This window comes from Aegilops tauschii, chromosome 3, assembly GCF_002575655.3.
Source record: "Aegilops tauschii subsp. strangulata cultivar AL8/78 chromosome 3, Aet v6.0, whole genome shotgun sequence".
In the NCBI taxonomy this organism is placed as follows: Eukaryota; Viridiplantae; Streptophyta; class Magnoliopsida; order Poales; family Poaceae; genus Aegilops; species Aegilops tauschii.
This window is the reverse complement of record NC_053037.3, coordinates 59,856,742-59,927,333: the sequence shown is the minus strand read 5'-3', so window position 1 is coordinate 59,927,333 and position 70,592 is coordinate 59,856,742. Positions and strand designations below refer to the sequence as shown.

Sequence of the window (70,592 nt, the reverse complement as noted above, 5' to 3'; positions counted from 1 at the left end):
AAATGCCGTTCTCCGGAACTATGGAGAGAGCAACAGATTTGTTGGAAATCATACATACAGATGTATGTGGTCCGATGAATATTAAGGCTCGTAGCAGGTATCATTATTTTCTGACCTTCACAGATGATTTGAGCAGATATGGGTATATCTGCTTGATGAAACATAAGTCTGAAACATTTGAAAAGTTCAGAGAATTTCAGAGTGAAGTGGAAAATCATCGTGACAAGAAAATAAAGTTTCTATGATCTGATCGTAGAGAAGAGTATTTGAGTTACGAGTTTGGCCTTCAGTTAAAACAATGTGAAATAGTCTCACTACTCATGCCACCTCGAACACCATGGTGTAATGGTGTGTCCGAACGTCGTAATCGTACTTTATTAGATATGGTGCGATATATGATGTATCTTACCGATCTACCACTATCGTTTTGGGGTTATGCATTAAAGACAGCTGCATTCACGTTAAATAGGGCACCATCAAAATCCGTTGAGACGACGCCTTATGAACTGAGGTTTAGCAAGAAACCAAAGTTGTCGTTTCTTAAAAGTTTGGGGTTGCGATGCTTATGTGAAAATGTTTCGTCCTGATAAGCTCAAACCCAAATCGGAGAAATGTGTCTTCATAGGATACCCAAAGGAGACAGTTGGGTACACCTTCTATCACAGATCCGAAGGCAAGACATTCGTTGCTAAGAATGGATCCTTTCTAGAGAAGGAGTTTCTCTCGAAAGAAGTGAGTGGGAGGAAAGTAGAACTTGATGAGTTAACTGTACCTGCTCTCTTATTGGAAAGTAGTTCATCACAGAAATCTGTTTCTGCGACACCTACACCAAGTAGTGAGGAAGTTAATGATAATGATCATGAAACTTCAGATCAAGTTATTACTGAACTTCGTAGGTCAACTAGATCAAGATCCGCACCAGAGTGGTACGGTAATCCTGTTCTGGAGGCTATGTTACTAGACCATGACGAACCTACGAACTATGAAGAAGCGATGGTGAGCCCAGATTCCGCAAAATGGCTTGAGGCCATGAAATCTGAGATGAGATCCATGTATGAGAACAAAGTGTGGACTTTGGTTGACTTGCCCGATGATCGGCAAGCAATTGAGAATAAATGGATCTTCAAGAGGAAGACGGACGCTGATAGCAGTGTTACTATCTACAAAGCTAGAATTGTCGAAAAAAGGTTTTCGACAAGTTCAAAGTGTTGACTACGATGAGAGTTTCTCACTCGTATCTATGCTTAAGTCTGTCCGAATCATGTTAGCAATTGCTGCATTTTATGAAATATGGCAAATGGATAAACAAAACTGCATTCCTTAATGGATTTATTAAAGAAGAGTTGTATATGATGCAACCAGAAGGTTTTGTCAATCCTAAAGGTGCTAACAAAATATGCAAGCTCCAGCGATCCATCTATGGACTGGTGCAAGCATCTCGGAGTTGGAATATACACTTTGATAAGTTGATCAAAGAATATAGTGTTATACAGACTTGCGGTGAAGCCTGTATTTACAAGAAAGTGAGTGGGAGCACTACAGCATTTCTGATAAGTATATGTGAATGACATATTGTTGATCGGAAATAATGTAGAATTATTCTGCAAAGCATAAAGGAGTGTTTGAAAGAAGTTTTTCAAAGATAGACCTCAGTAAAGCTGCTTACATATTGAGCATCAAGATCTATAGAGATAGATCAAGACGCTTGATAAGTTTCTTTCAATGAGTACATACCTTAACAAGATTTTGAAGTAGTTCAAAATACAACAGTCAAAGAAAGAGTTCTTGCCTGTGTTACAAGGTGTGAAATTGAGTAAGACTCAAAGCCCTACCACGGCAGAAGATAGAAAGAGAATGAAAGTCATTCCCTATGCCTTGGCCATAGGTTCTATAAAGTATGTCATGCTGTGTACCAGATCTATTGTATACCCTACACTGATTTTGGCAAGGGAGTACAATAGTGATCTAGGAGTAGATCACTGGACAGCAGTCAAAATTATCCTTAGTGGAATAAGGAAATGTTTCTCGATTATGGAAGTGACAAAAGGTTCGTCGTAAAGGGTTACGTCGATGCAAGTTTTGACACTAAATCTAGATGACTCTAAGTCTCGGTCTAGATACATATTGAAAGTGGGAGCAATTAGCTAGAGTAGCTCCGTGAAGAGCATTGTAGACATAGATATTTGCAAAATACTTACGGATCTGAATGTGACAGACCCGTTGACTAAAATTATCTCACAATCAAAACATGATCACACCTTAGTACTCTGTGGGTGTTAATCACATAGCGATGTGAACTAGATTATTGACTCTAGTAAACCCTTTGAGAGTTGGTCACATAGAGATGTGAACTATGGGTGTTAATCACATGGTGATGTGAATTACTGATGTTAAATAACATGGCGATGTGAACTAGATTATTGACTCTAGTGCAAGTGGGAGACTGAAGGAAATATGCCCTAGAGGCAATAATAAAGTATTATATATTTCCTTATATCATGATAAATGTTTATTATTCATGCTAGAATTGTATTAACCGGAAACATAATACATGTGTGAATACATAGACAAACAGAGTGTCACTAGTATGCCTCTACTTGACTAGCTCGTTAATCAAAGATGGTTATGTTTCCTAGCCATAGACATGAGTTGTCATTTGATTAACGAGATCACCTCATTAGGATAATGACGTGATTGACCTGACCCATTCCGTTAGCTTAGCACCCGATCGTTTAGTATGTTGCTATTGCTTTCTTCATGACTTATACATGTTCCTATGACTATGAGATTATGCAACTCCCGTTTACCGGAGGAACACTTTATGTGTTACCAAACGTCACAACGTAACTGGGTGATTATAAAGGTGCTCTACAGGTGTCTCCAAAGGTACTTGTTGGGTTGGCGTATTTCGAGATTAGGATTTGTCACTCCGATTGTCGGAGAGGTATCTCTGGGCCCACTCGGTAATGCACATCGCTATAAGCCTTGCAAGCATTGTGACTAATGAGTTAGTTGCGGGATGATGTATTACGGAACGAGTAAAGAGACTTGCCGGTAACGAGATTGAACTAGGTATCGAGATACCGACGATCGAATCTCGGGCAAGTAACATACCAATGACAAAGGGAACAACGTATGTTGTTATGCGGTCTGACCGATAAAGATCTTCGTAGAATATGTGGGAGCCAACATGGGCATCCAGGTCCCGCTATTGGTTATTGACCGGAGACGTGTCTCGGTCATGTCTACATAGTTCTTGAACCCGTAGGGTCCGCACGCTTAAAGTTACGATGACAGTTTTATTATGAGTTTATGTATGTTGATGTACCGAAGGAGTTCGGAGTCCCGGATGAGATCGGGGACATGATGAGGAGTCTCGAAATGGTCGAGACGTAAAGATCGATATATTGGACGACTATATTCGGACTTCGGAAAGGTTCCGAGTGATTCGGGTATTTTTCGGAGTACCGGAGAGTTACGGGAATACGTATTGGGCCTTATTGGGCCATACGGGAAAGAAGAAAAAGGGCCTCAAGGGTGGCCGCACCCCTCCCCTTGGTCTGCTCCGAATTGGACTAGGGAAAGGGGGCGCCCCCTTCCTTCCTTCTGTTTTTCCCTTCCTCTTTTCCTATTCCATATGGGAGGTGGAATCCTACTAGGACTAGGGAGTCCTAGTAGGACTCCACACTTGGTGCGCCCCCTCCTAGGGCCGGCCTCCTCCTCCCTTGCTCCTTTATATACGGGGGCAGGGGGGCACCCCAGAGACACAACAATTGATCCTTGAGATCTCTTAGCCGTGTGCGGTGCCCCCTCCACCATATTACACCTCGATAATACCGTTGCGGAGCTTAGGCGAAGCCCTGCGCCGGTGGAACATCATCATCGTCACCACGCCGTCGTGCTGACGAAACTCTCCCTCAACACTCGGCTGGACCGGAGTTTGAGGGACGTCATCGAGCTGAACGTGTGTAGAACTCGGAGGTGCCGTGCGTTCGGTACTTGATCAGTCGGATCGTGAAGACGTACGACTACATCAACCGCGTTGTGATAACGCTTCCGCTGTCGGTCTACGAGGGTACGTGGACAACACTATCCCCTCTCGTTGCTATGCATCACCATGATCTTGCGTGTGCGTAGGAATTTTTTTGAAATTACTACGTTCCCCAACAGTCGAAGTTATCTGGGAGGGAGTTATATATATCGACAACGACGACATACATACACGGGAAAATAATGTTATCGGGGAGGGGGTATATATCGACCCCCCCCCCCACGTGTTGAAGTTATCGGGAGGGGGTTTTATATCGACAACGACGACATACATACACGGGAAAATAATGTTATCGAGGAGGGGGTATATCGACCCCCCCCCTCGTGTTGAAGTTATCCCCCCTCGTGTTGAAGTTATCGGGAGGGGGTAATATCGACAACGACAACATACATACACGGGAAAATAATGTTATCGGGGAGGGGGTATATCGACCCCCCCCCCACGTGTTGAAGTTATCAGGAGGGGGTTATATCGACAACGACGACATATATACACGGGAAAATAATGTTATCGGGGAGGGGGTATATCGACCCCCCCTCGTGTTGAAGTTATCCCCCCTCGTGTTGAAGTTATCGGGAGGGGTATATATCGACGACGACAGACCCGATAAAACATAAGAAAACGAAGAAGAAATAAAAAGAGAAGAGAAGAAGAAAGGAATAGAGGAGAGGATTGAAGAAAAAAAAGAAGAAAAAAAAGAAGAAAAAAAAGAGGAGAAGAAGAATATTCTATTTTTTCTTCTTCTCCTCTATTCCTTTCTTCTTCTCCTCTTCTTTTTCTTCATTTTTCCTCTTCTTATTTATATCTCCTCTTCTTCCTCTCCTCTTCTTCTTTCTTTCCTCTTCTTATTTTCTTCTTTCCTATCCTTCTTTTTCTTCTTCTTCCCTTCCTAGCTAGATATATAAAACTTTTCTAAAATTGTAACTTTTGCATATATAAAACTTTTCCATGTGGATCATCATTTCTCATATATATCGAATATATATCCATTGTCATATATAAAAACTTTCTATATATGAACAAAAAACTTTCTGTGAACAAAAAAACATTTTTGACATATATATTCATACATTTTGAACATCTACATACATACAAATTTTTTTTTGTTCACATATACATTATAGCCACATACACATATACATCACATATGAACAAAAAAATTAAACTAATAAAAATAAAAAAACAGAGCCGGGGCGGCGGCTCTCACAGCGGGGGCGGCTAGGACGATGGCGACGGCGGGGGCGGGGGCGGCGAGGGCGCCGGCGCACGGGGCCGGGACGGGGCGGGGGCGGCGAGGGCGCCGGCGAGCACGCGCTGGCCGGGCAGGGGGGCTCGGGGCACCGAGGCGGCGCGCGCGAGCAGGGGAGCACGAGGCGGGGCGGCGCGTGGGGGCAGGGCGACGGCGACGAGCACCGGGCGGCGACCCGTCAAGGCAAGGGCGCGGGGCGACGGCGATGAGGAGCGGGCGGCGACGGCGAGCACGGGCAGCCTAGCGGCGTCGGGGGCAACTGGCGAGGTATGTCGAAAATTTCCTAATGTGGACTTATATAGCAAAACCTTTAGTCCCGATTCGTGGCACCAACCGGGACTAAAGGTGGGCATTAGTCCCGGTTGGTGCCACCAACCGGGACCAAAGGCCTCTTTTCAGCAGCCCAAAGGGCGGGAAGCGGCGGCCTCTGTTGGTTATTGACCAGAGAGGCGTCTCGGTCATGTCTGCATGTCTCCCGAACCCGTAGGGTCTACACACTTAAGGTCCGGTGACGCTAGGGTTGTAGAGATATATGTATGCGGAAACCCGAAAGTTGTTTGGAGTCCCGGATGAGATCCCGGACGTCACGAGAGGTTCCGGAATGGTCCGGAGGTGAAGAATTATATATAGGAAGTCAAGTTTCGGCCACCGGGAAAGTTTCGGGGGTTACCGGTATTGTACCGGGACCACCGGAAGGGTCCCGGGGGTCCACCGGGTGGGGCCACCTATCCCGGAGGGCCCCGTGGGCTGAAAGTGGAAGGGAACCAGCCCTTAGTGGGCTGGGGCGCCCCCCCCCTTGGGCCTCCCCCCATGCGCCTAGGGTTGGGAACCCTAGGGGGAGCTTCCCCCTTGCCTTGGGGGGCAAGGCACCCCTCCCCCCCCCCACTTGGCCGCCCCCCCCCTTTGGATCTGATCTCCAGGGCCGGCGCCCCCCCAGGGGGCCTATATAAAGGGGGAGGGAGGGCAGCAATACACAGCCTTGGGCGCCTCCCTCCTCCCCTGCAACACCTCTCTCTCTCTCGCAGAAGCTTGGCGAAGCCCTGCCAGAGACCCGCTACATCCACCACCACGCCGTCGTGCTGCTGGATCTCCATCAACCTCTCCTTCCCCCATTGCTGGATCAAGAAGGAGGAGACGTCGCTGCACCGTACGTGTTTTGAACGCGGAGGTGCTGTCCGTTCGGCACTCGGTCATCGGTGATTTGGATCACGGCGAGTACGACTCCGTCATCCACGTTCATTGGAACGCTTCCGCTCGCGATCTACAAGGGTATGTAGATGCACTCCTTTCCCCTCGTTGCTAGTAGACTCCATAGATGCATCTTGGTGAACGTAGGAAAATTTTAAATTATGCTACGATATCCAACAGTGGCATCATGAGCCAGGTCTATGCGTAGTTACTATGCACGAGTAGAACACAAAGCAGTTGTGGGCGTTGAGTTTGCCAATTCTTCTTGCCGCTACTAGTCTTTTCTTGTTTCGGCGGTATTGTAGGATGAAGCGGCCCGGACCGACCTTACACGTACACTTACGTGAGACAGGTTCCACCGACTGACATGCACTAGATGCATAAGGTGGCTAGCGGGTGTCTGTCTCTCCTACTTTAGTCGAAACGGATTCGATGAAAAGGGTCCTTATGAAGGGTAAATAGAAATTGGCAAATCACGTTGTGGTCATACATAGGTAAGAAACGTTCTTGCTAGAAACCTACAAACCACGTAAAAACTTGCAACAACAATTAGAGGACGTCTAACTTGTTTTTGCAGCAAGTGCTATGTGATGTGATATGGCCAGAAGATGTGATGAATGATATATGTGATGTATGAGATTGATCATATTCTTGTAATAGGAATCACGACTTGCATGTCGATGAGTATGACAACCGGCAGGAGCCATAGGAGTTGTCTTTATTATTTTGCATGACCTGCGTGTCATTGAATAACGCCATGTAAATTACTTTACTTTGTTGCTAAACGTGTTAGCCATAGAAGTAGAAGTAATCGTTGGCGTGACGACTTCATGAAGACACAATGATGGAGATCATGATGATGGAGATCATGGTGTCATGCCGGTGACGAAGATGATCATGGTGCCCCGAAGATGGAGATCAAAGGAGCATAATGATATTGGCCATATCATGTCACTATTTGATTGCATGTGATGTTTATCATGTTTTTGCATCTTATTTGCTTAGAACGACGGTAGCAAGTAGGATGATCCCTTATAATAATTTCAAGAAAGTGTTCACCCTAACTGTGCACCGTTGCGAAGGTTCGTTGTTTCGAAGCACCACGTGATGATCGGGTGTGATAGATTCTAACGTTCGAATACAACGGGTGTTGACGAGACTAGCATGTACAGACATGGCCTCGGAACACACGCAATACACTTAGGTTGACTTGACAAGCCTAGCATGTACAGACATGGCCTCGGAACACGGAGGACCGAAAGGTCGAGCATGAGTCGTATAGAAGATACGATCAGCATGGAGATGTTCACCGATCTTGACCAGTCCGTCTCACGTGATGATCGGACACGGCCTAGTTAAACTCGGATCATGTTTCACTTAGATGACTAGAGGGATGTCTATCTGAGTGGGAGTTCATTAAATAATTTGATTAGATGAACTCAATTATCATGAACTTAGTCTAAAATCTTTACACTATGTCTTGTAGATCAAATGGCCAACGTTGTCCTCAATTTCAACGCGTTCCTAGAGAAAACCAAGCTGAAAGATGATGGCAGCAACTATACGGACTGGGTCCGGAACCTGAGGCTCATCCTTATAGTAGCCAAGAAAGATTATGTCTTAGAAGCACCGCTAGGTGATGCACCAATCCCACAGAACCAAGACGTTATGAACGCTTGGCAATCACGTGCTGATGATTACTCCCTCGTTCAGTGCGTCATGCTTTACAGCTTAGAGCCGGGTCTCCAAAAGCGTTTTGAGAAACATGGAGCATATGAGATGTTCGAGGAGCTGAAACTGGTTTTTCAAGCTCATGCCCGGGTCGAGAGATATGATGTCTCCGACAAGTTCTTCGGCTGTAAAATGGAGGAGAACAGTTTTGTTAGTGAGCACATACTCAGAATGTCTGGGTTGCACAACCGCTTGTCTCAGCTGGGAGTTAATCTCCCGGATGACGCGGTCGTTGACAGAATCCTCCAGTCGCTTCCACCAAGCTACAAGAGCTTTGTGATGAACTTCAATATGCAGGGGATGGAAAAGACCATTCCTGAGGTATATTCAATGCTGAAATCAGCTGAGGTAGAGATCAGAAAAGAACATCAAGTGTTGATGGTGAATAAAACCACTAAGTTCAAGAAGGGCAAGGGTAAGAAGAACTTCAAGAAGGACGGCAAGGGAGTTGCCGCGCCCGGTAAGCCAGTTACCGGGAAGAAGTCAAAGAATGGACCCAAGCCCGAGACTGAGTGCTTTTATTGCAAGGGAAGTGGTCACTCGAAGCGGAACTGCCCCAAATATTTAGCGGACAAGAAGAAGGCCGGCAACACCCAAGGTATATGTGATATACAAGTAATTGATGTGTACCTTACCAGTACTCGTAGTAGCTCCTGGGTATTTGATACCGGTGCGGTTGCTCACATTTGTAACTCAAAGCAGGAACTACGGAATAAACGGAGACTGGCAAAGGACGAGGTGACGATGCACGTCGGGAATGGTTCCAAGGTCGATGTGATCGCCGTTGGCACGCTACCTCTACATCTACCCACGGGATTAGTTTTAAACCTCAATAATTGTTATTTAGTGCCAGCTTTGAGCATGAACATTGTATCTGGATCTCGTTTAATTCGAGATGGCTACTCATTTAAATCTGAGAAAAATGGTTGTTCTATTTATTTGAGAGATATGTTTTATGGTCATGCCCCGCTGGTCAATGGTTTATTTTTGATGAATCTCGAACGTGATGTTACACATGTTCATAGTGTGAATACCAAAAGATGTAAAGTTGATAACGATAGTCCCACATACTTGTGGCACTGCCGCCTTGGTCACATTGGTGTCAAGCGCATGAAGAAGCTCCATGCAGATGGACTTTTGGAGTCACTTGATTACGAATCATTTGACACGTGCGAACCATGCCTCATGGGTAAGATGACCAAGACTCCGTTCTCCGGAACAATGGAGCGAGCAACCAACTTATTGGAAATCATACATACCGATGTGTGTGGTCCAATGAGTGTTGAGGCTCGCGGAGGATATTGTTATGTTCTCACTCTCACTGATGATTTAAGTAGATATGGGTATGTCTACCTGATGAAACACAAGTCTGAAACCTTTGAAAAGTTCAAGGAATTTCAGAGTGAAGTTGAGAATCAACGTGACAGGAGAATAAAATTCCTACGATCAGATCGTGGTGGAGAATATTTAAGTCACGAGTTTGGTGCACACTTAAGGAAATGTGGAATAGTTTCACAACTCACGCCGCCTGGAACACCTCAGAGAAATGGTGTGTCCGAACGTCGTAATCGCACTCTATTGGATATGGTGCGACCTATGATGTCTCTTACCGATTACCGCTCTCATTTTGGGGCTATGCTTTAGAGACTGCCGCATTCACTTTAAATAGGGCTCCGTCGAAATCCGTTGAGACGACACCGTATGAATTATGGTTTGGGAAGAAACCTAAGCTGTCATTTCTAAAAGTTTGGGGATGCGATGCTTATGAAAAGAAACTTCAACCTGAAAAGCTCGAACCCAAATCGGAAAAATGCGTCTTCATAGGATACCCTAAGGAAACTATTGGGTATACCTTCTACCTCAGATCCGAAGGCAAGATCTTCGTTGCCAAGAACGGGTCCTTTCTAGAGAAGGAGTTTCTCTCGAAAGAATTGAGTGGGAGGAAAGTGGAACTTGATGAGGTGATAGTCACCCCTTCCGAACCAGAAAGTAGCGCAGCGCGGGAAAATGTTCCTGTGGTGCCTACACCGACTGGGAAGGAAGTCAATGATGATGATCATGAAGCTTCGGATCAAGTGACTGAACTTCGTAGGTCCACAAGAACGCGTTCCGCACCAGAGTGGTACGGCAACCCTGTCCTGGAAATCATGTTGTTAGACAACGGTGAACCTTCAAACTATGAAGAAGCGATGGCGGGCCCGGATTCCGACAAATGGCTAGAAGCCATGAAATCCGAGATAGAATCCATGTATGAAAACAAAGTATGGACTTTGACTGACCTGCCCGATGAGCGGCGAGCCATAGAAAACAAATGGATCTTTAAGAAGAAGACGGACGCGGATGGTAATGTGACCATCTACAAAGCTCGACTTGTCGCTAAGGGTTATCGACAAGTTCAAGGGGTTGACTACGATAAGACTTTCTCACCCGTAGCGAAGCTGAAGTCCGTCCGAATCATGTTAGCAGTTGCCGCATACTATGATTATGAGATATGGCAGATGGACGTCAAAACGGCATTCCTTAACGGCTTCCTTAAGGAAGAGTTGTATATGATGCAGCCGGAAGGTTTTGTCGATCCTAAGAATGCTAACAAAGTATGCAAGCTCCAGCGCTCAATCTATGGGCTGGTGCAAGCATCTCGGAGTTGGAACATTCGCTTTGATGAGATGATCAAAGCGTTTGGGTTTACACAGAGTTATGGAGAAGCCTGTGTTTACAAGAAAGTGAGTGGGAGCTCTGTAGCATTTCTCATATTATATATGGATGACATACTATTCATGGGAAATGATATAGAATTCTTGGAAAGTATAAAGGCCTATTTGAATAAGTGTTTTTCAATGAAGGACCTTGGAGAAGCTGCTTATATATTAGGCATCAAGATCTATAGAGATAGATCAAGACGCCTCATTGGTCTTTCACAAAGTACATACCTTGACAAGATATTGAAGAAGTTCAATATGGATCAGTCCAAGAAGGGGTTCTTGCCTGTATTGCAAGGTGTGCAATTGAGCACGGCTCAATGCCCGACCACGGCAGAAGATATAGAAGAGATGAGTGGCATCCCCTATGCCTCGGCCATAGGGTCTATTATGTATGCCATGCTGTGTACCAGACCTGATGTAAACCTTGCCGTAAGTTTGGTAGGAAGGTACCAAAGTAATCCCGGCAAGGAACACTGGACAGCGGTCAAGAATATCCTGAAGTACCTGAAGAGGACTAAGGATATGTTTCTCGTTTATGGAGGTGACGAAGAGCTCGTCGTAAAGGGTTACGTCGACGCTAGCTTCGACACAGATCTGGATGACTCGAAGTCACAGACCGGATACGTGTATATATTGAATGGAGGAGCAGTAAGCTGGTGCAGTTGCAAGCAAAGCGTCGTGGCAGGATCTACATGTGAAGCGGAGTACATGGCAGCCTCGGAGGCAGCACAGGAAGCAGTCTGGATGAAGGAGTTCATTACCGACCTAGGGGTGATTCCCAATGCGTCGGGCCCGATGACTCTCTTCTGTGACAACACTGGAGCTATTGCCCTTGCGAAGGAGCCCAGGTTTCACAGGAAGACCAGGCATATCAAGCGTCGCTTCAACTCCATTCGTGAAAGTGTTCAAAATGGAGACATAGATATTTGTAAAGTACACACGGGCCTGAATGTAGCAGATCCGTTGACTAAACCTCTCCCTAGGGCAAAACATGATCAACACCAGGACGCAATGGGTGTTCGATTCATCACAATGTAACTAGATTATTGACTCTAGTGCAAGTGGGAGACTGTTGGAAATATGCCCTAGAGGCAATAATAAATGGTTATTATTATATTTCTTTGTTCATGGTAATTGTCTATTATTCATGCTATAATTGTATTGTCCGGAAATCGTAATACATGTGTGAATACATAGACCACAACCTGTCCCTAGTAAGCCTCTAGTTGACTAGCTCGTTGATCAACAGATAGTCATGGTTTCCTGACTATGGACATTGGATGTCATTGATAACGGGATCACATCATTAGAAGAATGATGTGATGGACAAGACCCAATCCTAAGCATAGCATAAAAGATCGTGTAGTTTCGTTTGCTAGAGCTTTTCCAATGTCAAGTATCTTTTCCTTAGACCATGAGATCGTGCAACTCCCGGATACCGTAGGAGTGCTTTGGGTGTGCCAAACGTCACAACGTAACTGGGTGACTATAAAGGTGCACTACGGGTATCTCCGAAAGTGTCTGTTGGGTTGGCACGGATCGAGACTGGGATTTGTCACTCCGTGTGACGGAGAGGTATCTCTGGGCCCACTCGGTAATGCATCATCATAATGAGCTCAATGTGACTAAGGCGTTAGTCACGGGATCATGCATTGCGGTATGAGTAAAGAGACTTGCCGGTAACGAGATTGAACAAGGTATTGGGATACCGACGATCGAATCTCGGGCAAGTAACATACCAATTGACAAAGGGAATTGCATACGGATTGATTGAATCCTCGACACCGTGGTTCATCCGATGAGATCATCGTGGAACATGTGGGAGCCAACATGGGTATCCAGATCCCGCTGTTGGTTATTGACCGGAGAGGCGTCTCGGTCATGTCTGCATGTCTCCCGAACCCGTAGGGTCTACACACTTAAGGTCCGGTGACGCTAGGGTTGTAGAGATATATGTATGCGGAAACCCGAAAGTTGTTTGGAGTCCCGGATGAGATCCCGGACGTCACGAGAGGTTCCGGAATGGTCCGGAGGTGAAGAATTATATATAGGAAGTCAAGTTTCGGCCACCGGGAAAGTTTCGGGGGTTACCGGTATTGTACCGGGACCACCGGAAGGGTCCCGGGGTCCACCGGGTGGGGCCACCTATCCCGGAGGGCCCCGTGGGCTGAAAGTGGAAGGGAACCAGCCCTTAGTGGGCTGGGGCGCCCCCCTTGGGCCTCCCCCCATGCGCCTAGGGTTGGGAACCCTGGGGGGGAGCTCCCCCCTTGCCTTGGGGGGCAAGGCACCCCTTCCCCCCCACTTGGCCGCCGCCCCCCCCCTTTGGATCTGATCTCCAGGGCCGGTGCCCCCCCCCAGGGGGCCTATATAAAGGGGGGAGGGAGGGCAGCAATACACAGCCTTGGGCGCCTCCCTCCTCCCCTGCAACACCTCTCTCTCTCTCTCTCTCGCAGAAGCTTGGCGAAGCCCTGCCAGAGACCCGCTACATCCACCACCACGCCGTCGTGCTGCTGGATCTCCATCAACCTCTCCTTCCCCCATTGCTGGATCAAGAAGGAGGAGACGTCGCTGCACCGTACGTGTGTTGAACGCGGAGGTGCTGTCCGTTCGGCACTCGGTCATCGGTGATTTGGATCACGGCGAGTACGACTCCGTCATCCACGTTCATTGGAACGCTTCCGCTCGCGATCTACAAGGGTATGTAGATGCACTCCTTTCCCCTCGTTGCTAGTAGACTCCATAGATGCATCTTGGTGACGTAGGAAAATTTTAAATTATGCTACGATATCCAACAGCCACAGCCTCATTAGTACCGGTTCGTGGCACCAACAGGGACCAAAGGGTGGAATTGGTCCCGGTTCGTGCCACCAACCGGGACCAATGGCCTTGCACAGCGGCGTGGTGGTGAGTTTAGTCCAACCTCGCTAGCTAAGAGAGAGCCGCACCTGTTTATAAGGTGCGGTGCGCCTGAGCTGTCGAGCTCCTCTCTAAAGCAGGCTTACGGGCCTAACCTCTCTGCACTCAGGGCTTATAAAGCATTTCAAATGAACTCTGAAAAGGTTGAAAGTTGGCATGGTATCATCATTTCATCCACATAGCATGTGCAAGAAAGTTGAGAGGGTTACGGCAAAAACTAGATGCACTTCTTGTACAAAACGGACAATGGTATCATACTCGTCTATTACAAAGTTGGCATGCTATCATCATAATAGTTGCGGGAGAAAGTCTTCACTTTTTCTTCGCTTGTGTCATTTGCTTATTGCTCCGTAACCATGGATAATCTTCATCATTTATCAGGATGCTTGGGTCAGCCTTGACTTTGAAGGGAGGAATTTCATGAAACTTTTCATAATCTTCAGACATGTCTGTCTTGCCCTCCACTCCCACAATGTCCCTTTTTCCTGAAAGAACTATGTGCCGCTTTGGCTCATCGTATGATGTATTCGCTTCCTTATCTTTTCTTTTCCTCGGTCTGGTAGACATGTCCTTCACATAGATAACCTGTGCCACATCATTGGCTAGGACGAACGGTTCGTCAGTGTACCCAAGATTGTTCAGATCCACTGTTGTCATTCCGTACTGTGGGTCTACCTGTACCCCGCCTCCTGACAGATTGACCCATTTGCACTTAAACAAAGGGACCTTAAAATCATGTCCGTAGTCAAGTTCCCATATGTCCATTATGTAACCATAATATGTGTCCTTTCCCCTCTCGGTTGCTGCATCAAAGCGGACACCGCTGTTTTGGTTGGTGCTCTTTTGATCTTGGGCAATCGTGTAAAATGTATTCCCATTTATCTCGTATCCTTTGTAAGTCAATACAGTCGAAGATGGTCCCCTGGACAACGAGTACAACTCATCACAAACAGTGGTGTCACCTCTGAGACGTGTTTCCAACCAACTGCTGAAAGTCCTGATGTGTTCACATGTAATCCAGTCGTCACACTGCTCCGGGTGTTTGGAGCGCAGATTGTTCTTGTGTTCATCGACATACGGGGTCACCAAGGTAGAGTTCTGTAGAACTGTGTAGTGTGCTTCAGACCAAGAATATCCGTCCCTGCATATTATTGAGTTCCCCCCTCCAAGCGTGCCTTTTCCAGTCAGTCTCCCCTCATACCGCGATTTAGGGAGACCTATCTTCTTAAGGCCAGGAATGAAGTCAACACAAAACCCAATGACATCCTCTGTTTGATGGCCCATGGAGATGCTTCCTTCTGGCCTAGCGCGGTTACGGACATATTTCTTTAGGACTCCCATGAACCTCTCAAAGGGGAACATATTGTGTAGAAATACGGGCCCCAGAATGACAATCTCGTCGACTAGATGAACTAGGACGTGCGTCATGATATTGAAGAAGGATGGTGGGAACACCAGCTCGAAACTGACAAGACATTGCGCCACATCACTCCTTAGCCTTGGTATGGTTTCTGGATCGATCACCTTATGAGAGATTGCATTGAGGAATGCACATAGCTTCACAATGGCTAATCGGACGTTTTCCGGTAGAAGCCCCCTCAATGCAACCGGAAGCAGTTGCGTCATAATCACGTGGCAGTCATGAGACTTTAGGTTCTGGAACTTTTTCTCTGGCATATTTATTATTCCCTTTATATTCGACGAGAAGCCAGTCGGGACCTTCATACTGAGCAGGCATTCAAAGAAGATTTCTTTCTCTTCTTTCGTAAGAGCGTAGCTGGCAGGACCTTCATACTGCTTCGGAGGCATGCCGTCTTTTTCGTGCAAACGTTGCAGGTCCTCCCGTGCCTCAGGTGTATCTTTTGTCTTCCCATACACGCCCAAGAAGCCTAGCAGGTTCACGCAAAGGTTCTTCGTCACGTGCATCACGTCGATTGAAGAGCGGACCTCTAGCTCTTTCCAGTAGGGTAGGTCCCAAAATATAGATTTCTTCTTCCACATGGGTGCGTGTCCCTCAACGTCATTCGGAACAGCTAGTCCGCCGGGACCCTTTCCAAAGATTACGTGTAAATCATTGACCATAGCAAGTACGTGATCACCGGTACGCATGGCGGGCTTCTTCCAGTGATCTGCCTCGCCTTTGAAATGCTTGCCTTTCTTTCGACATTGATGGTTGGTCGGAAGAAATCGACGATGGCCCAGGTACACATTCTTCCTGCTTTTGTCCAGGTATATACTTTCAGTGTCATCTAAACAGTGCGTGCATGCGTGGTATCCCTTGTTTGTCTGTCCTGAAAGATTACTGAGAGCGGGCCAATCGTTGATGGTTACAAACAGCAACGCGTGCAGGTTAAATTCCTCATGTTTGTGCTCATCCCACGTACGTACACCGTTTCCATTCCACAACTGTAAAAGTTCTTCAACTAATGGCCTTAGGTACACATCAATGTCGTTGCCGGGTTGCTTAGGGCCTTGGATGAGAACTGGCATCATAATGAACTTCCGCTTCATGCACATCCAAGGAGGAAGGTTATACATACATAGAGTCACGGGCCAGGTGCTGTGATTGCTGCTCTGCTCCCCAAAAGGATTAATGCCATCCGCGCTTAAACCAAACCATACGTTCCTTGGGTCAGCTGCAAACTCAGCCCAGTACTTTCTCTCGATTTTTCTCCACTACGACCCGTCAGCGGGTGCTCTCAACTTCCCGTCTTTCTTACGGTCCTCACTGTGCCATCGCATCAACTTGGCATGCTCTTCGTTTCTGAACAGACGTTTCAACCGTGGTATTATAGGAGCATACCACATCACCTTCGCAGGAACCCTCTTCCTGGGGGGCTCGCCGTCAACCTCACCAGGGTCATCTCGTCTGATCTTATACCGCAATGCACCGCATACCGGGCATGCGTTCAGATCCTTGTACGCACCGCGGTAGAGGATGCAGTCATTAGGGCATGCATGCATCTTCTGCACCTCCAATCCTAGAGGGCATACGACCTTCTTTGCTGCGTATGTACTGTCGGGCAATTCGTTATCCTTTGGAAGCTTCTTCTTCAATATTTTCAATAGCTTCTCAAATCCTTTGTCAGGAACAGCATTCTCTGCCTTCCACTGCAGCAATTCCAGTACGGTACCGAGCTTTGTGTTGCCATCTTCGCAATTGGGGTACAACCCTTTTTGTGATCCTCTAACATGCGATCGAACTTCAGCTTCTCCTTTTGACTTTCGCATTGCGTCCTTGCATCGACAATGACCCGACGGAGATCATCATCATCGGGCACTGGTTCCTCTTCATCTTCAGCAGCTTCCCCCCTTGCAGCATCATTGGGCACATCGTCTGGTTCCTCTTGATCTTCAGCAGCTTCCCCCGTTGCAGCATCACCGTATTCAGGGGGCACATAGTTGTCATCGTCCTCTTCTTCTTCGCCGTCTTCCATCATAACCCCCATTTCTCCGTGCCTCGTCCAAACATTATAGTGTGGCATGAAACCCTTGTAAAGCAGGTGGGCATGAAGGATTTTCCGGTCAGAGTAAGACTTCGTATTCCCACATGTAGGGCATGGACAACACATAAAACCATTCTGCTTGTTTGCCTCAGCCACTTCGAGAAAATCATGCACGCCCTTAATGTACTCGGAGGTGTGTCTGTCACCGTACATCCATTGCCGGTTCATCTGTGTGCGTTATATATAATTAAGTGTGTCAAAAACCATTACAGAACATCATGAATAGATAATTAAGTGACCAAATTAATAGAAGTTCATCACCACATTAGAACCAAAGTACATACATAGTTCTCATCTAACAACATATATATAGCTCTCCAGAGCATCTAATTAATTAAACCATACATTGAAACTATGTAAAACATTTCAATGCGAAAACAAATGCGATCATAATCGCAACCAAGGTAACAGTTGATCCAACGGCATAATGATACCAAGCCTCGGTATGAATGGCATATTTTCTAATCTTCAAGCGCATTGCATCCATCTTGATCTTGTGATCATCGACGACATCCGCAACATGCAACTCCAATATCATCTTCTCCTCCTCAATTTTTTTTATTTTTTCCTTCAAGTAATTGTTTTCTTCTTCAACTAAATTTAACCTCTCGACAATAGGGTCGGTTAGAATTTCCGGTTCAACCACCTCCTAGATAAATAAAATCTAGGGATAATTAGATTTATGCCCCTAGTTGTGTCCCACTCGTCTGTTTTACCCCTAATTTCTAAAATTCACCGGTTCTGTCCAAGTCACTTTGCTCCTCTTATGGTTTTGCCCTTTGACCGTTTGACCATCAGTTTGAAAACTTCATAACTAATTCATACTAAATCAGAAAAATGCAAATAAGATACCAAAATGTTCAGAAAAACATCACCTATATGTCAGTGTCATTTGCATTCATGAAAAAAGTGTTGCAAAATGCACATCCGAGTTTTAGCTCTTTTGAGACCACCATGAATAGTAAAATCTAAAAAAATTCAAAAAAATTCAAAAAAAATATGGTGGGAAAGAACGACAAATGTTCAAAGTGCCTGCCAAGTTTCATCACGGAACGACATTCGTGGAAGTCGTGGCAAAAAAATAATCTGTTTTGGAGTGCTGATTTTTTTTTTGCTGGGGCACCCACGAATGTCATTCCTTGATGAAAGTTGGCAAGCACATAAAACATTTGTCATTCTTTGTCACCAAATTTTGTTTTGAATTTTATGAATTTTTTTAGATTTTACTATTCATGGTGGTAGCATAAGAGCTAAAACTCTGATGGACACTTTCAAACACTTTTTTCATGAATGCAAATGACACTGACATATAGGTGATTTTTTCCGAACATTTTGGTATCTTATTTGCATTTTTCTGATTTAGTATGAATTAGTTATGAAGTTTTCAAACTGACGGTCAAACGGTCAAATGGCAAAAGCATAAGAGAAGCGAAGTGACTTGGACAGAAGCAGTGACTTTTGGAAATTAGGGGTAAAACAGCCGAGTGGGACACAACTAGGGGCATAAATCTAATTATCCCTAAAATCTATGTCACGCTGGTCGGTATATTTGTCATAAACAATAAATGAATCAAATAGTTATAAAAAGATAATATATACCACATCCGAATCATAGACAGGACGAGGGCCGACGGGGGCGGATACCAAAACCATCGCACTATGTAATAAGAAGGAATAAAATAGTAAGAAAATTAGACAAGTATCTATCTAAAGTAAGAATTTTTTTCTTTCAAAAAGAAGATAAGAAAAAGAGGCTCACCACGGTGTTGCCGGCGACGAGATCGGCGCGGGCGGTCGACGGCGGTGAAGACGGGAATGGGACATGACGGGCCGCTAAACCTAGACAAATCTCGAGGAAAATGGAGCTTTGAGGTCGAGCTTCGAGAGGACAAAGCTTAACTAGTGTGGCTCGGGCATTTCATCGAACACCTCATGTGCATAGGAGGTGAGCTAGAGCACCACAAAGCCCTCCCCTCGCCGGCCAGAGAAAAACAGAGCACTGGAGTGCTCTGCTCGCGGGCGAGGGGTATATATAGGCACCTCATTGGTCCCGGTTCGTGGCATGAACCGGTACTAAATCCGGGCCTTCTGTCCCGGTTCATGCCAAGAACCGGGACAAATGGTTGTGGGCCAGGAGCGAGGACCATTAGTCCCGGTTCGTGGCTCGAACCGGGACAAATGGTTCCATACGAACCGGGACTAATGCCCACGAGGCCCCGGCCGGCCCCCTGGGCTCACGAACCGGGACGAATGCCCCAATGGGTCCCGGTTCGTGACTGAACCGGGGCTAATGTGAAAACTGCCCTGTGACCTATGCCCTGTTTTCTACTAGTGAATAATGCTTGAAATTTGTATATATGACTAAGATAGTACTCCCCGAGTACCTAATTGAATTGCAGTAGATCAATTATCGATGTTGCATGAGCAGTACACTAGTGATACAACAGACATAAAATAAAGAGGAAACAAAGGGTTGTCCAAAAGAACAGCTACAAAAGGGTTTTGCAAAGTGATCGGAGTGCAATCAGCTTTTCCAGTTTGTAATCTTCGTGCCCTTTTTCCCTACAAAAAAATATAATTGAAGTGCAGCCGTTTCCCATGATAGATTTATAAAAAAATTCAAAAGGAAAAGGCGACTCTAGCTTACTAGCTAGCCTATCCAGAAGGCGCGCAGGACGTCAAAGATACAGCAGATCCTCAGGATCAAGGATCAGGCGTCGGAGGGTCCCTCTCTTTGAAATCATAGATGTCAATAGTACTATTCAATCTAAGTTCCGAAAACAAGTTAGACTAGATGCACATGAACCATGATTGAAGATGAGTAGATCGAAAATCTTCTCGCAAAAAAATAGATGCACATGAAGATTTCACGCGAGTTCTGACACGGGTATTATCGTGTTACGCAAACAGAGTGGTGTCGCCTCTAGCGGCTTATTAGCCATGCTCTCCAGCGAGTCCAGTCCCTGAACTCGGTTGTTTGAAACTTGATAATTTTTCTGCTCAAACTTGATAATTTTTCCGATCGACGCCATTTCTCGATTGCCTGTGATCAGAACATGTGATGTGAAAGTCAGGAAATGAAACAGTTTTCCCTTTGACTTATGAACACACGAACAGGGTAGACACCAGAACTGCCTCTCCTTGCCATCATCACTCGAAGATACATTTTCCATGTGAAGTTGGTGTGTCCACACGCACAGCTGCCCGAGAAACAGTTGTTCGTTTCGCCCGCTTTAGTAAAGCTCACAAACCTTGTTAGTTTCTTGTTGACATCTATCCGAACCCGTGCTCTTACAAACTCCCCCACAAATCCATTAGGCAGTACTATTTGTAGTTCTAAATACCTCACCAATACGCTCAGCCATGGACTTCACAAATCTCTCTCGCTTCAGCACCATATCCGGGAGTTTGTGGATTTGACACCAGGTTTCAATCCTATCAAGCTTCACTGATTCTGGGTTTTTAAACCCGTCATACTCAGCAATCACAAGGGCCATACCCTTGAAATCCCATGGTCCTTGATGCATTGCTTTGTTCCAATCTGCCAGACATTGGAACTACACCGAGAACAGGTTGGAGTTAATTCTGCGCCAGATCACTTCACGTGCTGGGTTCCATGCGGCCTTCATATCCGCGATCAGAGCACCTTGGCCAAAGGATTTCCCTGTTAGAACCCTAGCAATCGCAAGCCACTTGGGCTTCTCTTCAGGTTCTTCTGCTTCATCCTCCCAGACTAAGTTGTCAAGTTCGTCATCTTCTAGATGCAGTCTTTCCAGAAGAACGCTCGGATCAGCTGACCCGTTCCCTCTACTAGCACTTGCATCCATGGAAGAAGCCATGCCGGCGGTCTCCCGTGTTTCCAGAACCCAAACGAGATCCGATCTGAGTTAGTCGAGAGCGAACCCAAAGCCTGCGTGCAGAGCACGGTCTTGGGGACAGGGGGTGTCGCGGATGGACGCGGCCCGACGGCTGCGGGAAGGAGAAAACCCACGGCGGCGGCGCGCCGGGGGGACTAGGGAACCCTAGGTCATAGCGTTAGGGGATACTGAACACTGTAATGAGTGTCGAAGTCTACTGAAAGATTTCAGGAAGGTTTATATTGAACACTGTAATAGGGAGTTTAATACAGTTGCCCATGAGCTAGCTAGTTCTGGAAGGAATAATCCACCGTCTGTTTGGTTGGATACCCCTCCTAGTTTTATTCTTAAGTTCCTAACGGATGATGTAAATGTGATTTGATTTAATAAAGCTAGCCATGAAAGCCTTTCCATCAAAAAAATTGAACATTTAGCTGTAACCTTTTTGATTGCTTCAGAAACCTTTGTGATTGTTGCTTCCGGAGGCCCAAAAAGTTGTTTATAATAATTAGAGATATAAGCTTTTAGATTCTCATGACCCACAATTGTCCCTTCGTCCTGTTCAAGCTGTATTATTTTCTTCTTCCTATGTTTCCCATTCGCAATCATGTGAAAGAATTGTGTATTGTCATCTCCTTCGACAACCTTAAGCACCTTAGCACGCAATGCCCATTTGAGCTCCTCTTCTCTAAGAATAGCTCGTAAGCGTTGCTCGACTTTGGATTTTGAGCTCTGCTCAGCTACATTAAGAAGGTTTATTTCTGCTTTTAAATCTAGAGCATCTATTAATTGGGTGAGTCGCTCTTTTTCTTGTCTGTAAATCCCACTCTTGTTTCTGGCCCAACCTCGTAAAAATTGTCTCGGATGTCTAATTTTGTTTTGCCATCTCTCAATACTTGATCGTCCACTAACAGGCTTTGCCCATTAGCGTGCGATGATCTCCATGAAGTTTTCTTTCTCGAACCAGCCTAGTTCGAAAGAGAAAGCGTTCTTATTCGCAATATGTGTTGCGTCTCCGAGTCTACTAGTAAAGGTGTGTGGTCTGAGATCGCCCTCTGCATCGCATGAACCGACACTACTGGCTATTTCTGTTCCCATTCCACACTAGCGAGCACTCCATCCAATTTCTCATATGTTGGAGTGGGCAACGTATTTGTCCATGTATATTGTCTACCTGTGAGCTCAATTTTTCTCAAACTAAGACTTTCAATAATCATGTTAAACATCATAGACCAACGTCCATCAAAGTTGTCATTGTTCTTTTCATCACTCCTCTGAATTATGTTAAAATCCCGGGACTAGGATTGGGAGAGTCTCGTCCCCACAAATCCGCACCAAGTCTGCTAAAAAATCTGGTTTAAGTTCGGGTTGTGCTGCCCCGTATACAGCTACCAGAGACCATCGAAAACCATCCATCGAAAACCATCCAATTTCGATCTCACCCGAAACTTTACCGCAAAGTCCCCCCGAACCACATTAATTACCTCAAGCGTTTCGCATCTAATTCCTAGTAATATCCCACCGGATCTTCCTCTAGGAGATAAACAGTGCCAATCAAAATCAATTCCTCCGAATGAAGTTCCAAGGAACTGTGAGGTGAAATTATCTTGCCCTGTTTCAAGTAGAGCAATGAAATCTAGTTTTTGCTCTATCGTTGTCTCTGCCAAGAACCTTCTTTTTGCCAAGTCAGCTAGACCTCTACTATTCCAAAAGATTCCTTTCATAGATCATCATGGAATTTTTTCTTAAGCTTAACCCTAGCACTTCTATTTTTTCTTAAGTTTAACCCTAGCACTTCTACGGACCGCTGAAGTAGGATAGATTTCAAAGTACATACCATGTTGGTATCGTGCGTACCAATATTGTTTTAGAAAGTGTTAATTTTTCATCACCAAGTATATATTATATATATGTAGATATTTTTCAAGGCTACGTGGCAAGGCATGCGGTCAGCCAACCAGGGTCGGCCCTAGGCGAACTCGGCGACATGGGCCCTATGTAACTTCAAACCTTTAAAATTTGACTATAATAATTCAACTGACTCCTTCGATAACAATAATAACTAAATTCGAACCGAGTGCATCGACAACAATAATACTAAAAAGATAGCAAAATGAAACTAACAGATCAAAGCGACTGGTCAATGAAAGAATTGCATTGTCACCGATGTAAAGTACTTATTCAAAGAACCAATTAGTGGTTGAAGTTTCAGTTTCAGATCAAAGGGCCGGGGCTGAGCCAACCGAGGTGTGTGCTCATCATTGAGGAGGAGCAAAAGTGTCCACCTCAGGCCCCTATAGGCCGCCTTGCATAGACGCACGAGCCAGCCAGCTTCATTCTTGCAAACGGCGCACTAGGCAACAAGGTGTACCCTCATACCATGCGCCTCCCGTCTGCGAAAACTTCTCGATCTGCTAGCTCACCACCCCTCATATCTCTCAATATCTTGACACTGATAGCTTAATGTATCTTCTTTTCTCCTTTGCAGCAGGAAGAGGATCGGGATCAACAGGAAGAGGACGACGGACAGAGGTAATAATCTCAACGCCTCAACCTCATCTTATCTACCTCGCATCGTTCAAGTTTCCTCCGAGCTTGTATATTCAACTAGAGGCTAGGGCGCCACCTGATGGCGCCTCCTGAGGCGGGCTTGTGCGCGTTTATCTTGTCTCCGCACATTCATCTGTCATATTTAGTCATCAGTCTCACTCATGTACATCAATATGGGTGTGCTATAACATTTGGATCTCTTGCTCTCTTGGATGTAGCAATATAAAATATTCATTACAGCTACTTGTTGATGGATCAATAAGAAAAAATGTAAATAAGCTTTCAACAGAATCAATTTCAGCGTGTGTATGTAAGATAGATTGCTCTGTCATCTACAAAACAGAGATGAAAAAGGGAGAGAGATCTGCCATTAGATGGAAACCAATTTGCACTTTACACCAAGACTATTTTTTAAAACATGTTGTCACGGCCCGGCTGATTGCCGTGCAGGTTGTAGTCGTGGTTGGTAGGAGGACGAGGGCAAGGCCCTCGCTTGCCTATGGTTGGAGAAGGGGGTGAGGAGGGGCGCCGTGGCGCAGGAGCAAGGGAGGAGAGGTTGTAGGATATTCTGCTTGCGTTTATTGATCCAAGGGCTGGCTATATATAGCCTAATTACAAGAGCAGACTAAGACTCCTATTACAATTGGGTGTTGGCAGGATAACCTTTTTCGGGACTAAACCTTTCCAACTAATACCCAGACTCCTAATCTAAAAAGACTGTAATTAAACTAGGACATATCTTTAGGCAGGTGCAGGGCCGGCCCGTGCAAGTCCCTTACGCCTATAGGGCTGGCCCCACATGACATCTCCCCCTCCATTCTGAAACAGCTCGTCCTCGAGCTGGAAGCTTGGATAACGTTCGCGGAAGGTTGTAACATCCTCCCATGAAGCAGCAGACGCCGGCTGGCCCTCCCAGTGAATGAGCACCTCCTGGATACCGCGGGCTATACGAGCACGCAATGCTTGGACAGGGGTTGGATGTACTCGACCCTGAAACAGAGGTGGAAGCATCGGCGGAACTTCCGGCGGTGGGCCATGGTACTTCTTCAGGACCCCGACATGGAAAACATTGTGAATGCGGGCGCGTGGGGGCAGCTCCAAACGGTAAGGAACCATATCAATTTTAGTGAGGACTTTGAAAGGCCCATAATATTTGGGAGCCAATTTCCCTTTGGCGCCTACTCCAAGGAACGGCGCCGACCGGTGCTGAAGACGGAGCCAAACCCACTCTCCAACATCAAAAGAAAGGGCCCGATGCTTATCATCATAGTAATGCTTGTACTGTTGTGCTGCCTGAAGGAGACACTCACGGATGTCGTGTAAGAACTGATCGCGGTCGACGATCTGCCGTTCCACCGCCTGATTGCGAATCTCGCCCGGCGTATAGTCCCGGAATGAGGGGGGATCCCATCCATAAACCACCCTGAAAGGCGTGTCCTTCAACGCTGAGTGGTACAAAGTGTTGTAGCAGTACTCTGCCCAAGGCAACCATTGGAGCCACTGCCGTGGGCGATCCCTGGTTATGCAACGGAGGTACATGGTGATGACGCAATTGACAGCCTCAGATTGCCCATCAGACTGCGGATGGAAGGCCGAACTCATGTGCAAGTGTGTCCCCACGGCGGCAAACAGAGCCTTCCAAAAGCCCGAAGTGAAAACCACATCCCTGTCCGAAACGATGGATGTGGGAAACCCATGAAGTCGGACAATGTTGGAGAAGAAGGCTTTAGCAACAGACTCCGCAGTGTACGGATGCGCCAAGGGGATGAAATGCGCATACTTGGAGAAACGGTCCACAACGGTCAGTATCACACTTTTGCCGCCCACCTTCGGAAGTGCCTCAATGAAATCCATGGAGATGTCTTCCCAGACACGAGAGGGCACTGTCAAGGGCTGCAATAAGCCGGCTGGATGAAGCTGCCCCGTCTTGTTGCGTTGACAAACCTGACAAGCACGAATATACTGCTGAAGTGCGGCCCTTGCTTGCGGCAGATGGAAATCCCGGCGAAGACGATGAAGTGACTTCTGGATACCTTCATGGCCCGCATCATGGGCTGCAGCCAGGACCTCCCCGAGCAGCAGCGACACGGGTGGTACATAAGCCCGCTGTTGGAAGGCAACAACACCATCAACAAGAGCCCAAGGCTGTCCTAACTTACCAGATTCTGGTTGTTCCCGGAAAGTGACAAGCGCCGGGTCCGTGTGTGCAGCCTGGCAGAGAGCTTCAAACAGATCAAAAGAAGGCCCGGATATGGCAAGTGCCTGGCCGGCAGGAGCATCACGGCGAGAAAGAGCATCGGCGACGATGTTTTGGCGACCTGGTTTATATTCCACCGTGAAGTCGAACCCCAACAGTTTGCCCACCCAATGATGTTGTGGAATGGTAGCGAGGCGTTGGTCCAGCAAAAACTTTAGGCTGTAGTGGTCAGTTTTGACGACGAACGCACGTCCCCAAAGATAGGGCCGCCAGTGGCGCACGGCGTGCACCAGACCAATGAGCTCCCGCTCATAAGCGGCGAGAGAAGCATGACACGGAGCGATGGTTTTGCTGAAATAGGCAATGGGGCCGCCACCTTGATGCAGGACTGTCCCGAAACCAGATCCAGATGCATCACACTCCACAATGAATGAAACAGCAAAATCCGGCAGCTGAAGCACAGGGGCTGTGGTAAGAGCTTTCTTGAGGGCTTCAAAGGCAATAGTCGCTGCAGGCGTCCAAAGAAATCCGTCTTTCTTGAGGAGTGCCGTGAGGGGAGCTGCAATGGTGCCAAAATCCCGGATGAACTTGCGGTAGTATCCTGCCAGTCCTAAGAAACCACGCACAGCGCGGACGGTGCGCGGAACCGGCCAGTCTACCACGGCAAGAACCTTGTCGCTGTCCATGGCAACTCCTGCAGTGGAGATGACGTGTCCCAGATAAGCCATGGTTTCCTCCCCAAAGGAACACTTGGAGCGCTTGAGAAACAGTTGATGTGTGCGCATAGCCTCCAAAACGAGCTTAACATGACGTAGGTGATCCGACCAGGACGAGCTGTAGATCAAGATATCATCAAAGAACACAAGCACAAACCGACAAAGGTAGGGACAGAGGACGTCGTTCATGAGTGCTTGGAACGTCGCTGGGGCATTTGTCAAACCAAAGGCCATCACTACAAACTCAAAGAGGCCCTCATGTGTGCGGAGGCCGTCTTGTGGATATCCTCAAGGGCCATCCGAACCTGGTGGTAACCCGACCGGAGATCCAGTTTGGTGAAAAAGCGGGCGCCCTTGAGTTCATCCAGAAGTTCATCGACAACAGGAATTGGAAACTTGTCCTTGATGGTGACAAGGTTGAGATCACGGTAGTCGATACAGAAACGCCAAGTCCCGCCGGCCTTTCTGACGAGTAGAACGGGGGATGAAAATGCAGAAGAACTAGGACGGATCAGACCGCGAGCTAGCATCTCTGAACATTGGCGCTCTAGTTCATCTTTTTGAATCGTTGGGTAGCGGTAGGGACGGACAGCAACCGGCGGTGTCCCAGGAATAAGATGAATATGATGGTCATGTGCGCGCTGCGGCGGCAGGCCCTGTGGGTCGACGAAAACATCGGTGAAAGTGGCCAGCAGGCTGTCCAGAAGTTCCTTGCCTTCGCACGAGTGTAGGTGGGCAGGACGTCCGAGGGAGCCGAGGCCCGACCACTCCACACGGTGATCCGAGTGCCAAAACGACATCCACTGCGTAGTGAAATCCCAGAGAATTAGCCCAAGAGTTTTGAGGAATCGTGTACCGAGGACGATGTCGAACCCGCCCAATGGAATGGCATGCAGATCAACAACAAAACGCTCCTTGTCAATGGTGATCGCAGCCTGCTGAAGGAGTCCCCGACAGGTCACCTTATTGCCATTAGCGACCGTGACTCCCAAACGACGATTGGAGGAGAAAGGCAGCCCGACGATGGTGGCCAACTCTTCATGGATGAAGTTATGAGTGCTGCCTGAATCAAGCAAGGCGACCAAGTCACGGTCCCCGATGCGAAGAGTGACCTGCATTGTGTCGCTGGTGGGAATTCCGGTAACAGCCAAGAGTGAGATTTGTGCTTCCTGGAAATCCTCAAACTACTCCTCTTCGGCGTCGGCGGATTGAATATTAGAACAGCCGTTTGCAGTGATGGTCCCGCGCGAACTTCTCGTCACAATTGAAGCAGAGACCCTTAGCGCGCCGTTCATCCATCTCGGCGGGCGTGAGTCGTTTAAAGACGAGCGCGGTCGTGGAGTTGGAGGAGTCCGGCAAGGCCGGAGTAGGTGCAGCCATGGGGCGGAGTGGACGGTTGGGCCGGCCCGGAGTGGTCGCGGTGCTGGTGATAGTATTGAGGTGCTCAAAGGAGATTGCTAAGTCCATAGCTGCGTCCAAAGTCGCCGGTTTCAGCATCTCGACCTGAGTTTTCATAGGCTCGCCCAAGTTGTTGGTGAAGATATCCCGCTCATCGTCGTCAGCAATGGGGCGCACCCGAGAGAGATTCTCTAGAAAGCGCTTGGAGTATTCTGCCACGGTGCCGGAGCGGCGGGTGGAGATCAGCTCGCCAAAGGGGTTGGCGCGGGTCGGCGGTCCGAAGTGGTTGGCGATCAGTTTTTGAAATTCGGTCTAGGACGGCCGCTGGCCCAGCTTAGTCTCGAGGTGGCCATACCATAATGCTGCGACATCGGTGAGGTGGTATGAGGCGAGCCAAGTCTTATCCGACTCCGGCGTTCGCTGCCCGAGGAAGAAGAGATTGCAACGTGTCAGCCACGGCCGTGGATCGCTGGCCCCATCAAAGAGGGGAAAATCAATCTTGTAGAGGCGCGGAGCCCTATCCCCTGGATCGGCCGGGGCCCCGATGTGGGATGGCGCATCTGGGGGCCGCAGGAGCCCGGTACCACCCAATTGAGGCGTGCCCTTGCCTTCCAGCCAAAGGAGGGCCAGGTTCTGCGCGCGCTGCTGCTGTGACGTGTCCGCCAGCTGGTCCTGGAGGGTTTTGAGTGTCGCGGCGATGGACTGGAGGGTGGCGCGGTCCTCGGCGCGCTCTGTCCGAGCAGTGTGGTTCTCCTCCGAGAGGCTGTTCAAAGTGGCGACCACGGCCTCATGATCCTCGTGCTGTTTGGTCGCGAGGTCTGCTAGGGTTTGCGGTAGAGGTGCCGGCGGCGGTGGCGGAGACAGGGCCGCTGGGATCGACGAGGAAGCTGATACCAAGTTGTCACGGCCCGGCTGATTGCCGCGCAGGTTGTAGTCGTGGTTGGTAGGAGGACGAGGGCGAGGCCCTCGCTTGCCTATGGTTGGAGAAGGGGGTGAGGAGGGGCGCCGTGGCGCAGGAGCAAGGGAGGAGAGGTTGTAGGATATTCTGCTTGCGTTTATTGATCCAAGGGCTGGCTATATATAGCCTAATTACAAGACCAGACTAAGACTCCTATTACAATTGGGTGTTGGCAGGGTAACCTTCTTCGGGACTAAACCTTTCCAACTAATACCCAGACTCCTAATCTAAAAAGACTGTAATTAAACTAGGATATATCTTTAGGCAGGTGCAGGGCCGGCCCGTGCAGGTCCCTTACGCCTATAGGGCTGGCCCCACATGACACATGTTCATAAATACATTACATGGATTGATAAGACGACAAATATCATACTTTCTTTGCGGTCTTTGTTCATCAGTCACATTTACTGATCCAAATTCACTCAACAAGTTCGTTATTTCTAGAGGCATTAATCTATAAACCATGAAGCACCTACAGTCAGACATACCATGACCGAGGAGCATAATCAATCTACCTAGATTATCAAACACAATAAGGTGCAAAATCATAACTAAAACACACTGAGGGCAACAAAGAACAGGCACCAATTGACCCAAGTATTTGATGGACATCAGATTTGAGCGGTTCCTTTCCAGTATAGAATCATACTTTGTGATTTACTTGGTGAATGCATTATGTAAATATATCACAATATAAATAGGCCAAGTCTACGGAAATCTGGTGTTATTCACTGAAGAAATACATCAAAACATATGTTCAGCTTACACAAAAGTAGAATGGCTACTCGCTTCTTTACAAAGGAAGCCAAGGCCTTACCTGGACATCACCCTAGCATATGTAGCAAGGGATTCATTGTTTTTCTTTAATGCCTAAAAAGCTAGCAAACGCTTATCTCTTTTACACAAACTAAGTCTGTTACTAAAATTGCAAATACATGGCTTAGCGCTCCAAAGAAATGAACCCAATATTAACTAAACTGCGTTTCCAATGTTTACTTCCTCAAATAATCCAAATCAGATATATAGAATAAGGGATAGGTAAGAGTTTTTTTTGTTACTGTAATCAATAATATCATCAATATTTCTGGCAGGCAAAACATTATATATTAGGATATCTTGTAGTGCCAATAGCTGAGACGGAAACTATTATATAAGCTCAAAAAAAAGATTAAACAATGTAGTCAACAGATAAAGTAGTCTACAATCGTTTCAAGAAGCTTGTCCAAATTAAGAGTGCTCAGTGGCAACCTGCACAGGCATGCCGGCATTTCGTCTGGCTACAGATCAAATAGATCACATTAGAACATAAATTCCTAGCCCTTCATGGACACACCATGGTCAGGGGTGGCACATCAGTGATTTTGGACTTAAGGTCTCAGGTCTGATCATACATAAGCTTCTAACAAACATAAATATTCAGTTCGGTATTTGAGGTGGAAAAGCAACATGGTAGGGAAATATATAGCCAGTAGGTGTATAATTGGAGAATACCCGTAGAAGCTCACTTGAGACTCACAAAAGGGAAAGATGTATGCTTTAATTTGAAACACGGAACATAAAGACACACATACATGTAACTGAAAAGGAGATAGAAGATTATACCTGACATTTATCATCAATAAAATCGACATCAACAGAATTTGATGTTTCTGCAGTGTGGCCATGGTCAGGACTTGACAACGGCCAGGGTGAACCTCACAGATTTACATTTGAGACAATAAATAAATAAGTAAACAGGAGGATCATATACATAGTCAAACTGCATATGTTTTCAACTGTTAGTACATACTATAAGCATGTAATTTTCTGACTGCTGCCGGTTTCTTGTTCTATAAAATGAGGCCTAGCAAATGCAGATGATGAGTTCGGTTTAGCAGCTTGTTCCATGGTTGGTGCTAAGTTTAGTGACACACATCGCAGCAAAGAACATCTGCTACAAGTATGGAACATCTATATGTGTGATGATTGGCAAGTTCAGATAGCTCTTTTGTTTCTTGCATTAATAAAGAGTGTAGCTGCATCCAATCCAACTGCTCATTGTCAGTAAAGATTGTAGCAAGCATATGCCATTACAACCAAAAAGACACAAGTCTATCTGAAATTCTGAATGTGTCATCCCTCTTCAGAAATTTGGTACAGCCAAAAATACCTCAAAGAGGCACAGAACGCTTGAATTTCTACGTAGCAATAAGAGGTCAATTGTCAATTAGTCGAGCGCCTCATGCGCACACCATGGCATCACACCAGAACAAACTAAAAGACTTACCTTGTCTTTGAGCTGTTTGAACTTTGAAGTGGAAGGCGGTGCGAAGGAGCCGGTCGAAGAGCCTGGTGCAGGGGAGGGAGAGCAGGCCGGTGACATAGTGGAATAGTGGAAGAGGTGCTTGGCGAGGGTGTCGTTGGGCATGAACTCAGCGAAGAGCAGGTGCTCGACCCCGTCGCAGCAGTAGCCGATGAGGTTTGCCAGTCGCCGGTGCCACCGCTTCCCGGCCCTTGGCCTCCTCCTGCAAATAGAACAGATAGCGAGTAAAGCTATCACACATAGCAGACAGAGGGACTCCGGCGGCTGGCCGGGGACGTACATGCCGCGAACTGCTTCCGATCCAGTTCTTCATGGACGATGACTCCCGCGAGGACTTCCACCTCCTGCCTTTTCCATGTTTCTCACAGATCTGCTGCCACCGCCGCTCGTGTGCGCCTTGTTCAGCGAGGGGGGAGACAAGGACAAGCAGAGAGAGAGAGAGAGAGGAAGAAGAGGCGGCTGCGGCTGGCGGCGTTGAGAGAGAGGAGGCGGTGGCATGTGGGGGAGAGGTGGAGACGAAGATGTGCGTGTGCAGCCTGATGCGGAGCTGCCTTCGTTGGAAAGGAAACACAGAAATCGCTGCGTATGTAAACAAGAGAAAAGGGCGGTAGCGGCGCTGAGTGCAGGATCTCGTCGAGAATGGTGCTTCTGCCGCGGCCTCTCTGATCTCCTCCCGGTGGCGTCCCAGATCTGGCGATCCAGAGAGAAAGGAGCAGAGGAGGCGGCGGCTGCGTTGGCGCGTGGAACGAGAGAAGGTCGCGTGCGTGGGAGAGAATGCGAGACGATCTTTTCCGCCCAATACGTGCGCCTGCGTAGCCCTTCGCGCTCCACCTGCTGTTTTTTTTTGTCGTATGTGCGATGACGTGGCTATCGCCAGAGATGGCCCCTTGCGCCACCGTTAATGGGTTGTATTTTCGCTCGCTCACTGTTTTTCATAAAAAAGAAAGAGCTAGATTTCGGGTGGGATTTTTATACTGATGACGGAGCTTGTAGATCTGATATGATGCATCAATTGATCTTTGATGACGGAGAAAAAGCACTAGATTTGTTTCTTTGGTATGTGATTTGGGTCTTTGAATTGGGTGTCAGGTTTCAGGGGGTTTCAATGGCATCTCGTGCGGGCATTGTCTCCGTGCTGTCTGCCCTCGCATTTGCTGGACTCGTCATGCATGCCGCTGCCGCCGGAGGAGCACCCTGCAACTGCGACGAGGGGAAAGGCTGTGCTCACCGAAGCGGGCCTAGTGAACTCCTCGGAGGCGCAGAAGGCGGTATTGGAAGAAAGGCTCGTGGTCTGGAGGGGCAGGTCGGCCGCCTGACGAGGGCGGTAACCGCCGCCGGGAGTTGGACCCTCTCATCCCTAGTGCATAACCGGGCTTTAGCATCGGTTCGTAAGTCTTTTTAGTGCCGGTTCTATAACCGGCACTAAAGGGTTGGGACTAAAGGGCCACCACGTGGCACGAGCCAGCGCCGGGGGCCAACCGGTACTAAAAGGTTTGGGGATTTTTGTTTTATTTTTATTTTTTCTTTAGTTTTGTGTTTTCCATTTAATTTTTTCATTTGCGGTGGTACCAAATCGCCCCTAAATGTCTAAACTATACAGATCAAACATTTTTGTCATCCAATGATGGTCACCAAATTTGTCCAAACAGATCTGGATGTCCAAAATTTCACAAACTGGAAAGAAACAGAGGGGGAGGTTTACGGGCGTCTGAACCTCTGATCCCCCCCCTCCCCCCCGACAGTAAATAGGAAATAATAAGGATCATTTTAAAGGAGGGAGGGATGTCATTGTTGTTGTCGTCTTCTTCGACCAAAGTATGACCTCGGCTTCGACTAAGACTATGCTAATGTCGACCACTTCATCGACGGCTCCTTCAACCGGGTCTCCGTCGGCCATGATTACTACTACCTTGTTGAAGTCTACCCCGTCTGTGGTACCACCGCGACTCCGACCAAGTCTGGAAACATCAAGTGCAATGGGATCCGAGCGGTTATCAGTGGCGTCGGCTTGGGGATGGGCTGGGTTCAAGGAGGGAGGGATGTTATATTAGGAACCTGCCCTAACCCTTGCTCATAGTTGGGGTTGCCCCTAGGCAACACATGGGTCGGGCCAGACGTGCACCACCCCAAGGCGACTGCTTATAAGTAATCGCGGCTCCTATTTGGAGCGTCGATCTTTGGATAGAGACTAAACGGATATGCGTGCGTCGCTAAATTTCATATTGCGCCATCCCAAGGAGGCTTGTACGGCAGACTCCCTATTTGAACTGGTTTTTTCTTTATTTTCTATCCTTGGTTTTTCTTTCTTTTATATTTTTTTGTTTTTTTTCAATTTCTTTTTCCTTTTTATTTTTCATGCTAGTTTATTATTATTTTTCATGCTTATTCCTTTTCATTTTAAGAACATCTTTAAAATCCATGAACATTTTCTAAAATCATGAATATTTTTCATATTCACAGTTTTTTTTATAAAATCATGAACATTTTAGAAAACTCAGTTTGGGAACTTTCTAGAAGGTTCACGAGCTTGAACAAAACCGGACATGAGCGACTTGGGCCAGCCACTGGCGGCAGCGTTCTTTCAATATTTTAGTGTGTGACTTTTATATATTCCAACTGGGTTTTGAAAAGATGTTGGCGAATTTAAAAACATAATGTTAATGAATCCAAACAATGTTCACGAATTTAATAAGTGTTCACAAATTCAAAAACTGATTGTGAATCCAAAAAATGTTCACGTATAATTAAAAACTGTTCATGAATTTAAAAATTGTTCATGAATTGAAGGCAAAAAAATTTACAAATGCAAAAAATATTCGCTAGTCAAAATATGTTCATGAAGAATTGTGAAATGTTCAGGAATTTGAAAAAAAGTTCATGTATACAAAAAATGGTCACAAATTTCACTTAATTCCGAATTTTTCACGGATTGGAAAATTGATCGCAGATTGCGGAAAAAATCATTAATTTTTTAAAAAATGTGAATTAAAAACGAACAACTTTTATGTAAGTGAACAAATTTTGGGATCCCGAAAGAATTGTCTGAGTATGTGAACAATTTTTGAAATTTATGAACATTCTCCTGAAATTGTGATTGTTTAAATTCCAAACATGAACATTTTCAAATTTCAAGCATTTTTAGAAAAATACAAACAAAATTTGAAAACACCGGCAGTTTTTTTATATTTGAAACATTTTTTTGAAGATTTTAAACATTTTTTGAAATTTGTGAAATTTAATAAAAAGTAAGAAAAAACAGGGAAAACAGAAAATAAATGAAAGAGAAAAAAAGGAAAACCACTTGAATGAATCAGAAAACCGATAGAGAAATAAAGAAAGGAGAAAAAATTGTCCCGGAAGCTCCCCAAAACCGGATGGAATCTTCTGAGCCTTCCCGTGTATGACAAACAGGTGGAGGGATTAATGGGCCGGCCCTCTTTGAAATGTTGTAGACGATTGTGCTCATAACAATAGCATAGAACGATATATGAAGTTCCCTAAAAGAAGAATGATATATAGAAGTTGCTCAAGAAAAAAAAAAGAACGATATATAGAATTTCTGAGAATTAGCTGTTCTAGTGGATCACGGTTGAAACCGGCACCAAGCTCTTCTTTCCAACCCTCGGCTCTCTTCCTCGATCCCTTTCATGCTGCCTCTGGAAGTGGGACGCTAACACGGATGATACTTGAAATCCCTATTCAAAAATTCAGCCGATTAACCAGTTAACTTGCCAATTAATTCCTACTTGTAGGGTCACCGAATAGTCGATAGACTGATAAATCATCGGACTAATTAATTAATTGGACGATTAGCCTATTAATCCTCTACCCGCCAACCAACCGATTAACTATCCGTTAAAGATTTCCTCAATAATGCTTGAAATTTGTATATATGACTAAGATAGTACTCCCCGTGTACCTAATTGAATTGCACTAGATCAATTATCTGTGTTGCATGAGCAGTACATTAGTTAGTTATATACCACGGACGTAAAATAAAGAGGAAACAAACGGTTGTCCAAAAGAACATCTACAAAAGGGTTATGCAAAGTGAGTGTTAGGGTGTAATCAGCTTTGGCAAATTGTAATCTTCGTGCCCTTCTCTTCTGTACAAAAATATATGTAATGAAAGTGCAGTCGTGAAAGAGGCGGCCCTGTTCGTCTGTTCATAAGTCAAAGGGAAAACTGTTTCATTTCCTGACTTTCACATCACATGTTCTGATCACAGGCAGTCGAGAAATGGCGTCGATCGGAAAATTACCAAGTTTGAGCAGAACAGTGTGAATGAAGTTGCTGGTCAGATGTGGAAGGAGAGGCAGGGCAGCCAGCGTGGTTGCAAGAGGCCAAGCCCGACACTGCTGCTGATGACTTCCCTTACCCAACAGTAGGCGTCGTCGCCGTCCGTCGCTGCCTCTCGCCCTCAGAGGCACTGCGCCAAGGATCATATTCCAGTCAACCAAGTCAGTATCAGGTTTTGTTTGGTTCCAGGAATATCTGGAGAGCCACTTTTTTCGATTTATTTTTATATTTATTTAAAAATTGCGGAAACATTTTGGCACCTACTAAAATAACTGAAACTTCCCAAAATTTCCCTGAAATTTCACTGAAAGTGACAACCATCTATGCACACAGGCTGCTGTGCTGCATAGATACTACACTACAGTATAATCAATACATTCACAAGGGTTTGGTATGGCATGATTCTTTCCACATATATCCGACTCATGACACACTCATAAACGCCACCTCACCCATTGGCCAAATCCATGCCAATCCAAACAGCCAAATTTCCCCTATATTATATATCCCCATAGTGGGGTACTCACTACTCACCACATGTGAGAAAAGAGATGCGTATTTATGTAGGGCGGTCATCTCTCACAGACAACCTCATCATCTGCCTCCTCCTACCGTCCTATATATCCATCCTATATATGAAGAGAATGAGATGACAAGACGCCGCCGCACTAATTATTGTGAGCCTCCTATCCACTCGCTTCGTCTCACTCCCACTTCTCCATCTTCAGAAGTTCACGTTCCTCCTTGTTCTTGCAGTGTCCAGAGGCTGTAAAGATGCTTGGCTTGATGGCAGCTCCATGCCAATCTCCCCAAGGAGAGAATGAGCTCTACGATGACTGCGATCCTACGGTGTACGGAGCCCGGGCCCTGCTGCCCCGGCAGACCACCTCGGCGCCACCGGCTGGGCCGCCGGAGGCGTCGACAGGGTCGGGAAGGACCGCGACGGAGGCAAGGGCCCTGAAGGTCCACAGTGAGGCCGAGCGCCGGCGTCGGGTGAGGATCAACGCTCATCTTGCCGCGCTCAGGAAGATGATCCCTGATACCAAGCAGGTTTGAGGCAACAATATCTTAGCCATTCCACCATTTCAGTGCTGTGAGGCATTAACCAAACAAAGCTCAGCTGCACATAATTATTGTCGTTAGCTGATCAGATTTTCTGGTAGTAGAAACTAACTTTGCATTAAGAAGTCTCTCTTCAAACAACTCTGATCGACCTTTATGTCAGCATCAGACATGAGCTTTATGAAGAAGAACATTGAAAACTCGCGCAAGTGTTCACATTTCATCAGACTTTTAGCCCTGCAATTCCATCTATGATAAGACAAAGTAGGGCACTGCGGTACACTGCTATTATGTGACTTGTCAGAAAAATGTCTCTTATCTTCCCTTGTGCAGATGGACAAGGCCGCCTTGCTGGCCAGGGTGGTGGACCAAGTGAGGCACCTCAAGAGGAGAGCAAGCGAGGCCGCACAGCTAACGCCGGCCGTCCCGCCGGAAGCCGACGTGGTCTCTGTGGAATTCTGCTGCACCGGGGACACCGACGACGACGATAGACGCCTGTACATGAAGGTGTCTGTCAGCTGCGACGACCGGCCGGACCTCGTCGCCGGGCTCATCCAGGCGCTCCATGGCCTGAGGCTGAGGACGGTGAGAGCTGAGGTGACCTCCCTAGGAGGAAGGGTGCAGCATGTCTTCACACTCTGCAAGGAGGAAGAGGAGGGAGGCAGTGCAGGTCGTGCTGGACTGATTTCTCTGAAGGAGGCTGTGAGGCTGGCTCTGGCCAAGGTCGCTTCTCCAGAGCTGGTGTGTGGTGGTAGCAGCGGCAGCGGCAGTCCGCTCCAGTTGCAGAGCAAGAGGCAGAGGATTCTTGAGTCGCATTACTCAATCATGTCCATATAGATGAGAACTATACTTCTGGAGTATATTTTTGTGTGCCAGATTTGAGGTTGGGACTGCCGTTAGTGCTGTAAGATAAGATAGATAGATGCAGTCACTCCAGGATAGATATCATTGCAACAGGGTTTACACTGTGTGCCTGATGCAGCATGGCTGCCGACATTCAGATTGCAGAAATCCTAGATAATGAATTGATGACGCAGGGTCACATGATTAGTTTGACGATTCAGCAGTGGCTCTATGCAGCACCTCCTCATTGATATACGTGTGTCTCATATACTCCCCATGATTAGTTTGTCATGTTAGGTATCAGCGAGTTTTCCTGCTCGCCGGGTGCTACTAGCAACGGAGTAAAATAATACTCCCCGTAAAGAAATATAAGAGCGTTTAGATCATTAAAGAGTGATCTAAACGGTCTAATATTTCTTTACAGAGGGAGTACTTTCAAATGAAAAAAATTCTGAGTTTTCAAGGTTTTTACACCATGTAAGTTTTCAAACAAAATAGAGCATTTTAGCACCTCCAGAAAAGGTTTTGTGCTCTAAAGAGCACTGAAGCTTCATGGGGCAAAAAAAAAACATTTTCCCATGAAAATTTACAAGCACAAAACAGACTATTGAAATCCTCTTTATAATATATTGACATGCAAAAATTGTAGGCAGCATTCAATTACCCCGTTATACTTGGTAACTTTGTTTGCCAACAAAAAAAACTTGGTAACTTGGGCCCCACTGAATTACTCCCTTATGCTTACCCTACTTTACCACATCATTCAATCTTCTTCAGATTCTAGAAGCACAGCTTTCTTCTTCTTACTAATGCCTAACTTTTGCTTTTGAAAAGCACAGCAAGCCTGAAACTTCTGTCTAAAAGCAGCTAGATGCCTAGATGTATAAAGGTACACAGTTGCCGGTTGGATGTGCCAAAATCAAGAGTGTCTTTAGCTAGCTAATTACAGATTTTTTTTTTGGAAGGATCCAGCAATTGCTGGCCTTTTGATGAATTTCAGATTTGTTGAAGTAATATACAGGTACCCGTTCCTGAACTAAGAACATCTATGTACAATAACCATGAGAAGTAGCAACAGCAGTGTATTTACATGAACTGGACTTGAGGCTCGAGGAGCGCAATTAGGCAAGACACAACTGTATATATGAATGACAAAACTCTTGCAGTGAAGGAGATTTGATTTGTAGTGCCTAGTTGATCATGTATGAAAAGAAAAACTTAAGTTTTTGTTGGCAAGTACTATCCCAAATCCAATTAAAATGTGGGATGTAAGCGTATATGATAGGCAAAATTAGTTACTATACCTCTGTAATGAACTAAAATGTCTTATAAAAATTTACAGAGGGAGTAGCATTTAAGGAGACATCTTGTCCTGGAGGAAGACACAAATCAAATATGGTACGAAGCAATCTCATATTATTGCATCCTGGAATTTGTAGCGCTAGCTTACTTGATATTGCTGGGGATGAGTGGAACCCGCAGCTGCGGAGTCTTTCGCCCTGATCTTCTTCCTCAGTTCCTTGAAAGATTCAGGTATGACATGGTACTCGTGGAACATGAGCCCTTTGGTCCATTCACGAGGGTGGCAGAAGGTGAGGAGATGGTCGGCAATGGTGAAGGGGCGCACCGAGGGTCGGATCCTCTCCTTCCTGTCGTGTATCTGGCGTTGCGTCGCCAACTCCTCGGACCGCCTCCAACGGCCGGGGTCGGCGGCCGCCACCGAGCGCACTTGAAGAGGGTAGAATGGCGTGGAGAAGTAGATGGAGTCGCTGCTCAGCGAAGGGAGGCCCCTTGCCGAGACGGACAGGCACCCGCCGTCGCCGAGAAACAGCGCGCGGTCGCCGAGGCCGCTCACCGGCGTCAGCGTCGGGCGGCCGTTGTTGTCCTCGTCGTCGAAGTCCACCGAGTAGATCGCAAAGGTCAGCAGTTGACGCTTGGTTGTGCTTGCCCGGACGATGACATGCCGGACGACGAGCAGCATCCGTCCGGCGGACTCCACAAGGTGGAGGGTGTCACTGTAGCGCGAATAGCGCACGGCTCCCGGCACCGTGGCGACCATGTTATCGAGTGTTGGTCCGGGAGGGTACAGCTGCACAATCTCCGGTGACGGCGGGTGGAAAGTGGTGGCATAGAGCCTCCCTTGGAAGAGCAAGGTGTTCCGGATAGAGAGCTTCTCGTGGCGGCGGTGGAGGACCTCCCAATGGTCCTTGCCGCCGTCAGCGGCGACCACCACATTTCCGTTGGCGTTGGGGAACAGGACCACGGCCGCGATCGAGCTCGTTGACGGCTCCCTGCTGCTGCTGCTGCTGCATACGGCAGCCTTCATGTCCCGGAGAGAGCCCATGTCAGCGACCTCCTCGTGGTACACGGTTGCGAGGGACGGGAAGTCGACGGCGACGAGCGTCAAGGGGTGAAGCACGCGGAGCGCGGTGGTGCTCTTGCGCAGGAGGACGAGGAGGCCGTCGCTGAAGCCGACGATCCGGTAGCCCCGTAGCCCCGGCAGGCGGATGCGGACTCGCCTGCCCGTGCGCGTGTGGAGCAGGGCGATCTCCCGCGCGTCCTCCGGGCGGACCGCGTCGCCGTCGCAGAGCGCCACCCAGTCCCGGGGCCAGAGGCGCGGGTCGCGCAGGGCCGGGTCGCGCTCGCGCGGCGTGGGCGTGCTGGCGCGCCAGCCGGAGCAGACGGCGCGGAAGGCCACGTAATCCGCGGCGTCAAGGACCAGGTCGGCGACGAGGCCGAGTATGTCCGTGGGGAGAGACGCCCAGCCGCCGGTTGCCCGTTCCGGCCGGCGGCGCTGGCGGTCGCGGGCCAAGGCGGCGCGTTTGGGCTTTGAGTCTTTGACATCCTGCGAAGGAACCCGGCCGGGAGCCGCATGCGGGCGTGACTCTGCACCAAATGCGATCAATTTGTTTACTATTCCCTCCGTTCCAAAATAAATGACCCAACTAGAGTTAATATAAAGTTAGATCATTTATTTTAGAACGGAAGAAGTACGTAACTACTACTCCTATAAATCAGGGCGTATATTGGGCGCGAGCTTTGCTACACGTACAGGATGTTACAGGGATGAGGGGATTACAGAGTGTTGTGATAGTTTTTAATTGGTTATTAATAGAGGCACGGGCCCACTTCCATTCAAATCAGGGGATGTATTTGGAAAGTTTGAAAGGACCCTGTAAAAGACTGTACGTCTAGCATTTTTGATTGGGCGCCATGCTTTGTGTTTTCATGCATGGGATTTGCTTCCATACAGTTTGTTTCGAATATTTACCTGGGAAATGTTGGATTTTTCATGTTCCCCACAAATTTGTATCAGCCGTTAGATTGGATTCACGAACCTTGAAGCAGATGAACTAGCCATGTCAGCTTTTCTTTCTCGTTTGCTACGGAGTGAGCCCCAGCGAACGAGTAGAGTTGACGAAGTCGCGACCTTATTCCTTTCAGTTTAGCTACACATCAGCCAGCTGATTCGAATTCAGCGTCAATCGATTTTTGAATGAAGGAAGAAGCAGGAAGGAGAAGGGGGGACTCGCTGGGAGAAGGAAGGGGCCGCCGTCATCACCCCAGTGTCTATCTTAGGGTTTAGGGTGAGGGCGGTGGTGGCGGCGATGGTGGGGGCGGTGGTGTGGGGGTTCGCCGAAGAAAAAGCTCAGTGCGAGGGGCCCTAGAGGGATGGCCAGGGCGGCAGAGGACCGGCGGTGGGAGGTGGTTCCGAGGAGGGCGGGGTGACGAGGCGACGCGGGAGCGCCGCGGGCCGCGGGCGGCGGGGCCCGGCGGTTAGGCCAGTGATGACTGGCGGCTCAAGGAAGGAGATATGTCCAGAGGTTGAAAAAAGACTCTGGGCCATTGATTTCCCATCCGACGGTTCAAGAATCGACTGGCCTCAAAAAAAAATCACCTGACTGTCTTCTGACGTTTACACGAAAGAGAGAGAGAGAGAGAGGCGACCGGCCGAGGTTCTCTTCGCGGGGTAGCCTTCTTCCTTCGTGCGTCATTGGAGGTGGGTGCTCGGCGGCGAGTTCGTGTAGGGGGACGGCGGTGTGGGGCGAGCGAAAGATTTCTAGCAGCCACGCCCGCTCCTCTCACCGGCGGACTGCACGGAGGGACGTCGAGGTGGTGCGGGGGTTGCACGAGCTCGCGGCTATGTGTCGCGCGCTCTCCCGCTCGCCACCGTCCATTCCTGAGGCAGGTGGTCATCGGAATAGCACACACTGCTCCGATGAGGAGGCACCGACATGTGTGGAGGTGCTGCTGGCCAACGGGTGCGCCCCCACGGCGTGGCGGCGTGTAAGCGGCCTCGAGGGCGCCCATCTTCGTCTTCATCGACCTTCGCAGGGCCCGCTGCTGTCATATCAATCAGCTGCTTTCGAGAAGCGTGCGGGTGGCCGCCGCGGGGGGAGGCGGGCCTCGATGAGGGGGCGAGGAGGAGTTCTTTCTCGGCTAGGGGCACTGGGAGGAGGCTGGGGATCGGCGTCGCCATTTTTAGCACAACAGGATTTCTTCAACATGCTCTCTTCTGAAGCTTTTTTCTGTTTATTTTTTTTTCATCAGTTGAGTTGAGCAATCAACACGGCCTTTGTCACCAGTTGATTTTAGCACAGCAGGGATTATATGAGGTACAACTAGTGGCTTTTCAAATTTCAAGCAGTCAACATGGCATTTTTCATTTGATACATAAGTATATGGCAACTTAATAACTGTATCCCTTCAGGTCATGGCAAAAACAGAATTTTTTTCATAACCTGGTGATGAACTTGTTTTTTTTAAAGAGGCAAAAGATTTACCATTTTCATTGATTAAGAAGAAAAGAGTTGCCCGGTTAATTAGAGAAAAACCGGGCGAAAACCTAGATTACAAACCCCACAAGGGGGACACGCGGACGACCTGGCCACAAACGCCAAACAGTCGACCAAAGCATCGAGAACAAGGCATCTTCGATTTTGCTAACGAGTTTCACAAAGAAAGTTGCAAGCCTCGCACCGACCTAGTCCAGCGCAACATCCGGAGAGCACCGCCTACTAAACACCGTCCTCATGGAGTCATTGTTGCCGCAGTGGCCCCGCCGCCCACAGCTTCAACTTCTCTGTCACAGCCAGAAATCAGCATAGACGCCCCCATTGACGCACCGGACTGTCGGCATCAGAAGGACATGCCGCGACTCGGCTTTGCTCGCCACCATAGTCGTTGTCACACACGTCGCAACGCCACACCAACCTCACACCGCCGGTCGAGCACCTGCCGACCGCGATGTTGTGCTCGTCCAGCCCTTGGGGAGGCGCGTAGGAGACCATGACCTTCAAGGCAACGCCCTCAAGGGGGGAGCGACGTTGAAGCGACGCCGTCGCCCGACTCCAACGGAGTCTTGGGCTTTCGCACGAAGGACATGACTCGGGGTGGAGAAGGGGGGAGAGCTCCACAATGACCCTCCAGCGAGGAGAACAACGCCCACAGGCGACGCGTCGTCGGCACCAACAAAGCCGGGCAGATTCTCATCCGAAGCATCCCAATCCTCTCCAACCCACGCAGCCGGCGACAGAAGGGGCAAATAGCTCCCATGCGACATCTTTGAGTTGAATTGTCTCTCATGCGACGTCGTTGGTTGTAATGGCTCTCATGCGACGTCTCCCAGCGCAGAAATAGCTCAAGCAAGACAACCCGTTTACGCGGCTAGTTGGCTGTTAGTTAGGCTGAGGTTTGGTTAGGACACCGGGGGTTATGTGCTCTGACTGGTGAGGTCCACCTAGGGCCACGTAGTCAAGAGTCAACCGTCCACGACTCGACCGGTGACTGTGTGACCGTGCTTGACTCGCCCGTGCTGGACTGGGCGAGCGGCGCCGCCGTAAGCATCTTCTCCGGCAGCGATTTCTTCTCCGCGGTGGTGGAGCGCATTTCTCGGTAGCGGCAGAGCTGTTGCGAGTGAGCCCGAAACCCTAGTCCCACTTCCCAGAATTTTGGGGGATCTGTGGCCTCATGCTGCCCCTCTGTTTCTTGGCGATTTAGAATCTCGATTGGATCCGGGGGCTGTTTCTTCTCCGCGGCCCGCCCGGTGGTGGAGTGCCTTTCTCGGCAGCGGCTATTGCGAGTGAGTATTTTCCAAACTCTAGTCCCATTCCCCAGAATTTTGGATAAATTTGTGGCCTCATGCTGCCCCTGTTTCTTGGCGTTTTAGAATCTCGATTGGATAGGAGCGCGGGGGCTGAATGAGATGGAGCGAGGAGACAGTGCTTCAAATCGGTAATGCCGCCCTCTTTTCTATTTTAGCTGTTATCGAACTCGATTTGGTAGTGACTGTCGCTTACACTGCTGCGGCTGCCTGCCATTGACAAAAGAGGGGAGGTTCAGGTTCAGCCACCACATTCGCAATTATAGTGAAACTTTTTCCCTGTAAAGCCAAGCTCAGTGATGGCAGTGTCCAAGACATTGATAGAGATACCACCGTGAGGTTGGATGTCGAATTTGCAGATGTTGATCCCCAGGAATTGGAGAGCATGAAGGAGAAGGCCGTGGGCAGTTTGGTGGAGAGAATTGGGGAGAGTATTGTTTGGGGTCCAGAACAAGAGGTATCTCTGCAACGTTTCGATAACTATAATGGTGAATATGTGAGAATTGAAGATGGAGAATCCATGGTTGCTGAAATTGATCAGCAAGAAGGGTGGGCAAGCAAACAAGTAACATTTTATGCTGAGCTAATTGATCTGCAAACTCATTCCAGAGTTGGTTATGTGCCATCAAAGATGGCTGCACAGGTGGAAGATAATGAGTGGGTTTCACAAAAGAAGATGTTGGCATTGTTGACTGAACCGACTGTAGTAGCTGAAGATACAGGGATTGATGTAGATGGAGAGGAGGGAACCCATGGTGCTAGGAAGATTGTTGTTGACTGGAATGTAGTAGAGTTGAATGAAAAAACAGATTTGGTCATTACACCAATATCTGACATTGATATGGCCGAAATGTTTGGCATTCAAGTTGATGACAAAGATAAGGAGAAGGATGACAGTTCTTTGCCTGCTGATGGTAACACATGCCCTAGAAATGCAAATGAGGATGAAGAAGAGCTGATGAGAGAGGCTGCAGATGATGTGGATGATGCAGATGATAATGAGCTGGTTTGTTTGTATGACAAAGAGAACCCAGTTATTGAGGTGGGAAAGTTGTGGCCAAGCATGAAGGAGTTTAGGATGTCTTTCAGGACCTATGCAGTGAAAAAAGAGTTTGATGCCAAGACTATGTGGACTGATCGAAATAAATTTTATGCTCGGTGCAAAGGTTATGATGGTGGTGGCAATCCTTGCAAATGGTACTTGTCTGCCAGACTACAACCTGATGGAAGTACAGTAAGGGTAAATCAAATACCACACCAGCATACATGTATGACCACTTTACAGAGAGTTTCAAAGATGACATCACAGCTTTGGGTTACAGAGAAGATTACTCCTATTTTAGCCAAGACTCCAAACACTACTGCAAAGAGGCTTAAAGTTGACTTGGAGAAGCTGTACCCCATCCAGCTGCAATATACCACAGTGTGGAAAGCAAAACAAAGGGCCATGAAATCATTGTATGGTGACTGGGCAAATACATTTAGGATGTTGTATAGTTTTAAAGCAGAGGTGGAGAAGAGATCACCTGGAAGTGTGGTGGAGATAGATACATAGGTAACAGAGGATGGCAAGGTTTTATTCAGCAAGTTTTTTATGTGTTTGAAGCCTTGCATAGATGGATTCAAAGCAGGTTGTCGTCCATATTTGAGCATAGACTCATCTTTTTTGACTGGAAAGTGGAATGGTCAGTTGGCTGCATGCAATGCTCTAGATGGACACAACTGGATGTTCCCAATTGCAATAGGAATGTTTCAATCAGAGACAGAGGCATCATGGATATGGTTCATGATGCAACTGAAAAGATGCATAGGGCCAGTTTCTCCTTTGGCCATCCACACAGATGCATGTAAAGGGTTGGAAAATGCAGTAAAAAAATGTTTTCCCCCATGCTGAGCAGAGGGAGTGCTTTGGACATATGTGGATGAATCTGATAAAAAAATTCAGAGGAGATGAATTTGGGCGCATGTGGCCAGCAGCAAGATCCTACACCAGACAGACACATTCCTATCACCTTGGTAAGATATTGGCATCATGTAGTGATAATGAATTTGCTTCATGGTTGAACACACACCATTCTCTGTTGTGGTATAGATCAGGTTTTAATACTGCCATAAAATGTGATCATATCAATAACAACTTGGCAGAAAGTTTTAACAACAAAGACTTGCCTGTGCATGACATGGTGGACCAAATAAGGATCATGATCATGCGTTTCTGGGAGTTGAGAGGAAAAATTGCTAATATTTTGGAAGGGGACAAGCTTCCAGCAGTGGCACAACAGGTGGTCAACAGGAGTAGAAATCTTTCACATCTATCTGTTGAGAAATCTTCCTTGTGGGGTGCTGAAGTTAGAGATACAAAGAGTGGCAAGAGGCATGTGGTAAATACTGAGTTGCATGAGTGCACTTGCCAAGAGTGGCAACACACTGGAAAACCATGTGAGCATTCCATACTTTTTTTGGCATCTAAACCCAGGTTAAATATGCACCCATATTTGCATGAGTATTATTCAGTACAAAAATTCAAAGCTGCATATGCAAGTCCAATTCCTGCACTGACTGACCAATCTCAGTGGCCTAAGGTGGAAATAGAATTTACCTTGTGTCCCCCTGTCACTAGAAGAAAGGCTGGGAGGCCAAAACAGAGCAGATTCAAAGCTTGGTTTGAGAAAGGTGGTTGTAGTAAGAAGGGGAAAAAGGAAAAGGAAAAGAATGATAAGCCCAAAAGGGCTCAAAAAGGTAACAAAAATAGGTGCAAGTTGTGTGAGGTACTTGGGCACAGAGTTGGTTCATCCAAATGCATCTACACTCCTCAGAGGCCAAAGTATGTTTATGTTACTGTTTTTGCAAGTTTTTGATTTTGCTACTTGTTCTAGTATCTAACCAAGTGAAATGCTTTATTTTTTAGGAGGAAGCGTGCAGAAAAAGCCCCACCTCTTGTTGTTGAATAGTGCTGGCCGGTGAAAAAAGCAAGACTCAATGGCTTTAGAAGGAAGAGCACTAAGCAGATAATGTTTGGTGACAAAGATATGGAGCAAACTGAAACTGTTACTGCTGAACATGAGCTAAGTGTTTCTGTTTTGGACGATGTGATGCATACTGAATCTGTTTTGCAGGCGCTAGGGCAATCTGAAACTGTTGCAGATGAAGCAACTGTTGTGCTGCCATGCGAGTCTGCTTTGACAGCTGTGTTGCCATGTTTGGAGGTTGTGCTGCCAAGTGTTGAGTTGCAAACTGAAGTAGTTGAACAATGTGTGCCATCTACTCAAGCTGCAGAAGTGCAAACTGAAGAAGTGGGACATGGTGAGGGGCAAAAGTTGAGGGGGCCTAGTGGAGTTGGCAAGAAAACCAAGGGGCCAAAAAGCAAGAGCATCAGCATCAACAAACTATGCGCCGTGGAACCAAACGGTGGAAAAAAGGAGAAGAAATCGAGTGGTAGAAAGAAGCAAAAGAAATAGAGTCGAAATCATTCAAATTTGATGTGAAAACTTATGTTTGTTGTCATTTGATGTGAAAACTTATGTTCTTTCATGTGAAAACTTATGTGCTATGATGTTGATTTGACTTGAAATAAAATTCAAATTTGAACCGACATTCAAATTTGAACCTATCTCCAATATTTTTGGAGTTCATTTGTTTGTTCTGTGATGTTGCATTGTTTTATGTACTACTATGCACTTTAGTTCATAAATCCAACCCTTTTTGTGAAGTCCAACTCATAGTCACTGAAAATGTTGTCCAAACAGGCTCCAAAGTAAGGGAAAACGACCCCATTTCTAAGCAAGTTTTTTTCGACCTTCTCAAAATCACAAAAAAAGATTTTCTTAGCTTATATTATACCTATATAGGATCAATACGAAGTCTCACCTTTTTTTGAATAAGTATTCATATTATTAATTTATTTTTGAAAAAACACCCTTTAATACAAAGTCAGCAATAAAACAAGTTTAAAAAATTAAAATGCAAAAATAACTTCAGTTCCTCCTTAGTCACTCCAAAATGAAGCTAAGGTGAGGTTTTTGATTTTTTGCATTTTCAAAACCTCAAACCCTCTTCTCACTCCTTTGAACTCTATGCAACCTCAGTCGAGATAGTCCAATTTGTGAAGGTTTTTTCATGCAAAGATCATTAGATCAAGTTTATCATTTTATATCATAACTATGTAACATAACAAGACTATATGCGCATGTTTTTCATTTCTTAGTTTTTTTTGAATTAGTTATACACATTTGAATGTTCGGTCAAACCTTTCAAAACCCCGTTGACTGCCTCCAAAACCCATGTAACCCTAGCGCCAAATGTCCATCGTCGATCTAACCCTAACGCCAAACTGCGGCCGTCGGATAGGCCTTCTAGAAGGATTCCGCGGGGGCGATCCGTGGGAGCCCTGATTCTTCAATCTGATTGGCCACCGTTTTTTCTCTCTGACGAACAGATAACGTTGAGCGGGGGAGCATCTCAGTGACCGTTGGGCCGAGCGGATCGGGCCCGGCAGAGCCTGGCGTGCGTGCGCACGGCCGTCGAGAGGGGGGGATGGGCTGCATGCGAGACGGTCAATGACATGTGGGCCATCCCTGTCCCATGCATGCCATGCAACGTCGCAGCCTAGCTATTCTGTGCTCGTGAACGCTGTGACACAACCTAGCCATTTGCATGCGGGCTTGCATGCACGCATCGACACAGTAAAGCAGCGGCAGGGGCGCAGCGTATAGGTACGTCGCATCTAAGCTATTTTAACAAATGCATGTTTGAACCTGAGACACGGGACGGACGCGTCGGTGGTGCAGCTCCTTTTTCAGTGTCACGCGCGGATGAACGGGCCTGTTTCCCACGCGGCGTCACCGCCGATGTAAGTGCACGAAACGATGCATCTCGCCTGTGCCGCCCGTGCCTCTTTGGATGCTCTGCCCGCCGTTTTTGAATTAATGCCCGCAATTACTTATGCCAGTACGAACAGAGAAGAGAAAACGACCGAGAAGGCACCGTGTACACATTGACCTCGGCTGCAATGCGGCTATAAAAGGGCACCATTTCCTCATCCCTCTCACACTCATCTCTCAAGCCTCCCCCGCTTCTTCTTTTCGAGCCAAATCCACCACTCGAGCCACCATGCAGTTCAACGGCCCTACCTACCGTCGCCCTCGCACCGTGCCGGAGAGGGAGTACCCGGCCGGAGTCATCGTCGAGAATAGCCTGAGGGTGTGGGCCATCTCAAGGTGGAGGGGCCCTAGAGAGCTGGCTCGCTTCTTCCTCCAAGCCGGCTACCGCCACCTCCCTCCGGGCACTCTGCCTATGTTCCACCTCCACGAGCAGTATGATGGCAACGCCAACGGCTTCGTCATCGGCCTCTATGTCACCTTCACCAACCCCCATGACGCTCACCACCTCCTCGGCGAGGTGTTCTGGTGTGGATGCGAGTTTATCGCGTTCACGACCTACAACATCTTCACCAACTTCCACCACATCTTCCCTCACCCCAACGGCATGCACACCCTCCCCTACCAGATGCCGGAGAACGACGAGTGAGGGGCGCCGGCTAAGGAGGAGGGGCCAAGGAGTTGTTCGAGTGCGAGTCTTTCTATCTATCTATCTAGCTTGTGTTTGTGTTGGTTCGGGCGTGTGTGCCCGTGTCTTCTATCTATCTAGTTTTAATTATTTTCCTTTCATGTTTTATGAACTATATGTTGTAAGGGGATGCCCCTCTATATGTTCTATCTATCTATGCTACTAGGGTACCCGATGCCCCTCTATCGTGCTATCTATTAATGTTTTTTCGGGCCTAAAGTTTCTCCATTGCATTTTATTTATGTGGCCATGTGAACTAAAAAATGCACTAAAACATGATCCAATCATATAAGTTGTTGTTAGCACGTGTCTAGTTAATTATCTTCCTTTTATGTTTTATGCACTATATGTTGTAAGGGGATGCCCCTCTATGTTGTAAGGAGATGCTACTAGGGGCACACTAGATGTCTTCTTTTTTTGAGAGGGGCACAACCTTTTTCGGTTGAAACACACGAGTAAAAACTTTGAAAACACCATAGCACAAATAAAAAAATTTAAAAAAGATGCTTGGTTGAAATAAACTAGAACCAAACAATTGCAACTTTTTTGGTTTACAAAGACTGCAAGTTAGACAGCTAACTAGAACCAACCTTTTGTTTTAGCCGAAACAACACGGGACCCTACCATCGGACACGATAGCTTATGCATAAAAATAGCTCAAATAATTATCAGATGAGTTATCTCAAAAAAGATGACTGCAGGAAACTTAAAATTTGTGAAATAACCTAAAGCCGAAAAGATATATCGATGTCAATGACCGTGTGCACTTTTTTTTGCACTAGCTACACTTCTTTTATCAATGGGCCTGGGTATGTTCTATTCGGCCCTGCCTAACTTCTATATGGGCCTGGCCTTTTCGGGCAACTGTGGACGAACCTCTTTTTTTTCTTTTCTCCCTCTACCACTGAAACTGAAACTGATGACGAACTGAAGAACTGAAAAAACGGGGCCGAAACAGAGTGGAGAAGACATGCCGAATTCCTACAACGCAACACTTTTATTCAAATATCCATATCATTACGATTACAAATGATGCCCAATCTATTCACTTACGACTAATTATCATCACATAAACAAATTGGAGAGCAATTACACAGACATAAAAAAAGTCCGGCCATCAGCCCCATCAAATTGCCCTGCTTCTGCAATTCGATGAGTTTCTTCATCTGCTTGTTCAGCTTCTTCAGCTCTGCCATCACTCCTGCATCCCCCACAGTAGCACCAATGGAATGGGCGCCCCCAATGGAATTGCTAGATCCAGAGGCCCCAGATCCAGACGCGCCCGATCCAAACTTGCCCAACTTCTCCGCCTCCAATGGTAAATCGAGCTCCCCTGATGCACCCTCCAGTTGAATCCGCTCTATGTACTCATCTAGCCACTCAAAATGGGTGCATTGCTTCAATTTCTGAAATCGGAAAGATGAACCCTAAATCCCAAATCCGATGAAAAATGGGCAAATATGAAATTGGGAGACAAAAACCAAAATTGGCATATTGAGAAGTAAAATCTCACCTTTCCCTGCTCTGGTTTGCTCTCGCATTTCACGAATTCCCGCCCAAGGTTGCCATTCTTGTCGGTCGTTGTGACTAGCCGCTTCAGGGGTGCGATACGTGGGCATGCAGGGCACCTTGTCATGGGCACTGTGCCATAGCGCGGCGGGAGGCTAAAGCGGAGCTCGACATTGCTAGGTCGCGGCCCGGAACGGCGTTGCTGCGCGTCGTCGCCGGAGAAGAAGAACAACAACGGTCGGGGGGGGGGGGGGAGGATGGGCTCGGGTGCTGCACGGCTCGGGGCACGGCGTGTCCTCTTGTACCAATGCTGACCTGGATAAGTTAGTGGGTCCCACGCTGTGGGTCCCGCTCACCTGACCAACGCTGAGTTGGATAAGTTAGTGGGTCCCACGCTGTGGGTCCCGCTCACCTGATTCGAGTTTTAAACATGTGTCTTTTGATTAGACAGCAGTGTCGCATGGGAGCTATTTTTTCCAACACAGATGTCGCATGAGAGCTATTACAACCAACGACGTCGCATGAGAGACAATTCACACCAACGACTTCGCATGGGAGCTATTCGCCCCGACAGAAGAGCCACAGGCCCGCACACCCGCTGGTCCAAGCACCTCAAGCATGGAGACGACGCCATCCCACGCAAGAGCAACCACCTCGCCGCCGGCAGACACAGGCGAGCCGAATCCGAAGACAGATCCAGCAACCTCCTGCTGCGGCACCAACGCACAGGCCACTAGAGATCGGTCCGCGCGCGAAGGCCTCCAAAAGGCAGGAAGGGGGGCCGCCACCCCGCCCCGACGCGCCGGCGAGAGCACCGAGGCATAGCCCAAGAGCTCGTCGGTGCCGTCACCACGGCAGCAGCCGCCGGCAACGCAGCACCATCCAGAGCACGCGCGTGGAGGAGCCTCCAGATGGCTGGAAGGGGGGCCGCCACCCCGCCCCGACGCACCGGTGAGAGCACCGGGCCGCAGCCCAGTGACCCGTCGACGCCGATACCTCGGCAGCTGCCGCCGGAGACGCAGCCCTGGAGAGCACCGCCGCAGAGCCCGCAACGACGCATCACCGGAGGGCGAGCCTCCCTCCACCGCGAGATTCAGCCACAGGACAAGGAGATGCCCCGCCGCCGCCGTCCGCTGCGTGGACTTAGTCCGGCGACCTCATCCGGCGACGGCAAGGGAGAGTCAGGGATGGGGGGGGGGGGGGGGGGGGGTCGGCGGCGGCTCAATCTAGGGTTCCGCCCGAGCCGCCCCTGAAGGCGACGCGGGGGAGGGGGGGGGGGGGGGGGGGGGGGGCGGCTCCGCGATGAAGTTGTGACTTTCTTACATAAATAAAAGGAGTGCTTTCCTAGTTGCCATGTCTATTTTTTCATGGGGATGTTATTAAGTTGACATGACATTTTTCAGTTCAAAATCCTTTTTTCTGTTGTTCAGTCAAAATGAAATGAACTGAATCTTTGTTTAGTCCTTGGTAATAATATATGGCTCTAACTTTCCTCACAAAGCAATAGCATATGCTTGGAAAGAAGCGGTTAGTTTTTGTTTTCCCATTCCAAAGCATGTATTCCGTTTCCACGCTACTCCAATCCAATACGAGCCCATCTTTCTCCTCTTCTGGCTTCTGCTCTTCGATCGGTGCAGAAACCGCCTACGTCAACACAAGATAAGAGGCGTGACATAAGCTACTGGATCACTCGCTCTCAAGCTCTTCTTACTCCAAAGTCCAGTGAAGAGAAGCAGCAGCAGTGGGCATGTCGCCGGCGACGGCGAGAGGCGGTGCCCAGGAGGACTACCAGCCCGGCGAAGCCGGCGTGGACAAGGACGGCGGCGCCAAGGAAGGGAAGGGCACGTGGAGACACGCGGCGTTCCACGTGGCGACGACGATCGCCACGCCGGCAGCCTACGCTCCCCTGCCCTTTGCTCTTGCATCCCTGGGCTGGCCTCTGGGTTAGCAGCGCCATATGGTGTAGATTCTCTGGTTGGTTATTTTTGATCGGGTGATTAGCAGTTCTGTTTTTCCCACAGGTGTTTGCTGCTTGGTGATAGGGACGCTGGTCACCTGGTGTTCGAGCCTGGCCGTTGCCTCACTGTGGCAGTGGAACGGAGAGAAGCACACCAGCTACCGGCTGCTCGCACAAAGCATATTTGGTCAGTGCAATTTTTTCTTCCAACAAATAGTTACCATCTGACGATACTGTTAACTGCAGAAACCTTTTTTATTGTTGCAAAAGAAAGTTACTGAGAGAAATGTTCTTTTGATCATTTAACTGTAATTCTCATCAATGGTGCACTTATGATTCAACAAGCAACTGTTAACATCACATCAGTTTGTGAAAATTTACCTTTGATAGTGACTCTGTACTTTGTTGATCAGGTCCATGGGGCTACTGGTATGTGTCATTCTTCCAGCAAGTGGCCTCGGTTGGCAACAACATTGCGATCCAGATTGCGGCCGGCAGCAGCCTCAAGGCCGTCTACAAGCACTACTACGCCGCCGACCACGGCGCGATGACGCTGCAGCACTTCATCCTCCTCTTCGGCATGCTCGAGCTGTTTCTCTCGCAGCTTCCTGACATCCATTCGCTCCGGTGGGTGAATGCTACCTGCACTGCTTCCACCATTGGGTTTGCAGGGACGGCCATCGGTGTCACGATATACGATGGTAAAATTCAGTAAATTTTTATTCTGCATACATAAAGTACTGAAATTACTGAAGATGAAAGGAATCGACGGCATCCTCTACTGCAGGATATCGGATTGACCGAAATGATGTGGGTTACAGTCTGCAAGGAAGCACCGCAACCAAGGTCTTCAGAGGTTTCAATGCATTGGGCACAATAGCCTTCTCATTTGGTGACGCAATGCTGCCAGAAATCCAGGTGCCCATCTGAAATTCTGTCCATATCGATGAACTTAGTGTACAAACAATCATTGTTTGCATAAAATTGGCTGAAATGCAGAGCACTGTGCGAGAACCGGCAACAACAAACATGTACAAGGGTGTGTCGACGGCGTACACATTGATCGTCGTGTCCTACTGGACACTGGCATTCAGTGGCTATTGGGCATTCGGCTCTGGAGTCCAGCCATACATCTTGTCCTCCCTGACCGTTCCAAGATGGGCAATTGTAATGGCAAACATATTTGCAGTTGTTCAGATCACAGGTTGCTTTCAGGTAACTGTAACTTATGGCAAACCTCCTACTTCCATCAGGAAATTCTTGCCAACCATCCAGTAACTAACTCTACTTCTTCTTCTTCACAAAGATATACTGCAGGCCGACATACGCGCACTTCGAAGAGCGCATTCAGGCGAAGAATATGGCGTACAGAGCATGGCTGTGGCGACTGATGTACACCTCTGCATACATGGCGACGATCACCCTTGTTGCCGCCGCAATGCCATTCTTTGGGGACTTTGTATCAGTTTGTGGAGCGGTTGGGTTCACCCCACTGGACTTTGTGCTGCCTGCATTAGCATTTCTGAAGGCTGGGAAGCTGCCCAAAAACCTGGGGCTGCGGCGTACCGTCAAGGCCCTTTGCTGTGCCGTCGCCGTCTTGTTCTCTGCCATCGGAGTTCTTGCATGCATTGGAGCCATCAGAGCAATTGTGCTCGACGTCAAGACCTACAAGTTCTTCCATGACATGTGATCATAGTTAAGTTATATCAGGTTGCTCTTGTGCATCAGTTCACTTATATGTAGGTTTGTGTGTGGCAGTGCTAGATGCCAGGTAATATGCAATGTTATATACAATAGTACATGGGGACTCATTTTGTAAGTTGAGTCACATTTTTGAAACATGTATAGGATCAGAATCAAAACACAGACATCTCAGACCAATCAGTAAGTCTATAATCTATTGCCTACAAAAACAATTCGATGACCACATAAATCGATTTACAATTCCAGGAAAAAAGATATCAAGAAAGCAACAAATAAGCATACCACTCCAATAGAAGAACCTAGAGCAAAGCACACATGATGGATGCTGTCATATAAATTATGAACATCATACTCCCTCCGTAAAGAAATATAAGAGCGTTTACATCACTAAAGTAGTGATCTAAACGCTCTTATATTCCTTCACAGAGGGAGTACATAACAATAGTACAGTTCCTTCTAAACACAAAGTGTAGGACTAGGACACATTAAATTTCGCCAATAATTTATTCTCAATCTTAGAATTGGCCGAGGTTTGTGAGGTGAACAGCAGCCTAAATTCATCAATCTTAGAATTGGCCGAGGTTTGTGAGGTGAATGAGGAGAAAGGTTTCACGTGACAGTTTGTTTATTGCTTGTACAAAATTGGGCTGCTGCAAATGGTTTGGAAGAAATAAAATTAAATCATACCAGCTGGAAAACATTTTGAAAACTGCCACTTTCCTGGTCCCAAATGTCAGTACTGCTAAATTTGGTCTAAATATCATGGTCAAGTGTCGAGACAAACACCTCCCTTTAATATTAGGTAGAGACAGATATTAAGTTAGAGATGTGAAAGTGTCGACAGAGACACCTCCCTTTAATATTAGGTTAGGTAGAGATGTGAAACGAATAGGACTGCTTTGTCTATTACTTTTGTTAGGTATAAATTCTTCGGTAGGAGCTAGGGCCCTACCGGATCTAGGGCGTAGGTTGTAGGGGAAGGAGGGGGAAGGACGAGGGCTGGTGCGCGGTGGCCGGCGGCGTGGCGCCGTCCTTGCGACAGTTGCAGCGGCGGCGAAGGCAGGAGGCGGCTAGGGTTTAGGTCTCCCGGCTCCCTAAGGGAAGCCGAGCAAATATTGATTGCTTCTTGCTTGATTAGATTGATACATCTCCTCTCCTTATATAGAGAGGTTTACTTGGCTCCTAAGCCAACGATCCTAATAACGATAAGATAATTGGGCTAAGCCCCTAATAACGATAAGATAACTTGGGCCATAACCCACTGGGCTGAGCCCCTACTATGCCGGTCATAACACTCTTACACCCATGTAAATTTTCATAGGAAAAGAGCACTGAAACTTCTTCTTTATTTTTGCACAGGGCGCAAAATAACCGTCTCCCATGAAAGTTTACAAACGCAAAACAAACTAGTGAATTTACAGTGTTCTTTCTGTAATATTTTGACATTCAGAAATTGTTTTCACCCAGGAGTGCACCATTGAGTTTACTCTGCTAGTTCACCACATAATTGAATCTTATTCGCATTCTAGAAACGCAACTTGTTTTGTCTTACAAATGCTTTTCAGAAACACAACAAGCCTGAAACTGTTGTCAAAATCAAGAAAGATGCCAAAATCAAGGGCGTCTTTAGCTGGCTATGACATCGATTTCAGATTTATTGAAGTAATATACAAGCACAGGTTCCTGAACTAAGACCATCTATGTACAGTAACCATGAGCCCTTGCAACAGCAGTGGACTCAAATGGATGATTTATTCAAAGATCAGTAACATCTATTCAGAACTTCCACATGACATCATTAAGCTGGATGAGGATCTTTGGTGACCTGGTGCGTTCACTGGGGATTTGGTGGCCGGCTATTCGCGGCAGAAACCCTAGAACCCCACTCAAGAAGCTCTTTACTAGTGTCATCCTTGTGCACAATTACCTCTATAAAGCACAGGCTGTCCTTGTTGGGTCCTAGGGATGCCTCAATTGCCTTCTTCAGTTCCTCCTCTGTTCGGACCTACAGACACAAGGGTGAAATTTCATTGCAATGCAGTACTTTTTAAATATTTTAAAATATATTCAGGTGGGGAGTCTTTCTCCCGGTAACAGTTTCAAAAAACCTTCTTAATTTTTTTAGCCGTATAAATAAATATAGATTACAACTGTAACACCAACCTTGGCCGTATAGCACTTGCCCTCGCCATTATGGAATGCTTCCACCACGCCGGTGTAGTTCCAGTTCTTGATGATGTTGTAAGGGCCGTCATGGATCTCCACCTCAATGGTGTAACCCCCGTTGTTTATGAGAAAGATGATGTTGTTCTGTTCCCACCGGAGCATCGTCGACACTTCTTGTGCCGTCACCTATATACCAGCCCAATTAAATCTTTCTTAGCCGCATATCTATAATCTAGTATAATCTTGACATGCAGCATGTCCACATCAGCAGCCTAGCCACATCAGTTTTTTCTTACCAGCTTACATGAGGGACCCACCAGAGTCTATACCAGCCACGTTTGCTTTCTGTTACCAGCAGTGGACCCACAAAAGGCTGACTACAAACCTCCCTGTCCCTGAATCAGATGAACACATCGCCCCCTCTTCCCCTGGATCGCGTCCAGGCTCATGCGTTCAACACCCCCGCGCTACATCGTGTTGCATTGATTCCATCTTCCTCGGCTCCTCACCTCCCAAAAGCAGACCATCAGTGCCTTCCAAAGCCGTTCCCCTTCCACTTTTCCTACTTTAATTCCCATCCAGTCCAGCCTCCCCGCTCCGTCTTCTTGGTTCGCCTGCCACCAGTGCGAGACACCCCCTCCCACGCTCGCGAGTCCAGGCCAAATCAGCCTCCGCTTCTTATCCCTTCCGCCGGCCACCACTCCGCTCATTGCTCTTGCTACTGCTTGGGCGATTCGAGAGGAAGACGCGAGAGGAATTGGGCATGTGGAGGCTGTGTGGGAGAGAGAAGGCAAGGGATCATGGCGGTGATTGTGTCGACATGAGATGAGAGGGGAGCATGATGCGTTCATCTCAAGGTCAAAAGACGGCTTCTCCAGGGTCAGGCTGTGGCGTCGGCTGTGTCGACGCGCGCGCGTGAGAGAGAAGCGTGTTGCGGCCATCTTCAGACTATTGCTTCCAGTTTGTAAGTAATTCTCCTTGCCATTGCTTCAATGTGGTAATTCTGGTTCGTGATGCAACATAGTCGTTTTTCCTTGCCTGGTTGCTTGGTTATTGCGTGGAAGTAGTAATTATGTTTGGTTATGCAAGGGAATTGTTTATTTCTTCTCTAATTATTTTCTTGGAATACATCATGATATATTGGTTAAATTCTACTGTAGGTTCTTTCTTGCAGATCTGCGGAAATCATAACTCAGGCTGTTGTTGACGGATATTAGATTCCGAATGGTGAGAAGCCCACCTGTATCCTCGAGACTCGATTTTTATTTTATTTGTTTATCTCATCCTATACCCCCCCCCCCCCCCCCCCCCCTACTTGCTTGCATGATTTCTTCTCTCTGCAGCTACATATGCCACATTGCTTATTGTGAGTTCCAACCTGACGCATTCTGAATTTTTATTTTCTGCTGCCAGAGAACAAAGACCTGTTTGTCAAGCCCTTGAGCAAAGAACCAAAGCCCTTTCCATTTCATACTCGATACTATACTTGGGAAAACGGATATGGATGGTAAGCTGGTGTTGATACAATATATAGGTGCCATAATGTAAACATGTAGTCAGAATTTATTTTCATATGTTGGTGGTTCAGATTACTTCTCTTCTACAATGGCATATTCAATAGTGGTAAATTGTACGCATCAATAGGTGCAGAACTCACATATCAGTTTCAGTGATAGGGCTTACGTTTGAGTGCCCTGATCATAACAAAAATGATGGTACATATCACATTTTCTTAGATTATCCGATTCACCCTCATACAATTTTTTAATGCTGCATAGTGGATTTTTTTTCTATTGTTATGGCAAAAACACGAGGGCCAATTAATATGTTTACACATCAAGCCGTCATTGTTTGATTCAGTATGATGTGCAGCTTATAGTTCACGAAGAAGATGCTAAAAAGGAGATTATGGTTAGTTAGTAAACTTATTTACCTTTTATTCTTTGAGATGTCAACTTAGTTACTTTGATTTTCAACTTATTTACTTTGATTAAGGCATAGATATAATAACCCATGCAATTTTTAAGTGCTTAGTTCGTGCAGTCTAACTCTGATTTTTTTTTTCTAATTTACTTATTGCAGATTACTTCCCTCACACTCAACAATGTGAAGGTATATGGAAATTTATTTGAGTTTGTCACATGTCTTACTGCAAATAATGATGCCGTGCATCCTTTCATTCCTTAATTTCACAACCGTTCCTTTGTACTTCCATGTGTTTGTGTTCCATGTAGATTTATGGTAAATATCATGTACTATGGATTCATAAAAAGATTATTTTACAGTTTTATCATTCGTATGGTTGATAGCCGATCACTCAAACAGAGAACATTGTTCTGAAAATCCTAAACAATTTTTCAGGGACAAACATTATAATCATTATCGTCTCTTATGACAAGGATTTTACTTTGTTGAGCATTCCCTTGCTATTTTTGCTCAATTTATTTTCTTAATCACACCGAAAGAGCTCCCTGGTTTCATAGTTTTACTCAAATCACAAAGATATTGTTGTAACTGGTATCTAGGATTCTAGGTACACCCTAGATCCCGATACATTTGTTACGTTTGTTCTAATGTTCCCTGATTTTAGATATGCAAAAGTGCTACGTTTGTTCTAATGTTCCCTGATACATTTGTGTCTTTGTGTTTCTGCAAAATCCTAGATTTTATCTGCCAAGTTACTTAACCATCGAGGAAGGCAATGCTATCATCCACTTGATGCAACTTCTATTCTTCCCCCTGAAGGATCACATCGGCAAAGATCTTACTATCATGAGAGTATTGCTGAATATGAATGTCTCATGACATTACTTTGTAATAAATAAATTAGTTCCATGGGTAATATTTATCTAATCTGATTGTTCGTCTACCGAACAGAAGTTGAATGATATAACTAGGAGTATCGACCTTACTTATGTGCCATTACAATGATGTAATCTAAATGATCTTATATTTCTTTACAAAGGGAGTATTATTCTAAAGTATTGTTGCCAAAGTTGAACGATATAACTAGGAGGATCGACCCTATTTATGTACCACTACAATGATGTATATTATTCTAAAGTGTTGTTGCCAAAGCAGGATAAATTTTTCATTATTTTGGTGATCCTATTAGGAGAGTTAATTTGCTAAGTAAAACAACAATTTATAGCAATATTTCCCGTAGCAACGCGCGGGGAATCATCTAGTTTTGATAGAGCTTTAAATCTAATGGTATAAGACAGAACGTTTGGTGATACTGAATTTTTCATACCTGAAAGCTGCCATCTCCAATGAAGGAAATGACTCGCTTATCCTTAGCAGCCTGCGCATATCCCAGAGTTGCACCCACAGACCAACCAATTGATCCATATTGCATCTGAAATTCATACCTGCGAAAAGAAAATGGTGTTTAATTAAACATAAACTGAACAGTATACATCCTAGTTACTGACACAAACAAGGCTTGTCAGTTGTTACCAATGTAAAATTAGTCTAGACTTCTATCATTCATTTTCGAGATTCTTACATGAAACCAGCTGATAATATGGCCTCACTAATCGGTGACACATCACGGGTTATTTTATCGAAGTTCAAACTACTATAAGGCATTTTATCAAATTCACCCGGATAAATAATCAATAACCAAAAAAAAAACAGAACAAAATATCTGGATATAATCCAACTATACCTAAATTAAAAATACTAAAAGAACGGATGTGACCAACAACCAATACGGGAAGTTTAAAAAAACTCAGACAGAAGTTTGAGCTCTGAAATATTTCAGGGGAGCTTACCCACAGCCTTCTGGTAGTTTCAGCTTCTGACAGTTAAACCATGAGTCACCAGTCTCTGCTATAACAGCTGAGCTGCCAGACAACATTTTCTGAATATGCTTAAAAAGTATATTCACTCTCAAAGGCTCTCCAGGCTCAGAGGAAAGGGGTTCGCCCTGAGGCACAAAAATCCGACTGTAGTTGTCGTAGGCAGCTGTGTTCTTCTTCAGCCGGGTTGCAAGTGCATGCAGGAAGTCCTTCATCAGAACACACCCAAATGCAGGCCCATTCCCAATCACGACTCGGTCCGGCTGGACAATGATGGCCTTCTCCTTCTTGAGAAGAAGCGAGTACCCAACCGAGCTGTAGTCATTAAATATCGGGCCAGCAAACAAATAGGCATCAGCTGACTCCACAATCTCAGCGCAGAATGGAGTGCTCACAGCACCCCAGTATGTGCCGATAAATCTAGAATGGTGCTCCGGCACAAGCCCCTTTGCAGAAGGCATCACTGCAACCGGATAACCGCATGCATCAGCCAGCTCTACGAAGGCCTCGCATGCTTTGGCCACCCTCATCTTCGGTCCGCCAACAAGGACCGGCTTGACTGATTTGTTCAAAAAAGCTGCAGCAGTCTCCACTGCTGCTTCCAGGTTCATCTGGTTTGACAGTCTGACAAATGAACAGTTCATCAACATCAGTGATGCCAAGCCAACTGCCATCTCATCGTCGTTATGCGCATACAGGGAGCATGCTAACTTACCTTGGGGAGAGAAAGAAAGGGACAGGATGGCGGCTAAAGGTAGGATGCGGGATCGAGGGGAGGTTGCAGCTGATACTGATGTAAACAGGCTTGCTCTCCTTCAGTGCAGTGGAAATGGCAGTGTCAATCTGTTCATGTGCATCTTCCAAGTTGTTCACCACTGCCTGCAATTTATGAAATGAGGTCATATAATAGGAAAAAAATCGCAATGCTCATATAGATATCTTGAATTCCCACTTTTGAAAATAAATTCACAATTCCAAGCATACATATCATCTGCGGAAGGTAAAGGTTTAGTCTCCTCTTAACCTTCTATGTAGTAACACATGTTCATTTAATTTCCCGTATATGAACGCTTTATTTCCTCATTCTGTTAATACAAAAATTTATGCGTGTACAGTGAAATCATTCTTGCAGTTTAATTGTCTTACAGAATTATCATATTATTCATATACGCCATCCAAACTAACTTAGAAGTACAGAAGTAATGGATAATCAAGCGAGAGATACAACTGATGCACCAAGCACTGTAATGGACTAAAAGTTATGCTTGAAGTTGTTAAGCATAGTCCAAGTCAGAAGACAGAAGGACTTATCCTTCGAAAATGGGGTAGTGTCCCTATTTCTATATTGGAGAATCCTATTTCTGAACCAATAAGCCAATAAGTGTAACAGGCTAACAGCTACTCCCTCTGTTCCAAATTATAAGATGTTCTAACTTTTTCCTGAATCGGATGTATATAGACATGTTTTAGTGTGTTCGCTCACTCATTTCAATCCGTATGTAGTTTTTCTTTTTAAAGAAAATCCAATCCGTATGTAGTTAATATTGAAATATCCAAAACATCTTATAATTTGGAACGGAGGCAGTACTGTATATTGGTCTGGAAAGCCTGTTTTTAGTTTGGAGCAGACAACATGTCCAACAATGAATCCGGTGATCTCCAGTCAAGGATTTTACATGCACCCCCTAGTAAATAACTCAATATTCAGAGAACAATTTTATCTCACTAAAGAGATTTTCATAGTTGCAGTATAAACAAAATCATTAATCCCTAAGCTCAAGAAAGCATGAACCGCTCCTATCTCAGTCTCTACAAATTTTAGCATCGTGCTGACAGACAGACAGTGCTAGAACTGCAGCAGAGCCATTCCCTGAAAAACAACTAAACCCCAAAACCCAGACTACTGGACATGGAGGAACAATCAGAAAATATCACAAACTGAACATGTCACAAAGTGAATTGCGAAATAGACCACAGATCCAGTCCATTGACCAAACAGAAACTAAAATAATTTTTTTAACCTAAAATCTAAGCAGTGCCAAAATCCCTAACAAAATCAGAGCATTTCGTCTTGAGGAACGACATTAAAACTGAACAACAGAGACGTACCTGATAGCAGGTGACGTTCTGGAAGCAGCGGAGCTCCTGCGTGAAATCGGGGATGCCGATGGTGTGATGGAGGATCCGGTTGCTGCCGTAGTCGTTGCTGTTGGGGCCCCCGACGATGCAGATGACGGGGAGGTTCTCGCTGAAGGCGCCGGCGACGGCGTTGATGGCGCTGAGCCCGCCGACGGTGAAGGTGACCGCGCAGGCGCCGACCCCGCCGTCGCGCGCGCGGGCGTAGCCGTCGGCGGCGTAGGCGGCGTTGAGCTCGTTGCAGCAGCCGACGAGCCGCACCCCGCCGCCGGACGGCTGCTCCGCCTCGAGCTCGTCGAGTAGCGTCAGGTTGAAGTCCCCCGGCACGGTGAAGACCTCGCGCGCGCCGACCTCGGCCAGGCGCCGCGCGAGGTGGCGCCCCAGCGTGGCCTCCCGCGGCGTGGCGGCCGCGGAGGGCGGCGCCGCGGCGTCGGCCGGGGAAGGAATCGAGCCGATGTCCATGGCGAGGGTAGGGAGGGTGGCGGTTGGCGCGGAGGTTGTTCTTGGCCGCAGTGGAGGAGGGGAGAAGGTTCGTGCTTGGAAAAGTTGGCTGCTTGGCGCTCGTGATGTGGGCGTCGGACAGTTGGAGGCTAGTGGCGAGGCGACACATCGCCGGGCAACGCAGGGGGCTTCTAGACGAAGGGAACAAGTGGCGCGTGGCTCCATTTTATTCCTTTTCATTCGAGAAAAGGCCAAAGGCCCAACTTTAGAAATTAAAGACCCAGCCTTCACATCATGGTCTCGGCGGCTAAGCAATGGACGAATTTATGAAATCACTAGTCAAGTCAAGGACACTTCTTGCAAAAATCACTCCCCCTCTTCTCGGATTTGGCAACAAACGGCGCATTTCATATGCGCCAATTCTCGCAGCCTGAAAGTTTCTTTTTTTTTCTAGATTTATTTTTTAAAAGGTTTTATCTCTTGAACCGCGTGTCAAATACCAAACTGTTTTCATTGTTGGATTTTTTGTGTTGGGATCTTTGAAACTAGATCCCTGATTACAGGTTTTGACATACTTTTTCTTCACAAAATAAAAAAAATCCAAAAAAAATAAACTGGAAAAATGTGTTCTCGCAAAAAAACCGAATACAAAAAAAAAACAAAAGAAAAAAGGAGCAGGGAAGCAGGTTGCGCTTTTCAAAAAATATTAAAGCACATGTTGTGCTTTTTTTCGTACAAGCACTGTCGGAAGTAAATTTATATTTTCCGTCGAAGCACAGTTTTTTTTCTTCAAGAAGCACAACTCATGGCGGCACAGGTTTTTTTCCTGAGGAGCACAACTCGTGAAACCAAATCTATGCTTCCACGAGAAGCAAATTTGTGCTTCTCATGGAAGCATATAGAAGCAAATTAGTGCTTGTCGTGGAAGCATATTTTTGTCCCAAGAAGCACATCACGAAAGTAAATCTGTGCTTCCACGAGAAGCCAATCTGTGTTTCTCATGCAAGTGCATTTTTTCGAGAAGCACATCTTGCAGCGAATCTGTTCTTCCGCGCGAAGTAAATTTGTGCTTCTCATGGAAGCACAGATTATTATTATTATTATTATTATTATTATTATTATTATTATTATCAAGAAGCACAGTTGTGCTTCGCAAAAAAAATTCAAAACCTAGGAAAACCAAGTGAAAACCGAAAATCCAAAAAATATATGAAAAAAAAATCATCTAAAACCTGAAAATGTGTATAGAAAAATAGAAAAAAATAAAATCCAGAGGGAGCGTCCAGTACATGACATGTGGCGACTGCTGGACGCATCACTTGGCCCGCTCTCAAAACTCAAAGTATTTCTATGGCGTTTGGCACAATGGTCAAACCCAACTTTTGATGATTTGGAGCATAGAAATATGGCTGATACACACTGGTGCCTCTCCGTGGCTCTGGAGATTCTCGGCGTCATGCGTTGGTGGAATGCTCCTTGGCAAGATGCGTTCGGGGCTTGGCTAGCAAGGAGATGGTTCAACACTTGAATGAAATAAGGATACCAAAATGAAACTCTGGCTTTCGACTTTGTAAGACTCGTTATGACATGTGCACTACATGGAGATGGTAGTCACCTTGTGGGCGGTATGGTTCTGGAGATGAAAAGCAATTTATGAAGAATTTCAGTCACCTTTATCAACCCACTTGTTTGTTAAGAAGTTCTTATCTGAGCTTGAGATCATCTCTCCAAAGAAGACAACACTGCAGGCGGCGCCAGTCCGGGCTTTTGTTAGGCAACCTTGGATCAGACCCCCATCTGGATTTCTGAAATTCAATATCGATGGCGCCATGGAAAAAAATAGTGATCGAGGTTCAGTGGTGGTGGTTTGTCATGACGAACATGGTATCTATATGGGATCTTCTTCCATTACTTTCTCAGGAATCACTGATGCACCAATTCTAGAAGCACTGGCTTGTCGCGAGGCGCTAGCGTTGGCACATGATCTCCAAGCATCTCTCTATTGTTTCATTTGATTGTGCCACCATGATGAAGGATCTCAAAGTGATGAAGAAGAAAGATATGATGCTATTATCAAGTAGATTAAGGCTGGAGTAACATAGTTCATTTATTGTAATTTTATTAATGAAAGTAGGACGAGGAATTATGAAGCAGATAGTTTAGCCAAATTCTTTCTCTCTAGATTTAGGTAGACATGTTTGGTTTCTTCAACCACATTGTTAGGGCATATTTCACCCTTAGTAGTTTTGGTGATTGATGATAATGCGTTTTGCGGACTAACCGTGTGCATTGAGCTTTCAGAGATTATCAGGTGGCACAAGATGGCTTACTTCCCCTCAGTAATTTAGAGTGAAGACGGTTGTTTCTGGCGATTTCTTTTTGGTGGCTTTGAGTCGTAGGAAATCAATACTATTAAGAGAGGGTCCGCATTTGGAAAGGCTAGGGTGGAATAACACGTACACTTTATTTCTTTGCACCCTTTTCCTTCCCGGCAACTCGGAGATCCATCCTTATTCTGTTGAGGCCATTTTGAAGCAGATAAGCGGTAGTACCTCGCAGGTGAGCGGTAGTACCGCTCGCGGTACTACGGCTCTCCAGTGTTCCTATCACTACCGTTTACTTTAGGCATTCTGTAAACGGGAGGTAGTAGGGCGGTAGTTATAGGTAGTGTCACGCATGCAGTACTACGACCTATGCTACTAGCCTACTACCTCAAGTTCACTCAGCTCTAAAGAACTAAGCAGAAGTACCGCTCTTCAGAGCGGTAGCACCGCTCATGCGATACTACTGGCCTCCTCGGCCGCTCGTACTTCCGCTTATGTTTCTACTTCTGTTGCCTCCTTCCACTCCAGCGGAAGTAGAGCGGCAGTAACCAGCGGTAGTACTGCCGGGCGCGGTACTGTCGCACTACCTGCTCTACTACCACAGTTCTAGTCCCATGTGCACCACTAAGTGGAAGTACCGCTGGTGGGAGTGGTACTACCGCTCCGAAGGCACTACCGCTTCTATGACTCTGTCTATTGCACGTTGGGGCTAGTACTACCGCACGCAACGGTAGTATCGCTCAGGCCGGTTGTGCACGACCAGTGGGTAGAAAATGGTTGGATTTTCACCCACCTATTTAAAGGGGGACTTCTTCCCCAAGTTGACTCACCTCTTTCCCCCAAGCTCCATTGTTGCTCCCAATGCTCTTTTTCGCCCGATCTCTCTCCATAGCCACTCAATCTTGTTGATTTGCTAGGGTTTGCTTGAGAGGGCCTTGATCTACACTTCCACTGAGAGAAATTTGATTCCCCCACTAATCCCTCGCGACTCTTGTTACTCTTGGGTGTTTGGGCACCATAGACGGATGAGGTCACCTCGGAGCCACAATCCAATGTGGTGAAGCTTTGTGGTGGTGTTGGGTGCCTCCAATTAAGTTGTGGAGATTGCCCTAACCTTGTTTGTAAAGGTTCGGTTGCCGCCTTCAAGGGCACCACGAGTGGAATCACAGCATCTTGCATTGTGTGAGGGCGTGAGAAGAATACGGTAGCCCTAGTGGATTCTTGGGGAGCATTGTGCCTTCACACCGCTCCAATAGAGACGTACTTCCCCCTTAGGCCAACTCCACCGCATGACCCCAAACGGATGTCCGGTTTGACCGGATTCTGTCCATCTGGGGTAGGAAAATGGACATGCATGTCCGCATGCGGTCGTCCCGCCATCGAGGCACCCACCGCGGCCAACCCAACCCAAAATATGTCTGGCTGTGTTCTGCTTTAGACATTCATTGAACACTTGACGGACGGCCGCCGTTGGCGTCGACGAGGAGCACCGACGCTGTCCGGATTCGCCGCACTCGTGCCCAGGCCGTGCCCCACCGGCCGCCACCCGCCACCCGCCGCGGTCGCCTCGTCGCAGCCCACGCGCTCGCCCATGCACTATGCCGCTCGATGGATGGGCATGCCTTGCGCTCGCACACAGCGGCGGCCGGCTAGCTAGCGAGCAAGCACGCACGCGAACGCGGCAGCTGGCTGGCTAGCTAGCAAGCACGCAAGCGAACGCGGCGGCTGGCTGGCTAGCTAGCAAGCACGCCCGTGCTCACCAGCCGCGCCCAGCCTGCCTAGCAGCTAGCCGACGCCGCATCTTGCCGCGCACGCTCGCGTACACCTCGCCGCAGCCCCTGCTCCGGCTGCGCAGCGCCCGCGGCCGCGTCCTCGCCTTGCCGCCCCCGCAGCACTGGCCGCCTCCTCGCCTTGCCGCCCCCGCAGCACTGGCCGCCTCCCGCCCGCTTGCCTAGCTCGCTAGCAGAGCAGCAGCTCGCCCGTGCCGCATCTCGCCGTCTAGCTAGCTACTCCTGTCGCTCGCCGTGGCGTCCGTGCTCCAGAGCGTCCATGCGGTGCCACGCTTCGGCCGAAGCGCTCGAGCTTCAGCGCGTTCGAGCGGGGCCCTGCTCCGGCCGATGCGCCCGCACTCCGGACCGCCCCGCGCGCCTGCTCCGCCGCGTCCGGCACCCCACTCCGCTCCAGAGTGCCGCTGCGCTCGCCCGGCCCCTCCTGCCGCTGCGCCCGCTCGCCGCCGCCTCGTCGCGCCACACGCGCTCGCCGCCGCCGCACCCGCTCCTGCTACTGCTGCGGCATGCTGCAGCTGCGTCGCCGGGATGTCGGGGGACGCGGGCCAGGGGCGCGAGAAAGAGAGAGGAGAGAGAGAGAAAAGTGGGGTAGGTGGGAGGAAGGTTGACATATGGGCCCGGCCGGACACGAGCGGACGAGGACGAGGCCGCTGCGTCCGTTTTCTGTCCGCTTTGGCCCCAAAGCAAGACCAACTTTGGTCCAGGGATGGGGTGAAATGGACGAAAAAGTAAAATGGGGTCTGCCGCTGGGTCGTTGCATGTGTCCGCTTTTACCCAAATTGCGTCCGGCGGACAAATGGGGTCGCGCGGTGGAGTTGGCCTTAAGGGAAGGAACTTCGGTAACACATCTTCGTCTTCACCGGCTCCACTTGTGGTTATCTCCTACCTTTACTTTGTGCAAGCTTGCATTATGTTGTATCATTTGCTTGCTCGTGTTGTTGTTGTTAGCATCATATAGGTTGTTCACCTAGTTGCATATCTTAACAACCTTTTGTTGCTAATCATAATTTGATAAGAAAAACTAAAAGTTGGTAGTTGCCTATTCACCCCCCTCTAGTCAACCATATCGATCCTTTCAATTGGCAGAGCTTCGTCTCTTTTTAAGGGCTTAACTGCCCAAAGAGTATGGTTGATGACGGGCCTCGAGTGGATGAACTACCCACGGTCGAGGAAGTGGCCATAGTCTCTCGAGAGGACCTAAATGAGGCTAGTGCTTCACTTAGGACTTCTATGATGACCGAGGTCACATCCTTGGGTAAAGATTTCCTTGATGGTCTCAAGCTTTCTACCGATCCACTTCAAGTGGTTAAACCCACTACCACGGAGTCAGATGCCAACTCCGATAACGAGGGGGCTAGTAGTGATCAGAATCCATTGCCTCAAGGAAAGAATGGGACGAGCATCCATGCCACGGTTGCTCCTCCCCTGACCTATGGAGCGCCGGTCCATGAACCTCATATCAACCATCTTGGTCCTCCTCCTAAGCTTGTGATAAATGATTTTCCTAATTGGGTTTTTCGTATCAGGTCTCATTTGAATCACAGCTCGGCACATCTTTCGAGAATCATTGAACAAGGCTTCTACCCTCATGATCCAAGCAACTTCATTCCAAGAGGAGAAGTGGACAACCGATACAATCACTCTGCATTGTTCATTCTTCAAGCCGCAATGCCTCCCGAAGAGCTAGCTCACTTGCGGCCATTCACTCTTGCAAAAGATGCTTGGGAACACATTGTCTCTTTGTACAAGGGAAGCTCGAGCATTCAACACTCCAACTTTGAAGTGGTACGTGATGAGGCCAATGAGTTTGTGATGAATGATGATGAAGATCCTCGTGACCTTTACCTGAGGTTGACCACTCTGATACATCCATTTTTGCATCATGTTTTCCTACTTTATTTATAATGTTTTTATGCATAGTAATGCTTTTTGGAGTAATTCTAATGCCTTTTCTCTCATAATATGCAAGGTTCACACAAAGAGGGAGAATACCGGCAGCTGGAATTCTGGACCTGAAACAGTTACGTCAGGCCACTTGTTCTGCACAACTCCAAATGAGCTGAAACTTCACGAGGATTTTTTATGGAGTAAATAAGAATTATTGGAGCAAATAACTACCTGAGGGGGCCCACCAGGTGGGCACAACCCACCTGGGTGCGCTAGGGAGGCCAGACGCGCCCTGGTGGGTTGTGCCCTCCTCGGCCCACCTCCGGTGCCCATCTTCTGGTATATAAGTCATTTTGACCTAGAAAAAATCAGGAGGGGACTTTCGGGACGAAGCGCCGCCGTCTCGAGGCGGAACTTGGGCAGGAGCACTTTTGCCCTCCGGCGGAGCGATTCCGCCGGGGGAACTTCCCTCCCGGAGGGGGAAATCATGACCAACAACTCTCCCATCTTAGGGAGGGAAATCTCCATCAACATCTTCAACATCAGCATCTCCTCTCAAACCCTGGTTCATCTCTTGTGTTCAATCTTTGTATCGGAACCTTAGATTGGTGCTTGTGGGTGACTAGTAGTGTTGATTACTATATGGTTTATTTGGTGGAAGCTTATATGTTCAGATCCATTATGCTATTTAATACCCCTATGATCATGAGCATGATTATCATTTGTGAGTAGTTACTTTTGTTCTTGAGGTCACGGGAGAAATCTTGTTGCAAGTAATCATGTGATCTTGATATGTGTTCGATATATTGATGGTATGTATGTTGTGATTCCCTTAGTGGTGTCATGTGAACGTCGACTACATGACACTTCACCATACTTTGGGCCTAAGGGAATGCATTGTGGAGTAGTTATTAGATGATGGGTTGCGAGAGTGATAGAAGCCGAAACCCTAGTTTATGCGCTATTCTATAAGGGGCTGATTTGGATCCAAAAGTTTAATGCTATGGTTAGATTTATTCTTAATACTTTTCTCGTAGTTGCGGATGCTTGCGAGGGGGTTAATCATAAGTAGGAGGTTTGTTCAAGTAAGAACAGCACCTAAGCACTGGTCCACCCACATATCAAATTATCAAAGTAGCGAACACAAATCAAACCAACATGATGAAAGTGACTAGATGAAATTCCCGTGTACCCTCAAGAACACTTTGCTTCTCATATATAAGTGGCCGTTTTGGCCTGTCCTTTGCCTCAAAAGGATTGGGATACCTTGCTGCACTTTTATTACCGTTACCGTTACTTGCTCGTTACAAATTACCTTGCTATCAAACTACTCGTTACTTATAATTTCAGTGCTTGCAGACATTACCTTGCTGAAAACCGCTTGTCATTTCCTTCTGCTCCTCGTTGGGTTCTGTGACGCCCCCGATTCAATCGTACACTAATCATCACATGAACGTGTACGATCAAGATCAGGGACTCACGGGAAGATATCACAACACAACTCTAAAAACATAAATAAGTCATACAAGCATCATAATACAAGCCAGGGGCCTCGAGGGCTCGAATACAAGTGCTCGATCATAGACGAGTCAGCGGAAGCAACAATATCTGAGTACAGACATAAGTTAAACAAGTTTGCCTTAAGAAGGCTAGCACAAACTGGGATATAGATCGAAAGAGGCGCA

The 70,592-nt window shown here is 47.1% G+C and overlaps 4 protein-coding genes and 3 long non-coding RNA genes across 7 annotated transcripts; 4 read left to right on the top strand and 3 right to left on the bottom strand.

Moving 5' to 3' along the window:
* Positions 1-23,226: 23,226 nt before the first annotated feature.
* LOC141042267 (uncharacterized) lies at positions 23,227-30,877 on the bottom strand. The gene is made up of 2 exons (XR_012204281.1): positions 30,622-30,877; positions 23,227-23,883 (listed from the first exon to the last, which is right to left on the bottom strand). It is a non-coding gene; the product is annotated as an uncharacterized lncRNA (long non-coding RNA).
* A 5,287-nt stretch (positions 30,878-36,164) lies between these two features.
* On the top strand, positions 36,165-37,738 carry LOC109756005 (transcription factor bHLH30). Its single transcript, XM_020314876.4, has 3 exons — positions 36,165-36,297; positions 36,377-36,670; positions 37,016-37,738. The coding sequence occupies exons 2-3, from the start codon at positions 36,395-36,397 to the stop codon at positions 37,517-37,519; spliced, it is 780 nt and encodes a 259-aa protein (XP_020170465.1). The 5' UTR covers positions 36,165-36,297; positions 36,377-36,394; the 3' UTR covers positions 37,520-37,738.
* Positions 37,739-43,063: 5,325 nt separating this feature from the next.
* On the top strand, positions 43,064-45,367 carry LOC141020926 (uncharacterized). The gene is made up of 3 exons (XM_073495897.1): positions 43,064-43,607; positions 43,695-43,759; positions 43,868-45,367. The coding sequence occupies exons 2-3, from the start codon at positions 43,726-43,728 to the stop codon at positions 45,181-45,183; spliced, it is 1,350 nt and encodes a 449-aa protein (XP_073351998.1). The 5' UTR covers positions 43,064-43,607; positions 43,695-43,725; the 3' UTR covers positions 45,184-45,367.
* Positions 45,368-50,171: 4,804 nt separating this feature from the next.
* On the bottom strand, positions 50,172-50,927 carry LOC120975558 (uncharacterized). Its single transcript, XR_012180915.1, has 2 exons — positions 50,707-50,927; positions 50,172-50,599 (listed from the first exon to the last, which is right to left on the bottom strand). It is a non-coding gene; the product is annotated as an uncharacterized lncRNA (long non-coding RNA).
* Positions 50,928-52,008: 1,081 nt separating this feature from the next.
* On the top strand, positions 52,009-54,572 carry LOC109756004 (GABA transporter 1). The gene is made up of 6 exons (XM_020314873.3): positions 52,009-52,645; positions 52,724-52,846; positions 53,073-53,360; positions 53,447-53,577; positions 53,659-53,874; positions 53,966-54,572. The coding sequence occupies exons 1-6, from the start codon at positions 52,450-52,452 to the stop codon at positions 54,347-54,349; spliced, it is 1,338 nt and encodes a 445-aa protein (XP_020170462.1). The 5' UTR covers positions 52,009-52,449; the 3' UTR covers positions 54,350-54,572.
* Positions 54,573-55,858: 1,286 nt separating this feature from the next.
* On the bottom strand, positions 55,859-63,110 carry LOC109756002 (pyruvate decarboxylase 1). Its single transcript, XM_020314872.4, has 6 exons — positions 62,442-63,110; positions 61,048-61,211; positions 60,306-60,956; positions 59,783-59,900; positions 56,527-56,715; positions 55,859-56,368 (listed from the first exon to the last, which is right to left on the bottom strand). The coding sequence occupies exons 1-6, from the start codon at positions 62,928-62,930 to the stop codon at positions 56,198-56,200; spliced, it is 1,782 nt and encodes a 593-aa protein (XP_020170461.1). The 5' UTR covers positions 62,931-63,110; the 3' UTR covers positions 55,859-56,197.
* LOC141042266 (uncharacterized) lies at positions 57,121-58,193 on the top strand. The gene is made up of 3 exons (XR_012204280.1): positions 57,121-57,493; positions 57,690-57,756; positions 57,943-58,193. It is a non-coding gene; the product is annotated as an uncharacterized lncRNA (long non-coding RNA).
* Positions 63,111-70,592: the final 7,482 nt, after the last annotated feature.

Bases quoted from the DNA above. Each gene is read 5' to 3' on its own strand.
- LOC109756005 (XM_020314876.4), top strand. From the start codon at position 36,395: ATGCTTGGCTTGATGGCAGCTCCATGCCAATCTCCCCAAGGAGAGAAT. The intron at 36,671-37,015 runs GTTTGAGGCAAC...TCCCTTGTGCAG, and splicing joins TGATCCCTGATACCAAGCAG to ATGGACAAGGCCGCCTTGCT.
- LOC141020926 (XM_073495897.1), top strand. From the start codon at position 43,726: ATGAGATGGAGCGAGGAGACAGTGCTTCAAATCG. The intron at 43,760-43,867 runs GTAATGCCGCCC...GGGGAGGTTCAG, and splicing joins GGAGACAGTGCTTCAAATCG to GTTCAGCCACCACATTCGCA.
- LOC109756004 (XM_020314873.3), top strand. From the start codon at position 52,450: ATGTCGCCGGCGACGGCGAGAGGCGGTGCCCAGGAGGACTACCAGCCC. The intron at 52,847-53,072 runs GTCAGTGCAATT...TTTGTTGATCAG, and splicing joins GCTCGCACAAAGCATATTTG to GTCCATGGGGCTACTGGTAT. The intron at 53,578-53,658 runs GTGCCCATCTGA...GCTGAAATGCAG, and splicing joins CAATGCTGCCAGAAATCCAG to AGCACTGTGCGAGAACCGGC.
- LOC109756002 (XM_020314872.4), bottom strand. From the start codon at position 62,930: ATGGACATCGGCTCGATTCCTTCCCCGGCCGACGCCGCGGCGCCGCCC. The intron at 56,716-59,782 runs GTATGAAAAATT...GCTGGTATATAG, and splicing joins TTGGAGATGGCAGCTTTCAG to GTGACGGCACAAGAAGTGTC. The intron at 56,369-56,526 runs GTTGGTGTTACA...TTGTGTCTGTAG, and splicing joins GCAAGTGCTATACGGCCAAG to GTCCGAACAGAGGAGGAACT.